Source organism: Gallinula chloropus (assembly GCF_964237585.1).
Source record: "Gallinula chloropus genome assembly, chromosome: 11".
NCBI classification, from domain to species: Eukaryota; Metazoa; Chordata; class Aves; order Gruiformes; family Rallidae; genus Gallinula; species Gallinula chloropus.
The window spans coordinates 15,303,660-15,374,239 of record NC_140096.1 but is presented as its reverse complement, the minus strand read 5'-3'; the positions used below and the strand labels follow the sequence as shown (position 1 = coordinate 15,374,239).

The 70,580-nt window shown below is 51.8% G+C and overlaps 1 protein-coding gene across 2 annotated transcripts; it reads left to right on the top strand.

Annotated features, from left to right (window-relative positions):
• Positions 1-12,243: 12,243 nt before the first annotated feature.
• On the top strand, positions 12,244-68,807 carry PCDH19 (protocadherin 19; the record flags this gene model as incomplete). Of its 2 annotated transcripts, none has more annotated exons than XM_084269212.1 (5): positions 12,244-14,384; positions 17,589-17,916; positions 41,493-41,551; positions 44,487-44,656; positions 68,218-68,807. In XM_084269212.1, 5 exons carry the CDS (start codon positions 12,244-12,246, stop codon positions 68,805-68,807), a joined length of 3,288 nt encoding a protein of 1,095 aa, XP_084125338.1. The 2 variants fall into 2 exon arrangements, with proteins under 2 accessions (XP_084125338.1, XP_084125337.1); XM_084269211.1 differs by having other exon boundaries at positions 44,484-44,656.
• Between the last annotated feature and the right edge of the window lie 1,773 nt (positions 68,808-70,580).

Sequence of the window (70,580 nt, the reverse complement as noted above, 5' to 3'; positions counted from 1 at the left end):
GAACCAGCTGGGGAGATGTGATCTTTCCTGGCGCTGGCGCTCTCGGAGCATGGCACAGATTGGTGGATATTTGTTTCAATAAGAACCATGCTGGTGTTTGCAAACCCTTTTAAATTGCTCTCAGCAAGCGCTTCTGCGTCTGGAGCAAAGTCTGCTTGCAGAAAAGCCTGTGGAAAGAGGAGGTCTGGGGGGCGGTTGTAGGAGCCTGAATCCTTGCCAGGTTTCCGTCCCGCAGAGCATGTCGGGGCCGGAGCAGGGACGTGCTGTGGCTGCTGCCTTTGAAGAGCAGGCAGGCAGTCCCTGCTCCAAAACATCCCCATTAAAGCATCCCTGTGCAATTTCCAATAATGAGCAAATATGAAGAAAATCAAAGTATGTTTGAACTTCATTAATGAACGGAAAGAGGGCTAAATGCTTCCAATAAACTCTTTGCTGCAAATTTGCAGGATGCCTAAACCGGCTCCATCTGCTCCAGCTCAGGTTCTGCAGGTGCCCAAAGCCGTGACAAACTCAGCACCATGAAAACCTCTGGCAACAGCCAGATCCCGGGTGGGCAAAGCTGCCGGTGGCAGCTGTGATATCTGGAGATAAGGGACTTATTCCAGATCTTCAGTGAGTGTGTTACGTGTCTGATTGAAGGCAGGGATGTCCCTTTGGAGAGAGTGGCAGGGGACAGCCCGCCTGTGATGCTGGCAGGGATAGCGGGGAGGAGAGGGAAGATGAGGTCCTGGTCTTGGAAGAAAACAGAGGTCCAAGGAGGATCATGGTGTGGAAGCAGCTCACGGACGGTTCCTGTGGTGTTTGTGTGAGGGGTCTGGTTAGTGTTTATTTCCCTGTATGTTTGTTTACTGCAAATAGGGTGCTGCCTTGCTGGCGATGTGGGGTCCCTGTCCAGGAGCAGGATGAGCCGAAGTGCCAGCTGCGTGTGCAGGCAGGGGTGATGTGCAGGCAGGCAGAGCAGGGCAGTGTGGGCAGGGCTGTGGCACCCAGCCCCGAGGCAGCCATGGGCTCTGTTTGCCAAGGCGGGCAGAATTTCAACAAGCTGCACTTTCATTCTACAGGGCTGGAAACCTGCTCTCAGTCATGGGCTGATTGCTCAGGCCTTCCCCCAGGGGTGGATGGAAGGACACACATCTGACCGAGCTCTGTGGTGCCCAGCCCTATACCTGCACCCCTCCCAGCCTGAAGCAAATTTAGGGATGCCCTGTGTGGGGTGCAGAGGGGCTGCGATGGGTGCTGCGAATGCCTTTCTCCATCAGAACCCTCAGCAGTCACCCAGAGCCAGCCCTAGCTCCACAGCGCCGTCAGCTGATTAGCTGGCTAATTAAAGTAAATCACAATGATGGGGTCAGGGTTGACGTTCGAGCTCTGCCAGGAGGAGTGTTCCTTCACGCAGTGCATCACGTAACCTGGCCACGTGGTCTAGGCGGCGATGGTTGCGCTCCCTTTGAACCCGGTACTTGCCCTGACTTCAATGCTTATTTATTCCCTGGCTGCAGGAGAGCTCTGTGCCCTGGGTTACCGCCTCGGGGCCGGGGTGTTTGGGGAGGATGTGTGCACAGAACTACATTGTGGGTCGCCACTTTTCCTGGGATCCCCATGCGTTCCCCATCGGTTCCCATGCCTGGGTCTCTGGTCCCAGCTCTGCACGTTGTCCACGTGTCTGTCCCCAGGCTGCTCTTCGACCAGAGCTGGAGTGATGGCAACAGAGCCTCTTGGCATCGCAAAAACTCTCTGACAGACTCAATGCAGCACGTTTTGTTCTTCCTGAGAGTGTCTTTCTTCACAGGCAGCTCCTCTGTCCCCCCCCACTGAGTGCCCCCCTCGCTTTCAGGGGTTGCTCACAATTGTGGAAATATGGGACTTCCAAAAATGCCCTCGAGCAGCAGACCAGTCCCTTCAGGATCACACCACCTGTAAACAAGATGAACCTGGAGAACAGATGCATCTTTTACTGTTAATAGATTAAAATTACAGATGATCACAAAATAGCGGTGTGCAGAAGAAATGCTTAGCCGATGTAAATTACTTTTCCCTCTATTTCCTTCCATTAGCTACCAACCATTTACCCCAGGCAGAGCTCTGTCCCTGGGAAGAACCTGAGCTGGATGTGGAGCAGTGGGTTAGGTAAGTGCTGGCTAAGGTAACACTCCTGATGGACTGAGATGATGTCGAGTGTGAAAATCAGAGGGACTATGAGATGGAGGATGCTACCTGTTGTATTATCATCAATTGATAAAAAGAGGAAGGAAAAAAAAGAAAGAAAAAGAGGGAAAAAGACAGAAAGCTCTTCCTGATTTGTTTTCTTTTGTTCTGGACAGCGCTTGCTCCAGGAAAAGATTTGGCCTGCAGACCAGCGAGGAAAGTTTGCAGCATTGGCAGCAAGACTGCGTGATTCAGGAGCCATCCTTTAAACAAGATTATTACTCATTTGACCAGGCACAGCTATCCATTATGGTTAATAAAACACCACGTAAGTGATTCTCAGCCTGATCCAAACAATATATCTTGTGGCCCAGCTGGACTCCCTTTTACCCTTCGCCTCACGCTGGGGGATGTGTTGGCATCAGCAGACACTGAGATGTTGGTACCTGACTGCGTGGAGAGCCAAGACCTGCCTCTTCCTTTCCAAGGGGACAAGCAACGTGAGCTGTTGGACTGGCACGGTTGCCACCTCCCTGTAGTGTCCTTCTTTGAAGGACAGGGTTGGTATTGGATGTGTTGGAATGTTGGCTGGGGTCCCGGGGGAAAGACAGCTCCATCCTGGGCTGGGTGCCCTGTGTACTTGCTCTGTGGTGGTGGGGTGACTTCTTGAGGGACTGCGCTCCCTGCCTTTGTGCTGTTGGAGCTGTGGCTGCTGTTGGAGCTGCCCGGAGGGTGATGTCTTATCACCCTGGAGCAAATGGAGTCCATGGGCTGGGGAAGGGGTGGAGGACCAGCCTGGGCTGAGTGAGGAAGGCTTTTCCTGGCATTCCTGCTGGTGATGAGGTCTGGGGATTTGTTGTAGAGATGCACCTGGTGCAAGGGCGGTGACAAGGCTGCCTTCATGTGCTTGTGCTGCTCAGCAGCCTCCAAGCAGCCTGCCGGCACTCCTGCCTGCACACTGGCCTCCAGCTCAAGGCATTCTGGCATCCTGGGCAGCATCAGGAGCCAGACCCTGCCAGGATGCAGTTACCCCACAAATACGGAGCAAGCACCACACAGCTCAGGGTGCCCACCTGTGCCAGCACCAGCACTGCCAGCACCTGCTCTGCAGCGTGCCGGTGCCTGGCCGAGGAGGGGAGGGGGGTTCTGCTCCATGCTGTCCATCTGGTGTCTTTCTGAGACACTGCGCTTGGTTCTTTGCCATGCCAAAACAAATCCTAGCAGACTATTAATCACTGGCTTGCAAGAGCATCCACCCTGGGTTGGGTTATGATAAGCCATGCCAGCCCTTTCCCCCCGTGCCGTGTCTGACATCATGTAGCCGTTTGAAGAGGCCGTAATTACAGCAATTGTTAGGCGATTTTCTAGCCTTTTCTCCCTTCTCTTGTAGGTAACGTTATGTGACAAATCGCTTTCCCTGACATTCACATCTCTGAGCTCTCTGCCCAAACAGCACCAGGAGCCCGGCTGTGCTGCAGCACGGGAACGCCAGGCTCACTGCTGACACCCCGGGCAGGGGGCTGTAACGTGTGAATCTCAGTTTGTTGGGTGAAAATGATCCTCCTGCCGATGCTGGGGGTGGGGGTTTTTTGGCAGGTGTATTCTGCCATTTCCCTACATCTGCAGCCACAGAAGTGGCAGGGGGTGCCAGGGGGACCAGGGAAGCATGACAGGACCGGTGCCTGGACTGCTAATTGCTGGGTGGAGGATACAGGCAGGTAGTGTTTGGAAAGCCAAATGGTGGGATGCTGTGAAGTCAATACCGATGAGGTACCACAGCCAGATTCCCTGATGCGGGCACCTTGCTGGGATGGAGCTGGAGCCTGGAGCCCGTGGACAGGGGCTGCTCCTCAGCTGGTGCTACTGTGTCTCCATCGGCTGCTCTGGAGGCGGGGTAAATCTTGCCAGCTGAGGAACACTGCCTAAATCTCCCAGCTGGTGTTCAGCGCTGCAGCAGCAGGCTGTATATCCCAGAAATGCTCTCTCCTGTCTGTTGGCGTGCTGGGCAGGAGACTTGTGGCTCGGGTGTAAGAGCAAGCGAATGTTTGAGAGCTGTCAGCTCTCTGCCAGTGCCAGGTACCTAATTTCTCTTGGAAGAAGGAAGCATTGCAGTGTCTTTCCTATCCCACAGGGTTAGCAGTAGACTCAGTAGCTCAAGTAAAGGGGAGAGAAAAGAAGACAGAGATATTGTAGAATAAGTGATTTAGTTATATATAAGATGCAGAACGGATGCTGCTGGAGCAGCTGTGCGGAGCTGGCTAACCTCTGTGCATCAGCCATTCAGACCAGAGACGCTGCACTGCTCCGCTTCTCTAAATCACTGTCCTTCCCCAGGTGTCTCTATTCCCCAGACCTTCGCCATCTCTTCGCCCATGCAAGGACTCGGAGACTGAATTAAGACGTGCTATTTGTAAGCAGGGGAGGAAGAGCAGAGTCCCATCACCTGGGATAACCTCCGCCAGCAGGCAGATCTCCCGTGGAGAGGAGTTCGGTTGCCTCTTAATTCATCCATGGCGTTGCAGCCTTGTAAACCCTGAGGCTGTCTGTTCTTCACCTGTGTGGGTAACAGCGTGCACGGTTTGTAAATCCAGGCAGGCGTCCAACGCGCCGTCGGGAAGGTCCAGCAGGCACTGGTGTGCTGGACTGCACTGCAGCGCTCCCCAGCTCCGCTCCTGCCCATGGCACGGATTGAGAGTTCCTTGTGCTTCCTTCCCCACCCTCCCTCTCTTCCCCTCCTCGCTTTTAATCTTTGCTCAACTTGTGGTGCAGGGGATCGCACGGCGTTCAGTGCACGGGGCTTGGGGTCTGCGCTGGAAATACAGCTCCTTAGCTGGAGGGGGCAATATTAAAGTGCTTTTCCCTGCTGGCCATTTCACATATTCATGGAATTGTAGGGGTTGGAAGGGACCTCCAGAGATCATTGAGTCCAACCCCCCTGCCAAAGCAGGTTCCATAGGACAGGTTGCACAGGTCAGTGTCCAGACAGGGCTTGAATCTCTGCAGAGAAGGAGACTCCACACCCCCCTGGGCAGCCTGTCCCAGTGAATTTGATCACAGGTTTATCCTGCTTGGTGGTTTTGTACATTGGAGTTGATTGTACGAGAAATATTTAGCCAGCATGGCTGAAATGTGCATCTCCCCATAGGATGCTAGATGCAAGGTGTCCTGCTGCACCCGAGGGGCTGGGGGAGTCTCAGGGGCTGTCCAGTGGGCCCTGTACCCCCACGAGCCTGTTGGTACTGCTCAGCTCCCAGGTCAGGACCAAGCAGGCATGCACCATGGGCTTGTGGCATCAGCAAGGCTAAATTCCCTTTGGCTTTCACTGCCCACCCAGCGTGGCACAGGGATTCCAGCGCAGGGCATCTTGACCAATGTAGGTCCATGTGGGGCACACTGGGGCTGAGCATGTGTGGAGCCAGGATGTGACCCCCACCCCTTGCAGCATGGCGATGCTCATGGCTTTGCTGCACAGACCCGCCAACACTATGTTGTCTGGGAACACCTTTGCCCTCAGCACCTCTGGGTGCTGCAATGCCCCCGGTGTCAGGCACTCAGGCCAGATTTTCTTCTGAAACGTGGGATTAAATCAATCCCATCACATAGTTTCTCTGTGTGTGACAGCGTGTCAGCTGCCACTCACCTGTGACCGAGCTGTTTGGTGCTGGATGCTGACCTCGGCTGCAGTGGGGCTGTGCTGGCTGTGGGACCAGCTTGCTCAGTCCCATGCCTGGCTCTCCCTACAGGTCCCCCACTGACTGTGACAGCAGTTTTCATAATGTACCCTTTGGGACGTGGCCCGAGAGCCGGGACACTCATTTGGCACAGGCCATTGAGCAGCCACCGGCTAACAAATACCAGGAGCATCTGGCGGGGCCAGAGAGGTGGGGGAAAAGGCTGCATCACCCATCACAGTCACCCTGAATCACAGAGCCGGTTTTGCTTCACATCTTAATAGACCACGTTGGAAAGAGAGCAGCTGATGATGCTGGCTGCCTTTTGCATTCATATTGCCAGCCTCTGCCCAGCTCCTCACTGCCTTCCTTCACACAAGACACCCTGCCCAGCTCCTCTGGCACTTCCAGAAAGCACCAGCCTGTTATTTTTTGCTGTCAGGCAGGCTGTATAAATCAGGAGTGGCTCCAGCCGGGCTTCCTCTGGACCAACACCAGTGTGGGAATGGAGAATTAGCCCTGCACCTGCCACTTTTTTAATATAGGCTTTAAATCTGATTATAACTGCCTGTCTGGCTCTGCATTATGTGCTTCATGATTATTCAGCATTATGTAATCTTTGATAAAAGATGCTGCATCAGTAAAAGAGAATTAAACTATTGAGTGATAGGAGTTTATCGAGTCCCTCAGAGCGATGCTGTCCTCTCCCTGGCACTTTAACCTCTCCCGTGGAAGGAGCGTGCCAGACGCTGCCCTTGCTAACAGCCAGGAAACCCTGCTGACTTGGGTGGAATTGCAGGAGTACAAATAAAGTTAGATTTCAGCTTAGAAAGACAGTTTTTTGTAGTCTAAAAGCTCAATATTTTGCAGCAGCGGCCCCTTATCTGCATGATGTGCAAACTGCTAACAGAGTTATATGGACGGATGTCTGCAGGGCCCGCGGATGCTCGATAAAAGTTTGGCTCTTAGAGGGCTGATGGGCAGAGCTGGCCAGGCTGTCCTCACTCCAAAACCTCTTGGGAGTGGACGTGACCTGAATTCCCACATGATGGGGAAAGGAAAAAAAAAAAGATGTTTCATTCTAAGCTGGATGTTTTGTCTTTATTTTCCAACCTCCCATTCCCTCCCCAGTTATACAATATCAGGTTGGGTTTTCTCTCCTTGCTAGGTCTTCTCTTTCTCCTCACACAGCAGATGTCTGTTGGCTGAATGGTCATGGGGTTTTGTTCTGAGTTTTCCTATTTCTTCATTTCCTTTTTCTGTGCTGCAGGTTTGGGTTTTTTTGGGGTTGTTTTTTTCTGCTTTGCTGTGATATTAGAAACCTTGCTAGGGGTAAAAAAAGCACAAACCAAAACTGTAACTCCCGACACCCAGGTGCTTTGAAAAGCTTTCAAGTTTTGCAGAACTAGATAAGCAAAGAAAGGGGGAAAAAAATAAACCTACATCATTTATTTTACTTCACCTAGTAGCTAAAAGGAAAAGGTGCCAGAAAGGGGAAAAACAACACTTCAGAAATGTGAAATTAAAAGAGAGGATCTGAAAAATTAAAAAGATAAAAGTTCCTCTTTGATGTTTAAAACAAATTTCAAATTTTCAAACTATTGTGTGCGTATTTTCTGCACCTGGAGAAACGGGGTGCTGGGGAAACTGGCTCCAAGAGGGCTTTGACCCTCCCACTTGCTGTAGTGAGTGGATGGCTCTTGGGGACCAGCACTGGGGAAGGGGACCAGGATCAAGGTAGGGGACCAGCATCAGGGCAGGGGACCAGCACTGGGGAAGGTGACCAGTGCCAGGGCAGGGGACCAGCATCAGGAGTGGGAAGCCTTTGCTGCAGAGGGAGGCAGGGTGAGCATGGAGTCCCTGCAACCCGCTGACCTCTGCAGCAGCATACCCTGAGGGGGGCAGGGAGGAGAGGTGTGGGGCGAGTGGGAGCTGCCCAAAGGAGGTGAGTCCATCCTGCTGCCCCATCTGTGGGTGATGGAGACCAGTTTGCTGTAAAGCAGGGCAGTGTCTGCCCATGCAGGGAGACTTTGCTGGCTTCCTCCCATGCTCATCCTTTCCCCTCACCCCCTGCACAAAGGATGTTTAATAAAAAAACCCAGGCTTGACAGCCCGCTGATACTGTAGTTTTAAATATACATGTTTTAGATCCTGAGATTTACTTTTTGACAGGTACAAGAGAGACAGCTATAAATGCTGGGCTGGAAAGGAAACTCATTCGCATTAACGCTCAAACAAAGGGCTGCAAGCTGCACCACTTGCTTTTAATTAAAAGCTTTCCTTATTTTACAGCGTGGGCAGAGCCAGTATCTTTGTTACACGCTGCCTGTACCCATCAATGAGCCGGCTGAGCAACAGGCCATGGCCCTGCCCCATCACACCAACTGCTCAGCTGTGAGGGGATAGGAATGGGCTGGACCTATGGCCCCCTCCCGCCCCCCCAAGGTAGAAAACCGGCACCAAGGGAGATGATGCAGCTCCCCAGTGGCAGCATGAACAGAGGAGGGAGCTGCTGTCTTCCAAGGAAAGCTCTTTCAGGGGACTTGGCCAAGGGGGACACAGTGACCACCATTCCACCAGCTCCCTCCCTCCCAGTCAGGTCACTGCAGCACTGGTACTAGGGGCATTGGCAGGTGCATCACAACAGAATTGTTTGGCATTGGATAAACTAATTGTGTTGCAAGGAGCAGAGCGAAGCTTTTAGATTTCAGAGCCAACATGTGGCATCTTTATTAATGTGCCTACTTGAGTTCCCTGGGACGCGATGTTTTCTCCTCACCCTGGCCATCCATCTGAACTGATAATAGGACTATTAATCCATTTTGTTGACAGCACTCACAGACCTCCAGTGAGGCAGGAGATGGGGAGGGGTGGGGCTGCAATCGATACCTGTTTTGCTCCGAAAGGGATCCCGTCACAGCCTCTGGAAAACGGAGCATTAGCCTGGGGTGGGAGGATGGAGCGTTAACCAAGGCTACGGGTGCTGTGCAGCTGGCCAGCTGTGGCCTGGCTTCTCTTTGGCCCCCCAGAGAGCATCCTGCAGAAAGCCATTAAGAAATGAGATGCTCTACAGATGCCAAACCTGCAGGAGACCTTGTGCTCCAGGGCACGGCACACTGTGCAGAGACACTGACACCGGGGTTATACACCATGAACCCGCTCAGCAACCTCGTGCCAGTCACTTAACCCCCCTCTAATCCCCCCGCCGTACCTGGATGGAGGTGGTTTGTCTGACTTCAGGGCCTTTTCAGCCTTGCCCAGCTCCAAGGTGCCTGGCACAGCATCCATCATGTCAGCGATTTCCTTTAAAGCAGCATAAATACATGCATGCAATAAATAAAGAATGCAGGTCTTTTATATAGGTGATATATAAAGGAATATTTCAGTGGAAAAAAAGAGCTGGAAAATGAGGCATATCCCTGCCCAGCTTTCGCTCCTCTGTGCATCCCCTGCCAGTGGCTCATCCCAGGCGCCTTTATATTCAGACTGATCCTGTCTGGTTTTAAATATCTCAAGCCACAGAACTTTCTCCCCCCAGGGAACCACGTCGCAGCCTCATAATTTTTGCTGTCAGCAGAGGGGATTTTTTCCCCTGTGACATTCAACCTAAATGCTTCGTTTCTTCATTTCCTGTCATCCCTTCTGGTGATGCCCCTTGTACTCCATTAAATAATTCCTTCCCTCCCTCTCTATTTACACCAACCAGATCTGTAAGGCTCTTAGTTTGTCTCCCCACGGACAGCTCTTAGCCAAGCAATATATATATTTAAGCCTTTTAATCTTCCTTCCGAAATCAGCCTCCCCGTGCCTTTGATCATTTGTGTGGCTTCCCTCTGAACCGCCGCCAACGCGTCTGTGCCGAGGGAGCTCCGGCCACACCTGAGCCTCCCAGCACCTCCACAGCATCCTTGGGTACCGGTGGGTGATCCTTCCCCGCTGCCCTCGTGCACAGCAGCCTCTGCCTGCCCCCTCGCCCCAGGCCCTTCACGGGGATGTTGCTCCGGCTCCGGTGCGGCGCTGCCGGCTTGGCTCGGCCGCTGTCGGCCCTTCTGCTGTCGGCTCGTTAGTGTCATTTGCCTCCCAGCTGCACTCGCTCACGTTTGTCCGAGGCACTGCTCCTTTTGCCGGTTCCTGCCCATGTTTATAATCTCACTAGGCCCTTTTTGTGTTAATTTTCTATGCTTGCTGGAGCTCACAGCACCTCCCAATATAGCATCATCTGCCAAATTCATTAATGTGTAGTTTACTCCCTCTTTCCAGGTCATTAATGAGGGTATTAAATGAGAGCAGACCTAACCTAGATCCCTGCAGTACCCCATAAACACCTCCCCCTGTTTCTAATTACCCTTTGTTTATGATCCTTCAGCCAGGTTTTCAATCCACATGGCACAGTTCAAGGCATCAGAATTAATTTTTTCCGAGGAAGCCTTTGCGAACGGGAGGGCAGAGGGTTTGCCCACTCGCCCCCTCCCCGCGTCCCAACCCCACTCCCTCCGTGGGTGACCCACGCTCCCGCTTCCCGGGGAGGGGAAGAAACACCGGGTGAAGGCTCTTCTCTGCCCTGGCTTCTCTCCCACTCCTCTCCGGAGCAGAGGGACCCTGCGTCCCTCCCGCGTTCCCCGGGAGACGAGGGGAGGGGAAATCCCCCCGGGTGTCGCTGGAGGGAGCCGTGTCCCTGGGCGAACGGTGTCCCGGGGGATGTGCGGTGTGTCTGGACGGGCGGCGACCGTACGCGTGGATGAGCGGCGTCCTGGAGGGACGGTATCCCGGCCACCCGCCGCGGGCCCGGCCGGTGGCCCGTGGCCGTGCTGTCCCGCCCTGGAGCCGCCGTGGGAACGCAGCGCGGGGACCCGCCCAGGAGCCGGGCGGCTTCCCGGCTCCGCCGTGCGCGGCCCGGGCCGGTCCCCGCCGCTCCGCCTCCCCGCGGCGGCCGCTAGATGGCGCTGTTGTGCCTGGGAAGGCGCGGCGGGGCCCGACGGCGCGGCCGGGCCGGGGAGGGGCGGGGGGCCGGAGCTCGGGCCGGGGCCGTGCGCGACGTGCGGCGGCACCGCCGAGGCGGCGGCTCTGGCTACCTGCCGTCCCGACGGGGTCTGTACCGCGGCAGCTCCGGCCGGCCACCCCGTCCCGCTGCCTTCCCCGCCGCGGCGCCGGCTCGCCGCTATCGATCGGCGGGCTCCCGGGGCGGTTTGCCGCAGGGACGCGCCGGCACCCGGCCCCTCTTTTCACCCCGGGGCGGGGGCGGGGGATAACGGCGTGTGGGAAAGTTTGCAGCTGAACGGCTCCAAGCTGGGCGCCGCCAGCGCCCCCTTTAATCAGCCCCCGGGAACTTGCGTGCTACGCGCGGAGACCCGAGGTAAGGCTGGGGCACACGGACAATGGAAGGTTCATTTCATGCTTAGGAGCAGACGGCGCCGCGGCGCTTTCGCCAGTAGTTAGCGCTGAGCAGCGAGCGCTGCCGCGGCTGGAGCCTCCCGGGAGAGCCTGCCGGCCCCGGGGTCTCACACCGGCTCCCTGGACACCCTGCCCGGCGGGGCGGGCTGCGGTGCAGCCGGAGCGGAGCGGGCTTACTCCTGCCCCAGAGGGAAAGCGACGGAAGGGGCCTGGGGGGGAGCTCAGCGCGGACCCGGGCATCGCCCCTGCCCGGCCCTCGCGAAGCGCCCGCAGGGACCCGCCGCCGCCCCACTGCGCGCCCGCGGTGCTCAGAACGGAGCCGCCGGTGACCGCGGCCGCTCAGCGATCGCTGCGCCGGCCCAAAACGCCGGCAGACCCGCGGCTCCGGGGCGAAGTTGGGGCAGCGGAGCGACAGGCTCCGGGCGCGGCGGAGCCATCCCGCCCCGCTCCGCGCGGCTCCGCGCCACGCTCCCGCTCCCGACCGCGCCGCTCCGCGGCCCCGCCTCGGCCCCGCCCCGCCGGCCGGCGGCGCGGTTTGACGCCACCTTATTGGCGGCGGCGCGGCGCGCCGGCCCCGCCCCCGCTCGCCCATTGGCCGCAGGTCGCCGTTGCCCGCCCCCGTGCCGCCCGCCCCCGCGCCGCCCGCCGGCGCTCCGGACTGCGGACAGTGGCGTGCGGCCGCCGCAGCGAGCGCCGGCGGGAGCGGGCTCGGCGCAGCTCGGCGCGGTGCGGCTCGGCGCGGCTCCGCTCGGCGCGGCTCCGCTCGGCTCGGCTCGGCTCCGCTCGGCGCTCCGCACCAGCTCCCGCTCTCACACGCCATGCCCGGCCGATCCGCGGCGCCGCCGGCTCGGAGCTCCTGAGCGGGCGGCGTTGGCGTGAGCACAGGGGGACCGCGTCTCCGGTGCCCGCACCGGTCCGCCCGTCGCCAGCGGGGCAGCCCGGCGGGCGCTGTCCGCATGAGGGCGGCGGGCCCCTGAGGCGGGCGGCCAGCGGCCGTCGGGGCGCGGCGCGGCGGCCGGAGGGGGCGGTGGCGGCGATGGGGGCTCTCCCAGCGCTGCTGGGGGCCGCCTTGCTGTGGGCCGGCGCCGGGGCCCTCGTCAACCTCAAGTACTCGGTGGAGGAGGAGCAGCGGGCCGGCACGGTGATCGCCAACGTCGCCAAGGACGCCCGGGACGCCGGTTTCGTGCTGGACCCCCGGCAGCCCACCGCCTTCCGGGTGGTCTCCAACTCGGCCCCCCACCTGGTGGACATCAGCCCCGGGTCGGGGCTGCTGGTGACCAAGCAGAAGATTGACCGGGACCTCCTGTGCCGGCAAAGCCCCAAGTGTGTCATCTCACTGGAGGTGATGTCCAGCTCCATGGAGATCTGCGTGATCAAGCTGGAGATCAAGGATCTCAATGATAATGCTCCCAGCTTCCCCACTGACCAGATCGAACTGGAGATCTCCGAGACAGCCAGCCCTGGCACCCGGGTGCCACTGGAGAGTGCCTACGACCCGGACTCGGGCAGCTTTGGTGTGCAGAGCTATGAGATCACCCCCAATGACCTCTTTGGTCTGGAGACCAAGACGCGGGGTGATGGGTCCCGCTTTGCCGAGCTGGTGGTGGAGAAGAGCCTGGATCGTGAGACCCAGTCCCACTACAGCTACGTGATCACGGCGCTGGACGGTGGTGACCCGCCCAACTTCGGCACGGTGGAGCTCAGCATCCGCGTCATCGACTCCAATGACAACAACCCGCTCTTCGAGGAGCCGGCCTATACCGTCAGCGTGCCTGAGAACGCCCCGCCGGGTACGCCAGTCATCCGCCTCAATGCCACTGACCCGGATGAGGGCACCAACGGCCAGGTCCTCTACTCTTTCCACAGCTACGTCTCCGAGCGGGCCCGGGAGCTCTTCCAAATCGACCCCCAGAGCGGGCTCATCACGGTGAGCGGTGCCATCGACTATGAGGAGGGTCACGTCTACGAGCTGGATGTGCAGGCCAAGGACTTGGGGCCTAACTCCATCCCTGCCCATTGCAAAGTGACCATCAGCGTCCAGGATGCCAACGACAACCCGCCCCTCATCAACCTGCTCTCTGTCAACAGTGAGCTGGTGGAGGTGAGCGAGAACGCCCCGCCAGGTTATGTCATTGCCTTGGTGCGGGTCTCGGACCGTGACTCTGGGGCCAACGGGCGGGTGCAGTGCAAGCTCCTGGGCAACGTGCCTTTTCGGCTCCAGGAGTACGAGAGCTTCTCCACCATCCTGGTGGATGGGCGGCTGGACCGGGAGCAGAGGGACCAATACAACCTGACCATTCAGGCCAAGGACAATGGCATTCCCTCCCTGCAGGCCACCAAGTCCTTCACTGTCAAGATCACTGATGAGAATGACAACCATCCCCACTTCTCCAAGCCCTATTACCAGGTTATCGTGCAGGAGAACAACACCCCGGGGGCCTACCTCCTCTCAGTCTCGGCCAGGGACCCTGATCTGGGCCTCAATGGTAGTGTCTCCTATCAGATCGTGCCCTCCCAAGTCAGGGACATGCCTGTCTTCACCTATGTCTCCATCAACCCCAACTCTGGAGATATTTATGCTTTGAGGTCCTTCAATCACGAACAGACGAAGGCCTTTGAGTTCAAGGTCTTAGCAAAAGACGGGGGTAATCCCTCTCTGCAGAGCAATGCCACCGTCAGGGTGATCGTCCTGGACGTCAATGACAACACCCCCGTGATCACGGCCCCACCACTGGTCAACGGGACCGCGGAGGTGTACATCCCCAGGAACGCCGGGGTCGGCTACTTGGTGACGGTGGTCAAGGCAGACGACTACGACGAGGGTGAAAATGGCAGACTCTCCTACGAAATGGTGGAAGGAGACAGAGGGTTTTTTGAGATAGACCAGGTCAATGGAGAGATAAGGACCACCAGAGCCTTTGGGGAGAACGCAAAGACAGCCTACGAGCTGATTGTGGTGGCTCACGACCATGGGAAAACATCTCTCTCGGCTTCTGCCTTGATTTTGATCTATCTGTCTCCAGCCCTGGATGCCCAGGAGTCCATAGGATCTGTTAACCTCTCCCTGATTTTCATTATTGCCCTGGGGTCTATCGCAGCCATTCTTTTTGTCACCATGATCTTTGTGGCGGTCAAGTGCAAAAGGGATAACAAGGAAATCAGGACCTACAACTGCAGGTAAAGACATCTTTGTTTCTGGGCACCTGCTGGCTCTGCTTTGATTTGTGCCATCGCAGTTACTTTTCCTCTCTCTGCTGTATACTTGGGGGGGCGGGGGGACGGACAGGAGTGGTGGTGGTGGGGGTGGTTTAGGAGCAGAAGCGAGGTTTGGGTCCCTCTGTGGAAATTCCCTGTGAAGCTTTAAAACAACCATTCTCTGGGAGAAGCCCAGGAATCCGAGCTGAGTAACGAATCCACTTCATTGCGCGGCTTGACAATCTGTTGCAGCATCCCTGATTTTACGCGCTCCGTCGCAGGGATGGGGTGAGGAGGGGGGGAAGGACCGTTTTACGGTGGCGTGGCTGGTTCCCGTGGGCAGCCACCCCGTCCCCCCCCGCCGTCTCCAGCGCAGCTCCCCGGGCTCGCAATGGGGGTGAAGCCCCCCCCCTTTCCCCCCATCCCACCGCAGCGTCCCCGCAGTAGACGGGGCGAGCGGGCGGCCGCTGTGGCATCCATAAGCCCTCTCGCTGGCCCTTCAAAAGAGCCATTGTGCGCCCGATGATGCGGCTTCTCGCCACGGTGGCGATGGGGCCAACCGGATAAAACAGTGATGAAAATCAAGCGGTTTCCCCTCGGATACACCGCTCCAGCACCCGGCATGGCCGGTTGGGCCAGGAGCCGTGGGGCCAGGGTGGGTTTTTTTGGCATCTCTGCGTTATTTTGCCCTGGCTGGATGTGCGCTCCCCGGTTCCGAAATGCCGGAGGGGAGGTCAGCCTTGCGCCCGGAGCGGCTGAAAGGCTGATAGGGGAAATCCAACCCCCTGAATATGTAACAGCCCGGCGATTATTGTCTCTCTTTTACTATTCTCTGTGTTACACAAGTTAGGAGACAAATGCTAACCACACATGAATATCAATCAGATGCCATAAAAGAGCAGCTGCAATGCCTCATAAATGGTTTAATCCTGTTACTAGTGAAATAGCCATGACTTCTCCATTCCTTCGGCACCGAGTCGTTTCGGAGGGGAGGGATGGAAATTAATTTCGCTCTACCTTGGAAACGCACGCTGGGCTCCCCCCCCACCTCCCCCCCCCCCACCCCTCCAAGCCCGGCAGTTCTGCAGCGCAGGGGGATGTGAGGTCTTTAAAGTTTGATTTACACAGAAATAATGCCGGGGAGTTTGGGTTTTACACCCGGCTTTCGCCGCGCAAAGTGCCTTTAGAAAGCCTTTTTTTTTTTGCTCGATGCGGGGTAAGGGGGGTTGTGTGTGTGTGTGGAAATCATCTGCAAATAAAGGTCGGTCTGTGCTGTATTATGGGATGCCTAGCTCCGAGTGAAAGCTAATATACCAGATTTCTTGCCAGCTCGGCCCATTAACCGAGAATAGGAGCTGAATGGATAAAAATCGCATCGCGGTGGTGCCCCGAACAGCTTCACGCATATGTATAAGCCCTGGTTTTATACTGTGACGGCTTAGGGATTAATGAAGTGCAGTTTAATTAAATAATTGGTCAATAGAGAAAGGACAGCAAAATGAATGCCTGCAGGAAATAATTGGGCTCTCGCATTGCCAAACTTAAACATTTAGGTAAACAAAACAATTAAAGCTTCATCAAGCATTGTTAGACGAGGCAGCAGCATATAGATTGTTGGCACAACAGAAATCCCTGCCTGCCCCTGATTTATTTGCACGCTCAGGGGGATGCGCGGGGCTGTTGTCGCCGTGCATCCGAGCAGGAGAAGTCGGCTGCAGAGGTGGAGGAGCACCAGGTAGGCTCAGCAGCGGCTGCGGCCGCGGGGCACCCTCTCCCCGTGCTGGGTGCGTGGCTTTAGGCTTTGCCAGTGCCTTATTTTAGAGGTTCTTCACAACAGCTGCTGGAGAGTCTTCGTAAAACCTGTTAATTTATGAGGCACATAAGGGTTATATGAGAGCTGTTCGACTTGGTGGCATTTTCATGCTCAGGCAATTAGCTTTCTGGAACAGGAATATTTGTCCAATATTTGCCTTTCTAGATAAACTGTATTATTTATTCATCCCATTATTTCTGTCGCAGCTATTGGATTTTTTTATTTTTTTCCCCCCTTTAATGCTGTTACTGTAAAAAGAAGAGAAGCAAAATCCTGACTTTGAAATGTGTGTTTCTGACTCTGGGTAGCGTCTGATGTGCTGCCCTGGGAAACACCGAGCTGCCCAGTGCTCAAATTCATCTGTGGGTATATGGGCTGGGGCTGTGTGGCTCCCTATGGGAAGAGGAGCCGCAGTCAGCCTGAGCCGAGCATACCCAGTTAATGCCAAGGTGCAGTCGTATTTGTCATTATTTGCTCAGATGGTGTTTTCCAGTAACTTTTTTCCTCTGGTGTTTTGCAGAAGGCATTCAAGGCACTTTGTCAGTTTGTTCTTTTGGCAGGTGGGAAGCAAAGATGGGAAAGAAAAGCGGAGAAAGAACGAGCTTGCATTAAAAAAAAAAAAAAAAAAAGGAAAAAAAAGGTCAAAAAGGATCATTTTTCTTTGCCAAACACATTTGTTGTTCTCTGATTTCTAGAAGGTGAAAGCATTTCCCAGCAGAAGGGGGTGTGTGTGTGTCAGGGGGTGAGGGAGGAATAGGATGTGGTTGGAGAAAAGATTTCGAGTTATCGGGTATTATGGGGAGACAGTCAAAACACCAGCAATTTGGATAAAGCATTAATAAGCAAACAGCCTCTGGAGTATGAGAGAATAGAGCTTGCCAGCTAGGACTGCTTCTGGGTCTGCCTTATTTACTGCTATGGAAAATTAACTGGGAAGAGAATCCACTATTCATTTTGAATTTTCATTACGGGGACCAAATTAAATCACTTTTAAAATCCTTATTACGCATGGAAATGAATGCAGGTACCCTTTTCAGTTCATGGATTTTAACATCTCCATTTTTCTCTTCTGCAGGCTGGACTTTACTCCTAGTAACTAAATATCAGCAATTATAAACACTAGGAAAAAAACAACACCAAACCCAGAGACATTCTCCCTTCCTGTTATTTTTCATATTAGACCTGAAAGCATTGTACATATGAAAATAAGCTAAAGACCGTGTCGTGTCACCAGACCCAAAACATGACGTAATGTGCATGACTAAGAAGCCTGCACGGAGATGGGGGCCAAGCCCTCTGGGTTTCTGCCTGTGTGTTTAGCAGGGATGGGGTTGGGGATGCTCTCAGGTATTCATTTTTCTTCTGTCCCCCAGAATCGCAGAGTACTCCTACGGACATCAAAAGAAATCAAGCAAGAAAAAGAAAATCAGCAAGAATGATATCCGCCTGGTACCGCGGGACGTGGAAGAGACGGATAAAATGAACGTTGTGAGCTGCTCCTCTCTTACTTCATCCCTCAACTACTTCGATTACCACCAGCAGACCCTGCCGCTGGGCTGCCGCCGCTCCGAAAGCACTTTCCTCAACGTGGAGAGCCAGAACAACAGGAACGCCGGCTCCAACCACATTTACCATCACACCTTCACGGGGCAAAGCCCCCAGCAGCCCGACCTCATCATCAACGGGATGCCACTGCCAGAGGTGAGTGCTGGCAGGCAGCCGGGGCGTGGGGAGTGGGGCTGCACGTGAGCCGTTGGCGTGCGGGTCTGTTGGTGCGGGCGCTGCCGAAGCGAGTGTCGAGCGAACAGGCAGCATGGCTTCCATGTGTCTGGCACCCCGGGATGGTGGAGGATGGTAGGTGGGGAGCAGCTGTCACCCACCTTGTGGGTTCTGGGGCGACCTCGGCATGTGGTTATGGGTGGATGTTTCACCACCAGACACTGCAGAGCACCCCCCTCCCTGAAATGCTGGTGTTGGCCAGGCTGGAGATGCCTGCTTTACAAGTGAATTTGGAGTGTGGTGATGCTCAAGGGAAGAGATGCTCGTTGCTTTCACAGGAGGTTTGCAAAAGGCTGTGGAAAGCAGGGTTGGCTGTTGCTCTGGAGGCAGTGAGTGAGTTTCCCTGGAGAAGCTAGCGGTGCAGGGTGCCCCGGTGTGACCACTTCCACACCTGGCCCTGTGCTGTCCCCTCGCTGTGCAGGACAGGCACGCACTGGGCAGTGTGGGAGGGATATGTGGTACTTGCCACAGGCAGGGAAAGGGGCTGCTCCAATCCACGCCATCCTCATCAGGTTCTTCTAATTCATCGGCTTTCCTGTACATCACAGGCGTCATTTAATGTTGCTTGTTTGTCTCTCTTTGAATTATTGTTTGGCATTAAGCAAGACAATCAAAGGTTTGTCATGTTTCCTGCTTTGAAGGGAATAACAAAGCTGAAAAAGCAGCTAAAATATTTATGGCTTGCTCTGTTTTGCGTTCAGTGTGCTGGTGTAAATGCAAAACGTTGCTGCTGAAGGCAGTGGATCTACTTCAGATTGATACTTGAGCCATAGAGAGTGGAGCCTGGCCCTCTCTGAGAGTCTGCAGGGATGTTGGTGAGGGCTGGTGCCGGCAGGCACGATGCTGCACCATTTGTACCCACAAAGTGCTCGTGGAACCCTGGTGTCTGACCTCTGCTGAGGCTACAGAACCAGCTCGCTTACTGGTGTCGGCCCAGTTTTGGGGTGCTCCCCGCCCAAATGCCAGGAGCTGAAGGTGGAAGCAGAGCTTTTAGTGCCCGAACGACAGGGAGGGGGTTGTTGGGATCCCCGTGATGATGCTTAGCTGCCTTCTGCCCAGCCTGTGTCTCAAGCCTCTCCTGCCCATGCGTGCTGGTGCCTCACCGCATGGCGTTGCCTTTTGGAGGTTCACTGCTGAGATGTTGCGTGGGGGCAACTTCTGCACAAGTGCACCAGTACAGCCCAGCACAGCCCAGCACAGCCGCTGGTAGCTGCGGGGCCAGGACCCTGCCTGTGCTTGGGGCAGTATGGTGGGAGCATCCCAGTGCTGGTCCCACCAGTTAAAATCCGATTTCACTTCTGGAGTTGGTGTAAAAGTGGGTATAGAGTTTCTTAGCAAGAACTGAGCGGGAATGACTTGGATATAAGTGTCCAGCCAGAGAGCTGAGCGGGGTCTGCTGCTCCCAAATGCCTGGATGGGTGAGTCAGGGAACTTTGCATCCGAGTCAGGATGGGAGCGGTTCGGGATAAGGCCGTCTCTAGTCACATACGGCAGAAGAGCTGCTACTGAAGCTGCCTGCTCCTTGCTGGCAATCCAGAGGTGGGAAACACCACCCTTCTTGTGTTAGGGAATTCCTGTCGATGCACAGATTTGACTCAGGGTACCCAGCTGCCTTGGAGGGTGGAAGCGTGCCAAGTTTGTGGCTAACTATTGCCGCTGGGATGCAGAGGTCCCTGAGGAATTCCTGCCTTCCCTGAGCAGTATCCTTTGGAGAGGGGTCCCGAGCGCATCTCTGGTTGCTGTCTTGCTAAGGGCACCGAGCCGTGGAGCACCCTGTCAGCCAGTGATTCACTGTCACAGGCAAAATTCAGTCGTAAAATCGATCACACATCGGCATTAGCCAGGAACATGTGCAGGCAGCAGGAGGTCTGCAGTGCTGGGGATGGGAAGAAGGACCATCAGGGACATTGTAGTTCAGCTGGTAAAGGGACCAGGCAGCTGCAGGGCAGAAGGCAGTGCTACCCGTGTTCCTCCTCCACACAGCAGTCAGCTTGGGGTCCTGAGGGATTGGCTCTCCAAAGACCCCCACTGCCTTGTGCACCCTCATGTGAAGAGACTGGGGTGTTTCTTGCTTCTCCCCATGTCTCCAGCTTCCCCCTTTTCCCCATCACTCGTGTAGGTGGGATGCACTGGGAAGAGCTGGTACCTTGCCTGGAGAAATACATTTATCTCTTGTAACAAGTGCCATCGAGTGTCAGCTTACAGCGTGCCCTCCAGCAGCCCCTTGAGCATGCAGGAGGGCAGCTGATGGCTCTCCAGTTCTGCTCAGGGACCAGCAGCTCTCCAGTGGGTGCTCTCTGAGAGAGCAGTGTGTCCTAGCAGGGGTCTGCTCGCTCCCTGGGGATGCTTTGGGACAAAAGGGCAGGGCCAGGGCACAGGGAGGAGAATTCCCAACTGGAAGCTGCTCGGAAGCTTTGTTTAGGGCGGGAGCTTTTCTTTTTCTTTGGCAGGTAGCCTCTGTGTAGTGCTCCCAGCAGTACCCTGCTGTGGGTTCAACTGGCTCCTAAAAATGCTGAGGGTTGGCAGGCTCAAGCAGTGACCACAGTGACAGCAGGGTGACATGGAACCTCTGTAAAAGATGCTTCTTGAGAGGAGCATCCTTGAACGTATCGTAGCCCATCACCACCTTAGCAGGTGCACTTGTGCGATGACATGCCCATGCAGTGGGCTGCTGGTACCCCTCCCAGTGACGATGATTCCATAAATTAAATCCCTGCCCAAGCCTGGGGTCTGCAGAGCCAACCTGTTCCCGGCAGTGCATCCGGCGGGACTTTGTCTGGGCTGGTTTGAATTGCCTCCAGTGACGAGGCTGCTGGCGTTTCCCCCCTGGGAGCCTTTACGAGGTGTCAGATCTGGGAGATATGGCTGCTGCACCACCTGGGAGTGACTTTTCCTGATGGGAAGGCAAAGCATCGGTTGATAAAAGATAAAATACGGAGGTAAACGTGTCGCTGGCGGTGTCGCTTAGCATATGATGGCTGTGGCTGGGAGTAAGCGATTGCCTCTGCAGATGCGTGCTGTCCGCAGCGATGGCTTTGCGTTGCCTTGATGTGTAGCTGGTCTTTAACGTGAGGCTCATTTGCTTTAACAGTCAGGAACCTTGAAATAAAAGTCCCCAAGGATGGGTTGTTTGCAGAGCTTCAGGAGCTGTTTCCTCTGCCGCGTGTGGTACGCGCGGCAGCAAGTCTCAGGGCTGGCAGTGCTGTGCTGTGCCGGGCCGGGACGGCTGTAATCGGGTTCCTCGGTGCTCCCCACCTATCCCTGCTGATCCAGAATGGATCAAACAGTGGGGTCTGTGGGGACTGCAACCTTGCTCTGAAGGTGCAAAAGAACTTTGAGACAGCCCTTGGAAAGCTTTTCGTTTCATATGGGGGCCAGGCTTGGCTGCCAGCTCTGCTTGTGCCAAGGCATGGCTGTCAAGAGAGCATCGGGAAACAGTGGGGGATGTCCTGGGGCAGGAGGGCTTAGGCATATGTGTGGCCTCTCCAGAGCTTGGTAGTCCCATGGGTGCTGTGGGTATGACTTTTAGCATCCTGATGGCTGTAGGCAGTGATGGCAAAAAGCGTTTGCGAGCAGCTCTGGTTGAGCGTGGCTGACAGCAGGAGGCTTGGTCCCCGTTAGGATTTCGGCTTGTTGTACAGGAGGGAGAGTGGGACATGCTGGAGCTGCAAGGGCATTGCCGGTCAGAGCCTTTCCTGCTGCCCAGGGCTTTATTTTCCTTCCTGCTGAGCTGAAGGAGAAGTCAGCTTTGGAGCCGAACGGGCTTGTTGTCTGTTTTTGCCTGTATATTACTGAAGTTGCACCAGGAGATTAAAAATCAAAATTAATAGGAGCCATTAGGCAGCTTCCTTGATAAAAATGCACATTGCATTGGGGTGGTGTGGAAACCAGCCTGAGTGCCAAGCCTTTTAGGATCCCTGGGACACGACTTGCATGTAGAGCAGCCACCCTTGGGTAACACTTGCATGCCTGGATTTTGACTTTGTGGTTTTAAGAGAAAACAATATGTGTATAATGGCTGCATCTGTCTTTCAGTGACAGTTTTATGCCCAAAATCAGCACTTCTTCTGGAAGTGGTGCCCCATCCATGGGGGGAGCATCCCTTGGGGCACAGTGGCTTGCTCTGCCCCTTGTCTCACTGGGGTCCTCAGCAGGACTGAGTGCTGCAAAGGGAAGGAGATGTGAAATGGGAGTGGGCGAGCCTTATTTGAGAGGCTGCACATCCAAAGGTGGCATTAGTGTGGAGATTCAGGCCTGACTGTCTCCAGAGGGTGTGCGGTGGCCCCATGGTGGTGGCAGCAGGGAAGGGAAGTAGCAGCTGCTGTTGCACCATTAGCAGGGTATGGATTCGGCTCCTCTGCTCTGGTAGATCCCGATGGAGAAGGTCAAGGTGACACCAGGACTCAAGTCCTCCAGGCACCCAACGGCTCCCAAACCCAGGGAAGTGGGGAGGGGGCATGGCTGTGGCCATCAGCCACCTCCTGAGCTGGTGGCCACCATCAGTAAGATGGGGAATTACTGGTTTTAGTGATAATCCTGTTCTAATCCCCCAACCTTGATACACTCCCGCGTAATCCTCACTCACACTGATTTCGGCTGGGCTCCTCGCGGCAGCGGGGATTATTTGAGCCAGCAACAGTTGCAGGATAAGGCCCCGGTGGTTTCAGATAGGCTTTTTACTACCTGGAAAGCGTTCTCCTCGCTGTAGGAAACGGTTTTCTAAGCACAATAGAGCAATTTTCGTTTCAGGCAGCCCCGGCAGCTTTTGCTCTGGCTATCTGGCGGTGTTAACTGAAGCACATTTCTACAACACACAAAGATTTCTTTATTTTTTTTTTGTTTTGTTTTGTAAGAAATTAAATCAGCGTGGCTGTTCCTCTTTCTCTGTCATTTCTCTACTTGTCAATTCTTTCTTCCCCTCCAGCTTATCCTCCTCTTCTCCGCTAGCCTTAAAAAGCCCCCAAAGTGTCTGTTATAATCACATTTTGTGTGTTACAACCAGAATGAATGTACTCGCTTTAATATGCCGGGGTTGAGGAAATCAGTTTCTGTCTGGTGTAACAGACAATTTGTTATAAACCGTGCCGGTTAGGAGTGGAGGGCCTGGCTTTAGCCTAACGCTGGGGAAACGTCGTGAGCTGTAATTGGAAGGGATTTGGCTCGCTTCTGAGTAATGCTGTGTATAGAGCAGGGGGCGGGGAGGAGGGAAAAAAGAGAGAAAAAGGAGATAATTTCCAACCTGGAGAAAGTTTGCAGCGCTGAGACACGCCAGGCTGTTGAAATAAGGTTTATTTTCAGCCGAGATAATAATTAAAGCATTATCAGTGATGATGTTCAGCTAGTGGGAAGGCTGACTTCGCAGCGAGCGTGCGTTGCCAGTCTTGTTTTCTCCTTGGGAGGTCACTGTAACTCAGCACTTTTTTTGTGCCTGCGATGCGCACCACGATGGGTAAGCGCAGGTCACGGCTCTCATCCCTGCCTCTGCCTTTCTCTGCCCCTGCATCCCTATCTGGGACCCAGCAGCATCCTCTGTGCTCCCAGAGCCCGCTGAAGAGTAGCGATGCTCTCAGCTGGAGGTTGTGACTGGTTATCCGCGCCCCCCACTTCCCCCCCTCCCACCCCGGGGAAGGCTCAGCAGTCACAGCCGGCATAGTCAGGAGCACACTGGGTACCAGAGCCTGTGGGGGTGGGAACCCCCAACCTCCCTGGATGCTTTCCCTGCTCGCTCCAAAATTCCCAGCAAATCCCTCAGCTTAACTAACTCTCAGAGTGTTTTGTGTATCACTGCACGTTCCCTGACCTCTCTGAGTGTTGGAGGCCAACATTATGGAAATCAGCAGCTTTTTATTCCATTCCGAGGTCAGCCTAACCAAATTATACACATCTCCTAATGTGATCGCTCCGAGCTCCCCGTTTGGAAAAATTCATTTGAATACTTTGCAACAGAGATAAATATGCCAGCTTCCATCCACGTTTAACTGTGTCTCCTGCTGATGGCCATGCTCGCTGCCCTCTGTCCTAAGTCTTGGGCTTTTCATTGACCCACTGAGGCTGGAAAAGACGTTCAAGATCATCGGGTTCACCCCAAACGCTGTCGTGTCCACCACTAACCCGTGTGTGTTAACTGATAACGGGGTTGCGACCCCATCCCCTTTGGGTTTCCAGCCTGCAGTGGGCTCCAGGCTGAATAGGATCAAGGGGTCCATGGAGGAGTGAGGGCTGGTGTGTGGTGTGGTGGCAGTGGCTAAGATGTATTTAACAGCAAAACCCCTCTCCTCTGATGGCCAGACCTAGAGCGCTCGATGTGGATGCAGTTTTATCTCTGTATCACATACTGTATGTTATATTGTATGTATTAGCTTATATATACTATATGACATACAGGATATATAAAAAACATATTAAAATTGTTTATAGAATTATTACATATTGAACCTAATTATGTAAACAGGTATATAATGTGTCATATAACCATGTGTATCTCATTGGTTTGGGTTTTATGGTTCACTTTCAATGAAAGTAGAGTGGCTCATCTTGTTTTCCTTCCCATAAACTGGAATTTCTGATGCTTCTTTGTGTGGCGTGACTCTTACTTGTTGAGTCTGTACAAAAAAGCTCCTGCAACTGTATTTACATGGCAGATAAGAATTTTTCCTCAAATTACGAAAGATTTATAGTAATTTAAAAAAAATATATATCAAAAGAGTGGTCTTGCTTGCTGCTTATGGCCTTTCTTGTGCTGTTTTCCAAATGGACTCCTGTTGTATTGAACGACTTGAACTCTGTGGTTTCTCCCTCTCACTTACTTCACATAAGCACAAGCTGAATGCAAAGGCATCATCACAGCCAAGTGCGAGTAGCCTTTGGATAACCTCATGTGCATCTGCTGGGCTCTGAGGAGGAGCTGCCATCTACTGAAGGCCCTCCTGGGGGCTTTGAGCCAGAGAAGGTCCTCAGCCAGGTGTTCTCTTGGGTCCTGGGGCTCTTGCCCTGGCTGAGGATGCTCTGCTTGGATCTGTCCTCTGTACCCAGCAGCCAGCAAGGGCAGAGCCCTGCCTGCCCTTTGTTCTTCTGCCTGCAGGCTCTCTGCTGAGGAGCCCTCTGTCTCTCTTGGGACACTGTTCCTCTTGCACCTCTCCCCTCCTCTGATGGCGGCTCCTGCTCTGTGCAAGGGCTTGGATGGGGGACCCCCATCCCTCCCTGCTCCCCCTTCCCTGCCAGGCTGCCTACGGGACTGGGCACAGCCTTACTTCAATAAATGATTAGATATTGTTCCCAGTAGAGGCTATAGTTGAGTTCCAATCATTTTCTGTTAATTAAAATACAGGATGGTCTTATTTGTAGCATAAATAGTTGTAATCTGTGTACTTATAAGTGTAATTATAATTTAAATTAGAGCGTGCTCTGAATTGCTGATGGATGGGATGCTCTGCAGGCAGCGATACCCTCCTGGGGCTGTGGTATGGGTTGTCTCATGGGGTCCCCCATGGTCCCGCTCCCCACTGTCCCCATTGCTTGGGGCTCATCCAAGGGACATCCAGCCTGTCAATGGCTCCCCATTTTGCTGTTTCTGTTGGGGCAGAGCTTGCCTGTGACACCCATTGGAGGGTTGGCTGGAGAGGAGACGGCAGCATCGCTGCCTCGGTGCCTGCATCAGTTTCTAGTCTAAATTTGGAGTGAAGCAATGGCTTACGTCAGCTGGACAAGTGATTAGTACTTAGCCTTGAAGTGACACCCTGTATAACACAGAGTTACAGCGAGTTCTTGTTAGGCTGGTGAAGGTTTGAGTGTGGTGACCGCTAAAGCAGGTATTGCGCATCATGCACCCTCAGCACGCTGCAGGTAACCCCAGCTGCTCCTCCTCCTTATACCCAATGTGTGGTGTAGGTGTGTGATGCGTGGTGTAGGTCTGTGATGCGTGGTGCAGGTCTGTGATGCGTGGTGTAGGTCTGTGATGCATGGTGCAGGTCTGTGATGCGTGGTGCAGGTCTGTGATGCATGGTGGAGGTCTGTGTGTGTTGAAGCCGTGCAGGTGAGGTCCTCATCTCAACACCCTCTGGGCCACCAGAGAGCTGGACTTGAATCCTTCATGGTTCTCACGGGGCTCTGGAGCTTGTCGGATTATACCATCTTTTGTAATGGCAGGTGTATGCCACAGGGCAGGTTTTAAAATTCCCGTGTTGGTGGATTGCATTAACCCATCCTAAGTCAGGTATGTAAAATTCCATTAAGCAAAAACCCTCTGGCATTTTCTCACCCGTGCTCGAGCTCTGCAGGCTATGCTAATGCAGCGCGTTTGCTCATCTATTAGGAGGATGATGGTTTTAAAATAATAACATTTATCTTTGGCAGCGGCCCTACAATAGTGTGCGCCGAGTACAATTTTGTGAAAGGCTCTGCAGATGTTGCCTCATTCAATCTGGGTCAAAAAGAGTGCTTAGAATCATAAAGGTTAGAAAGAGATCAAATAATTCGGTGGTTTTATTGCTGAATAATGTACTTGGAAAATATCATTCACCATTATTAGACTAAGTGAGTACAGAAAACACAGGACTCAATAGTCATTTCTCAGTATTGGCTGATTTTACTGTTTTTATAATGTAGCTAAATTCCCTGTTATTGATTCCAGCATTGATTATAGATCTGGAAATCTATGTATGTGCTGGTAGGAGCGTCTGGGAGTGGGATGATTGCAGAATTAGGTCTCCACACCCCCCTGCAGCACCCAGCCGTGGGCTGTACACCTGCAGGTCATGTTGATGCCACTTTGGGGGAGCTGTTGGCGTTTTGGGGAGCTGTCTTCACAAAGGAAGATGAAAAAAAACCCAGGAAAACACCTGTTTTCTGTGTGTCCTTTTCTATGCCTGAGAGTTTATATAAACTCGGTCACGCAGACCCAGGTGGGCTGGGGTGCCGGCAGCGGGATGGGGGCTTGGTGCCTGTGCCTGTGACTCCCATCACCTGCTGCCTCCTGGACTTTTCATATTCAGATTCACATCTGGATGGTCTGGCAGGGACCCAACTTCAGTGACATTTAGTAATCAAATCCACACGGCTGTTGGCTTAGAAACAGCATCCGAACCTGTCTGCCTGGTGAAATGCTTTTCCAGACATTTGTGAGAGGTTCCTCTGGTTTCTTGTTCAGCCCCCCCGCCCCCCCCTTCCACTCTGTGTGGTTGTCCCCTGTCTGAAGGGAAATACCATGCTGGGGCTGAGTTCCTTCCCTGTACATCAATTAATTGCAGGGGATGGGTTTGTGAGAGACCAAAGCTCATGGTCCCATACGGGCTCTGCATCCCGTGGTGAGCCCATGGACCGGAGCCAGCAGCGTCGCTGTGGGAACCATGGGCTCCCACTGGGATGGGGCTCACTCAGCTGCATGATGGATTCCTTTGTTGGGGGGGGGGGAAAGACAAATTTTGGAATATGTTCATCTCTTGTTCTCTGCACTTAGTTGTTGTCAGCATTAATATGCCATTAACACATGCTCATTAGGAGGAGAATGATTATACCCTGCAGAATATGGGGGAAACCTTCATTAGGCACTAACATATTGAACCAAGCTGCAGACTTCACTTGGGGAAAACTGGGGAAGGTTCTGCTTGGCGTCGGGTTGCTCTAATTTCTCCTCGCTGGTCTTACTTCTCCTCGTCTTCTAGTGTGTGCTTTCAGCCAGGGGTGCAGTGATGCTCAGGCGAGCCCGGGCTCAGGCTCTAGCACTGGAATCCTTTCCAGGACCTCAGATCCATCTTCCCCTAGATCAAAGACACCCGTATCACGGTCTATTTTGGCACGTGAAGTGGATGCAAGCTCATGTCCCCCACTCCGAGGGCTACACTGGCTCTTTAGGCTTAACGAGATGAAATCTCTGCAGAGCTGGGAGATGCTCGGGGAACAGATTTGTTGAGAAAGGAGGTGTCATTTCTACATCCTCGCTTTTCACACCATAATGACGTTTTAAGCGTTCATCTGGCCTTGCTGCCTCCAGTCTGAAGCCATAACCTGCCATGTGTGACAGGGCAATTGCTCGCCCCGGTAATGATTACAGCGGAGCCCGGCGCTGCTCCCTTGTTTGCTCGTCGCGTTGCAGCTCCAGGCATGTGCGTGGTGCTCTCTTAAAGTCAATCAATAAGAATAATTGCAAGTTCAGGTGGGGGTGAGGGAGGAGAGTGCTGTAGCAGACAAATATTTGTAGATTAAGACCCTGTTTTCATGCAGATGCCCCTTGTGATAGGTAACAAGGGACGGACAATAAGGACCATATGTGGTGTTTAATCAGAATTTATTCTAAATGGGGTGATTTCATAGATTTCCACGGGGCCAACAGCTGTCCTGTGTATTAAGTGTGTGCACGCTGCCTTCATCTGTGCCCCGATGCTCTGCCTGCCCGGGGGGGTTGCAGGATTTTGTGGTGTTTTGTGGTCCTGTGCCCCCTCGCCTCCAGCTAGGTGCAGCCAGAGGGAATCCTATGGATCCGTTTTCACCTGTGAACCTCAGCAAAGGACAAATGGTGGTTGATGGGCCTGGATTTCATGTTGCAAAGGTGAAGGAAACTGTAGCCATGGCAGGAGTGCAGGAAGGCACTGGGGCAGGTAAACAGCCCTTTCTTCTCATGCCTGCAGCAGCCTCAGGAGCAGTGATGCTGGGCTGAGTGACACAGGATGGGGTTTGGGTGCTTCTCGGAGAGGGGCTGCATCCTTCTGCTTGTGGGTACATCCAGCTCCTGTTGCCTAACACCATGTGCCACAAGGACCGTTTGGTGTGGCATGGTTTTGGGGCACGCTGTGGCAGTGTTGCGGTGCTGCCTGTGCAGCCTGGCAGGGAGGTTGGCTCCCTGCTGCCTACAGGACAGCCAGTGTCCGTGGGATCTGCTGTGCCTGGTCGTGGAGAGACATCAACCACCACCCCACGGAGGGTTTCTTCCTGTGGAGAAGGAGACAGAGAGGGATGGAGCTGCCTACCCCTGGCTTGCGGTGCCTTTGGTGACCTGACCTCCGCTTTGTCATTGATCCTGAAACCTAATAATGGGGGAGTACCCCAGCACTGGGATCCATACTGGGACCAGTGTTGTTTAATACCTTTATCAATCACATAGGCAGTGCGATCGAGCGCACCCTCAGCAGGTTTGCATGTGACACCAAACTGAGTGGTGCAGTTGACACACCAGAAGGGTGGAATGTTATCTGGACCAGCTACAGAGTTGGGCCCGTTCCAGCCTCATGAAGTTCAACAAGGACAAGTGCAAGGTCCTGCACATGGGTCGGGACAGTCCTCACTACCAATACAGGCTGGGGAATGATGTGATAGGGAGCAGCCTGAGGAAAAAGACATGGGAGTGTTGATGACAAAAGGCTGGACATGTGCACTTGTAGGCCAGAAGACCAATGGCATTCAGGGAAGCTTCAAAAGAAGTGTAGCCAGCAGATCAGGAGGGGTGATTCTCTCCCTCTGCTCTGGTGAGACCACACTTGCAGTGCTGCGTTCAACTGTGGAGCCCTCAACACAAGAAGGACATGGACCTCTTGGAGCGTGTCCAGGGAAGGCCACAAGTGTCGTCAGAGGGCTGAAGCACTTCTACAAAGACAGGCTGACAGAGCTGGGCTTGTTCCTGGAGAAGAGAAGGCTCCCGGGAGGCCTTAAAGCCCCTTCTGGTACCTGAAGGGACCTGCAGGAAAGGCAGGAGTGTTTGTTAAGGGCATGTAGCGATAGGACGAGGGGCAATGGTTTTAAACTAGAGCAGGGTAGGTTTAGATTAGACATTGGGAAGAAGTTCTTTACTATGAGGGTGGTGAGACACTAGCACAGGTTGCACAGAGAGGTAGTGGAGGCCCCATCCCTGGAGAAGTTCAAGGTCAGGCTTGATGGGGCTCTGAGCAACTTCATCTAGTTAAAAGTGTCCCTGCTCACTGCAGGGAAGGTTGGACTAGATCGCCTTTAAAGGTCCCATTCAACCTAAAGTACTCTGTGACTGTGAACCAGAGAGGTGACCTGCAGTTATCTGTTACTGACAGGGAGGGAAACGTGGCGGTGAGGTGCAGTGCCAACACACAGCACATCAGGCTTGGAAGCTTTTCACCACTTACCAGTGCCTTCATTAGAGATGCAGTACCATCTCCCAGCTTGTGGTGGGCTGGACAGGCGGACGGACACACACCCTGTGTGTCGAGGAGGCAGGGCGCTCGCCACCCCAGCTTCACCCAGCTTCTCCTTGGTTGTATCTCCTCTGATGTTAATGACTTCTCCCTTTCAGCCCGCCGTGCTGTCCACAGGCTCCCATCTAATCACATCTCGCCACGTTGGGCACGCGGTGCCTGCGTCCATGCGCTGGGTGCTGCGTGACTCATATAATCACCATGCGAAATGCATCATTCATAAACTGTTTAGCACGACCTTTTGTACAGTAGCACTAATTATTATTATCACAGAAGCCCAGTAAACTAGACTAGTAATTATCAGGGATTTATTTGAATGGACAGCTAAGCTATTCTTGGCAAGTTAGTCAAAGCAGTTGTCATGACAGCCACACAAATGTGTCTTATGAATTGGGTTAATTAGGGTAATTAATAACTGTTGTTTTGCCCTTTTTTAACAAGGTATTGCCTAGACACTACAAAAAAATAGCAATTGTACCTAACAGAAATAGTCTTCTTCTAGCAGCACCCTTCAAATCACAACATCAGAGCAGTAAATACCCGTTGGGGAGCCGTTCCGCAAGGCAGCGCGTCACCCTTCTCCCTGCGCGAGAGCAGAGCGTGGAAGGGGCTGTTGTGATTTTCCTGCTGAGCTTCCTCTGCTGTGTGGTGCTATCTAGAGATGGGTCGTCATCGCTGTTGGTGTTAATATCATTAACATGTTTTAGTGCTGTGCTGCTCTGTGCCATAGTTCACAAGAATCACCAGGTTGGAAAAGACTTTTAAGATCATCGAGTCCAACTGCTCCTGTCCTGTGCTAAACCAGATCTCTAAGTGCCTCATCTACCTGTCTTTTAAATACATCCGGGGATGGTGACTCAACCCCTTCCCTGGGCAGCCTGTTCCACACCCTGACAACATTTTCAGTGAAGAATTTTTCTCTAACATCTCATCTGACCCTATTTGCCTGCCCGGCTCCCTGCAGGTTGGCAAGGGCAGCCCCAAGGTGCTCCCATCAGTTGGAGCAGGCACTGTGGGGGGGCAGGACTTAAAGCTGGTATTAAAGTGGTGCCCACAGGTTATTGTTTGGCTGGTGCATCGTCACCATCCTCAGCAGGGTGGCTGGTGCCAAGCTGAGGATGGTCAAGCTGGGTCCTTGCTCAGGCCAAGCTGGGTCCTCGCTCAGGCAGAGTGTCTCCTTGTTTCAAAAAGAAGGGTTTTTGCTGAATAAATGGGTTTGATTTGGTCGTGGTTGTTGCTGGTCATGAGTAATGATGGTAACTAATGCTCTTAATAACCACATAGCACTGAAGCCTCTCACAAGAAAGACAAAAACCCCTCATACTCCCCATCACAGGGGCACCCTGGGTGACCCCAGCTTTGCAGCCTGTGCTGGTGTCCATTCCATGTCCCACACTGACGGGCTGGGTGCTTGCTGGCACAAAGCCCCGTGTCCCCAAGGACGGCAAGATTTGGTGCTGCTGATCACAGACGGCCCAAGATTACTGATGGGACTGAGGAATATTATGTAAGTTTTGCAGAAAAATGACCTGAATAGATCAGCGAAGGCTCTGGCTGGTTCTCCAGCTGCACCGAGCCCCATCTATTTATATCACCTCTGGGCTTTGGAAGCCCTCTTTTAACTAAAGCTTGTTTGATAACACATGTCTTTTAAACAGAAAAGAATAAAAAAAATAAATAAATGAAGAAAGGGGGGGGGAAAAAACCCTAAAGAAAAACACCTCTATGGAGAAAGTAGGGTTTTAATGAAGAAATATTTTACACCGTTCTCCTACAACCTTAGGGCTAATAGCCTGGAACTGGTACTTTGGCTCCTTAAAAAGCCCAACAAGACAAGCCAATTACGGCCTCTGAAACATTTTTATTTTTAGTTCCTTGTAATAGTAATTCATCCTCGGCTATGGTACATTAACTGGAAGGAACAAGAAGTAGTAAGGTTTTGGCATCTTTGTAATAACCAACGGGCTGTGTTTACCAGGCTGTTAATAACGCGGGGTGGCTGTCGGGCACGGGGAGCGAGCAGCCTGGGGATGGAGAGGGGCAGCCAGTTAGGGCTGGTCCCCATTCCTGGCAAGTGCTTTGTGGTCATTTATCTCCCTACAGTTTATTCTGAGAGGAAACAGGCCCCCGTTGGGCTAAATGGTGCCCCCGAGCAGGCAGTGAGGCTCACAGGGAAGGAAGGGTTGTTTGGAGGTGCTGGTGTGTTCCTGAGGATGCTGGGGCCAGTGTGGCATCTCTGGGGCCAGCAGGCTTTGGGGGTGTAAGGGGCAAGATGGGCTGAGCTGAGCCAAGCTGAGCTGGGCCGAGCTAAGCCAAGGAAAGCTGGGCTGAGCTGAGCCTGGCTGGGCGGAGCCGAGCTGGACTTTGCATCCCGCTCCCCATCTGGACTCTGCACATGGTGCTGTGGTCACTGGGAATGGTGATGGCAGCCAGGCCAGTCCTGCTCAGGTTTGCAGCTGGGTTTCACTGTTGTAGAGTAACTTTCTGGGCTGGAGACCTGCATTTTCCTGCCCAAGTAGGAGAAAAAAAACACCAAAACATGGGGAAAAGCAGTTTTGATAACTAATTTTTTTGTGAGCAAAATCCCCTTGAGGTTTGGAGTGGGAGCTGGCTGAGGCTATGCTGATTGCCAGCCTTCCCATGCAATTACAGATAAACAATGGGAATGATAACGGGAGGAGCACACGGGGCAGTGTTCCCCTCGGTTTCATTATCTGCCATTGCTGGGGGGGTTTAGCTGAAGTGAGCTGCTGGTGTGGAGGTCTCGCTGCCAGAGCTGGGTGTGCACAGCGATGTGCAGGGGGCATGCATGGGACAGGGTTGGGCCTCTGGAGAAGCTGTAGGATGAAAGTGTCTGTGGGGTGCACAGGTGGTGTGGGATGCGCTTGCTGCTTGCCCCAAAATTAGAAGCTTGCGCTGAGACACGTGTCAGGGATGAGGTCCCTGTGTGCCCATCCTGTCCTCTCTACTCCTTGCAGGACTGCTACCTGTCACTGCACAGGTCTTGGCACCCCCTTACCAAATTTCTACCTGCTAGGCCATAAAGCAGGAAAAACCTCCAGCTGCCACCTCCAGCCCTCTCACCCACCGCCCTGGTGTGCCTCAGGGGCATCCTCATCTCCTCCAGGATGTGGAAGCAGAGTGAGATGCTGCTGTGGGGGCTGTGCACCAGCTGAACCCTGCTGCTCCTTTTGGCACTCAGCCACATTTCGGTGCTCAACCCCATTTCAGTGTGTCCCCATGCCCCCTACCCACCCTGGAGCTTGTGCACGCTCTGGGATGCAGGCAGTGGGACCGGGCATCCCATCACTCCAAAGTGCCAAACTGGCGGCAGCATCTCACGCCTTCACTATTTTTAGCTCAGCTGCAATGATTTTGGGGTTTTTTTTTTTTGCTTTTGCTTTTCCTTTCTTTTTTTTTTTTTCCTGCAGTGACAAATCTGTGATTTCTCCTGTTCCCTACAAAACGCATCAGTCTGACCCGCCGCTCCAGAAGGTGAATGACAAGGAAGGAGTTTTATTTAGCGCTAGCGATGGGAACATTTGAAAAAAGGTTCCTCTTGTTATATTTGTTTTCCTTCCTAATGGCAGGAGGCAGGGAAAGGACAGTTCTGAAAAGGTTTTTAACAAATCTGTAAGTCATGCCCCATTACCCTGGGGCTGCTGATTAGATCCAGATTGTTTCTGCTTAGGGAGGGGTGTAGTCCACACTGGACGCCGCATGTATGGATCCATTACGCATCTCAAAGTTCCAGGCATAGGTGATGGGAAAAAACCCTTTAATTAGGTTTATTGGCTATTATATCCCCGCAGGGATATATCAAGGCAGCCCCGTGGGACTGGCAAGTTCAGCCCCGTGCCATCAGAGGACACATGGCAGAGAGGCATAGCCCTTGCTGCCCCAAAATCCTTCCTGCCCCAGCCTCAGGGCAGGGGGCACTGGGGAGCTGCTGGGGCATCACCAGCCTCCTTGCTGCTCCGGGTGCAGCCGAGGCATCTATATGCACTTGCCTAGAAAGCATGTCCGTGTTTTGAGTCAGTATTTTACTTTCTGATTAATTTTGAGGGGGGTTGGTGCCAAGGGGGTGCCTGCCCTGGGCCGTGCTGCTGGAGGGACCCCTGTACTGCAAGCCACCTAAGGGCTTTTGGGTTACAGGTGCCATCCAAATGTAAAGCAGGTTTTTTATTATCGCCTTTTTGCTCTTCATAACCATCCTGTAGATTTCTGATATGTTGACAAATTCAACCGGGTGACACTATTTGTGGCTTTCAGGAGTGTAATTATGGCTTCATTGTGTGTTGCCGCTTTCGGGATTCAATCTGGGTTTCTAATCCTACACCCTCTTTCAAAATCACATCACAGCAGCTCCTTTCCTCCCGCCTCTGATCCATTTGCAGGCAAAAAAATGAGAAAGCCTGTATTTATTTGGGGAGGGGACAGGAGTTCAGTGTGGATTAGTGGGCATGCCTGCGCCGTAATACAATCTAGTTTGATGCTCCTGCTCGTTCTGATGAGCGGGTGATGCTAAAGGATGAACTCTCCCAGTGATTTCTCTGCAACGCTCTTTATTTCATCAGGAGAAAATGGAGGCTGGAGTCACTTCCTTCAGCGTTTAATAATGTCCATCAGAACCAAATGCCCTTTATTTAAGCTGCAGCAATAATTAGAGGGTCGGTGGTGTTAAGCAGCCATGGAGTCTGGCTCTGAGGAATGTTCATTGTGCCTCATTAAATTTGGAATTAGTGCTTAAAAGGTCAGAAATAAATATTCTGTTTATATTTCGGGGACGGTAAATCTAAATGGATGCTGTGTTTGCACATCCTCGTCTCCGCTCGTTCCTGCTGAACTGAGCGAGGCACCGCTCCATTTGGTTTTAGGCAGCAATCAGAGCGTCTGCAAAAAAAGCCCAACCCCAAAACCAACCCTGGTTTCATTGATCAAGGGCAGGAAAATGATCTGCTGTATTACATCTAATTATAAAACATCAATATCAGATGCTAAATGCACTTACTTTTTCAGAGACACTATGTTGCTAGTTTACAGCTTGCAATCTCCTGCATTATAGGCTTTGGCAGTAAACTGGGGCGTGGGAGATGGCTGCAGAGGGAGATTCTGGGGGTCAGATCCCTTTAACCTGTATTGAACTTCTCCAGGTGGCTGGCTCTTAAATGCTCCTTAATAAGAGCCAAATTAGAGCCAAATGGTTTCAATGGTTTCCCTCCCGTCTTGCCTGGGGTTGTTGACACAGCAGAGAGCATCCCTCTCTGCCCCTCTCCCCTGGCTTGTGCTCCAGTGATGGGGACTGGCAGCCAGGCAAGTCCTTCCAGAGGTCCTGACTCCAGGTAGGGGGGTCTCTGGGACACAGCACAGCTCAGCTGGCAGAGGAGAGGGTCTGGAGGGCTCCTTGGGGTTTACCTCACTGTGCCCATCAGCTTTTGCAGGCTCTCCCCCTGGCTGGAAGCACCAGTAGATGCTTGGGTAGAGGCTGCCTGGGAGTCTGACCCAAAGCGTGGGGCTGATGCTGCTCTCACATCTCTGATCCCCCCACTGTGCTGGGAGGTGCCGATGCTGGAGAGCCAGGAACTGGGAATTACAGGACTGTCTCCTGCTACATCTTCCCAGGCTGTGGCTGTGGTGCTCAGGACCTTCACCTGTGGCTGCAGACATTGCAGATGCCACCAGTGCCTGAGCAGAGCTGGGGGTGAGTGCAGGGGAGAGAGCAGAGCTCCTCAAATGGTTCAAGCATTGCAGTGCTCATCCAGGCTGGTCTCTGGCCATGGGTCCTGGCCTCTGACCGATGCTCCAAGGCAGCGGTGTCCTCGTCAGCAGCCGGTAGCGCAGGGGCTAATTACAGGGCATCTCACACAGTGGGGGAATATCTCTCCTGACATCCTTCATGGTCTGCTCCCAGCCTGGAGCTGGATGAGAGGAGTCTCCTGCCAGTGTGTGGGGAGTGACCGCCTGCCTTGCTGGGTGTGAGAGCATCGGGACAAGCCTGGCTGTTCCTCTTGGGGCCATGGGGCTGGATTTCGGTGTTGGGTGGGGTTTTGTGCCTCACCTGCTCCTGGTGGGAAGGAGTCTCAGACCACTTACTTATTTCCCATGGGGTAAATCAGCTGCTTACTGAACGATAACGACTTTCCCTCATCGCTGATACATACCTCATTTGATCTGGTCCCTACTTTGAAATTTTCCCTGTTTCCTAAGAGCGGCTGGAGTGCTTTTATTTAATTTGCATGAATTCTATATCACCCACAATATAGTTCAAACCATAAGAATTAAGTGCTGGCGAGATCTCCTAACAGGCAGCAAGTTTTATTGCAGATGCTGGAGCCTGTGATTGAATGGCCCATGGAGAACAAGACCAAGGATACAGGAGGACTGGGAGAAGCGGTCTTACGAGCCCTGCCTTTCCCACTGGAGAGGCCCTGTGGATTTTTGGGAGGAATTTGCTGTTTCTGTGGTCCCCCATGATGCTTGCAGTGTGGAAGGAAGGTCAGGAGACCGGTGATCACAGTGAAGACATGCAGCTTGATGCAGAGGATGAGGAGCTATTGTGTGTTTTGGGAGGATGTTCTGAAACCCACAAGGAGAGATGCACGTTGCAGCCTTGGAGAGAGGTCCGCTTTGTTTTCTAATAATAAAGGGTGACATGCAAGCTTTATTAACAAGGCACGTAGGGGAGAAAAAAAAGGCTCAAGGGATAACCCTGAAAAAGTGGTGCTAAATGTGTCATTTTTATGAAGCTGATTTTGTGAAGAGTCCCTACATGCTTTGGCAGGAGGTTGCAGCAGGTTTACAATAATTTGTGGAAAGATAGGAATGTTTTCACCCTGAAGTGAGAAGAAGGGCAAAAAAACCCTGTGTTGAGATGCTTTAGAGTTGTCTTCTGAGGCAGAGGCTGGCGGAGGGACAGATACCTGTCACGTCGGGTCAGGAGAGATGGGTCCAGCTTCCAATGGCCACGGACTTTGCTAGGAGGCTGATGTACAGACCGAGGACGCAAACCCCTCCTCAAGAGCCCAGATCCAGACGTGTCAGGGAAAGCTGAATTTTTGCCTCCACGGAGTTTGGTGTGAAAAAAACCCCCACAAACCCATCACTGAGAAGAGAAAAGAGTGAGAAAGAGCCAGCTCCTGGGCATCGGCCCTGAGGCGGACAGGCTGGCAGGGACACGTCTGTGCTGATCTGAGCCTCCTGGCACTGACTGGGACACATTCCCCACAGCCCTGGGGACTGACCCCAGCCAGCATCCTCTACTTCTCCATCAGTCCACAGCGGTGATCGTGCCTGGACTCTCTGCAGCCTACTGACCTTTCTGCTGGCACTTGCATTAATTCCCCTTAAACCGCCATCGGATCCTCCGGGGTTTATTCCTGTTTCCAAGGCAGAGAGTGAGCAGTCGTTAGAGCAGCGCCCTGTTAGTAACTGGCCATTTGCTAACAGGGAAGTCACCCTCTACCCCCCCTCCCTGATATCCGGGTCAGGAAGAGTTGTACTGATGTTTGTACATCTTTTTTTGATTTTGTTTTGGGGTTTTTTTTATTAGTTTAATGGAATAGGCAGTCCTCAAACGAAAGCAACCACTGGGGCGGGGGGGGGGGGGGGTGGTGAAAAAAGGAAGCTTAAAATTTCCTTGCTGATTGCTTGATTCCGAGTGTGTCTGTTGTTATATTTATATTTGTGTTGCTAAGGCAGCAGTTAAATAAAAGCATTTTTCAAATTAGGTGCTGGTAAGCTGTGTGCTGAGCCAGGGCTCTCTCTCTGATGGCATTGACACTAACATGCCTCCATCTGGAAAGCAAATCCTGAGCCTGGAGGACAGCAGGGTTTTTCTCCTCCAAGAAAAATGCAGGCTGAGCCTGTGGACTGGATGTTAGGTGTTAGTTGGTGCTTTCTGATGTCTGGGACATGTTGTTTATTCATAGCACAGAGGTTGAGGGTCTGTTCCTGAACAAGCCTGAGCATCCTTCATTTGTGTTACAACGAGCAGGAGATAAGAACTGGCAGCGCCGTTCGGGAGGTCCTTCCTGTACCTGGCTCTGGACGTGAAAAGGGAAGGCTGTGCTCCAGGCTGGGCTCCCCTTTGATTTCTACAGGAGCGATGCTGATGAGTGGGAAAGCAATGGTTTGTTTGCTTCTGCCGAAATAACGAAGAAGATGAGGGCTGGCCTCTCGATGATGCACTTTATGAAGAGCACACTTTCATCGGCGCCAGTCAGCCTTACCTTTTTCCCTCTCTTTTTGTGCTTCCACTTTGTTCTCTGGGCCTCATTAAGAGAGGGAGCGGATCCTTTCCCAATTAAAATGTTGACATGTCTGAGACGTTCTCCTTCCCCGTCGTTTCGCCTCTGTTTGTAAAGTGATTGCACTTCGCAGGATGAACTAGAATTAAATCAAGTGAACTTCGATTGAATAATGCAAGCTATAAAGCAGCCCTCCTCCATGAAAAATCTCATTTCTTTTTTATTTTTCTGTTTTGATCCCCTAGCCTGCATGGAGATAACCTTGATGGATAATCCCACGGCTGAGGAGAGGTCTCGTAAACTGCTGGGCTGCCTTGTGCACTGCGGGGACCGTGCCGGTGTGGGCAGCCCACCCTCGTGCTGGTACGGGCAGCGCAGGCAGCTCCCGTTGAGGGTGCATACCCCCAGCCCAGGGAAGCACATTTCCTTTCCTTGTGGCCGTGTCACTCCTTGCCTCATCCAAAATCTGGAAGTAATTAGTCGCGCTGTTTTCGGTGGCGCAGGGGATTTGAAGCCTGGGAACGGATCCTGTGACCGACCCCCCGGGAACCTGCTGGCTTGTGTGTGGACTTGGGAGTTGTGTCTTTGTTAGCGACGTGGTGCTGAGCGTCCCGAAAATGGGGGCACGTGGACCTGGGAGTCTTCACGTTACTCCCCTGCATCAAACTTAAATCACAGGGAATCAGCCGGTTTGGTGAATGATTTCAGTCGGGATGGGATTTGGGGTTCGTTTCTCTTTGCTCAGGAATCAGTGTGATGTTGGTCTGAGGGGGATTTGGTGCAGTGGCCACATCTGGGTTGCAGCAGGAGGTGCGATGGCAGCATGTGAGATGTTTCCTCAACCTGTGATGGAGTCTTGGTGGCACCGGTTGAGTGTTCCCCATGGATGGCCCTGGGTACCCCTTGGCCCCCGACGCCTGGGCTGTGCGGCGTCCGTGCTTTAATGCTCTGTGATGTATGTCTGTATATTGTCATTTGCTCTCTGCGTCCTCCCACCTGCCTATTTCTCTCCCGGTTTTCCCAGGGCTGGGATGCAAACATGTTGGGAAGAAGCTGATGGAAGTAGTGGTGGGTGCAGGGGGTTTCCTGCTGCTGCTGAGCATGGCAGCAGGGCTGAGGATGCAGGACTGCAGCTGGCTGAGGCTCCAGGCCTGCTGGAACCATTCCCACATCTGCCAGCACAGGGTGAGGAAGGGGTCTCCCCACTGAGCAGGGATTGCTCCAAAACTGGCTCAAATCCCTCCTGCCTGGCTGCTCTCAGAGCCTGTTTGCAGGGCTGGGACCTCTTGCCCACCCTCTGGGGCTACTGGGGGGGGGCGTATCATGGGGTGACATCCCTCCCCCTGGGATGGCAGTGTCAGGATTGATGGATAAACACAGGATCAGGTGGTTTTTGCAGTCTTTGATGTTGCGGATTTTAAAAATACACCTGTCCTTTTACTCCCAAGCTGTAACCATCAAAGTCGTGCTGCAGGACTGAGGATGCAGGAACTGCAGGGACCAGTAGTTTGTGCAGTAAATCTCCTGCGTGACTCTCCAGCAGTAATTACTATCTGAAAGTAATAACCGAGCTGTGCTGAGTGCTAGGCCGACTCCCCCGGCTCGCAGCTCCTTGCATGTTTCTCTCTGGGAGGCTCCTGTTTGGTAAATTAGATATTGTGCTGTATTTCAGAAAAGGTCACACTTAACCAACGCTGCCTTTGCTTTATTATCTTGGCAGAGCCGTGTAACCTCTGCCGCGGTACGATTGGATTTCACGTTGGGCTCTGCTGCAGCAGCCCCGCTCCCTGCATCCTGCCGTTGTGATTACGTTAGCAGCAGACTCTGCTTTCCTTTATTTATTGAGACATTAAAGATGCATGCATTTATTTTTACCATGTTCATAATTGCCACAAAAACAGGCCATAGGATCCCAGAGCGGCTCTTTGGGAAGTTGAGAAGCCGTGGGGTTGGGGCAAGGAGGAGCCACGGCAAGATGGGGCTGCTGGGGCAGGTGGTTGTCCCTGTTCCTGTCCCCAGGGGGATGCTGCTGTCTGCCCAGAGGAGAGGGGCAGGACAGAGTCTGCTCCTTCTGCTGCCCGGGCTCTGGGAGCATCAGCTGGGCTATGGGTGATACTTGGGAGGGAGCCCAGGTGGGATCCCTGCAGACCTGGGGGTGGTTTGAGTGGAAGGATGGATGGACTCGTCCCAAGACACCTGTGTCCTCATGGGTCCCTTGGAGCCCAGGAAGGATCCTGGCCAGGTTACACAGATCCCATCATGTCCCAGCACATGGTTTCCAGTGCATCCCACCATGCAGCTCCTACACATCCCACAGCTGCTGCATCCCACCCCACGGCTCCCACTATGGCCTCCTGGGTGGGAACCCCCTGCTCTCTACTCCCTCTTCCCATTCCCTTTCTTGTCCCTTACCTGCTGCGAGTGCCAGAAGTCTGGGGGTTTATAATCCAAGGTTAAAAGATGGTGTTTCATTTACAGAGCAAGGTAGTGGGTTTTGCTTGCAAATGACAAACCCATCAACTTTCCCCCCCTCTCCGCTTTCATTCCTCTCCAACTTTTAAGCATGTCACCCATTGTTTGCTTTTTTATTGCTAACAGAGCCCACTGTCTCTGCAAACGAAGTGAAGTAAAACAAAGAAAAGTGCCCACATTAAATTCTCTGGCAGGGGATTACCTTGCTGGCATTTACATATCTATGCAATAAATATTTTAACATGTTAATTATACACTAATAAGAAAAATACCTTTTGAACTTTCAGTCAAATTGACACACACAGAACGGAGTCCATCAGGGAATTAAAAGCAATTAGTTTTGTAACAGAGTGTAGTCACATTGTTTCTTCTCTGCAAATTGTTCTGTGGTCACCAGCCAGCCTTTCTTTTCTTTTCTTTGGTTTTTTTTTTGGTGGAAAGGTGGACAGGGATGGGAGTTTTCCATGCCTGGCTCTGTCCTGTGCACTGGGGTCTGTCCTGTGCTGGGATGCTCCTTCCCTCCCGTGGGGTTTGCAGGTGGCTCCATCCCGGCTCTGCAAACCTGGCACTACCCAGCCATGGGGAAATCAGACTTGTAACCATCTCCCTTTTGTTTTCCTCCTTCCAGACTGAAAACTACTCCTTCGATTCCAACTACGTGAACAGCAGAGCTCATTTAATAAAAAGGTATGTAGGCTCACTTGAAAGCACTTGGGTTTGCCCAGCCAAATCCTGATTATTTAATGTTCTTCCATACCATGTTATATACTACTGGCTTATTTTTAATATGCAAAGCGTTTCAAGAGTAATCATTTGATTTTAAAAACAGTATTTACTTCTGATTAAGTCCCATTGCTCTTGGTTTGCTACAAAGGCAAGTCCTTTTATTTCTTTTCCCCCCTTCTCTTTGGCTCCTTCGTGCTGGGAAGTTGCAGTGAGTTGGGTGGAGTGCTGTTACCCTGACAACTTTGGGATTCATGGAGTTTATGCTATAGGAACAGAGGGGAATAAAATGATAGATTTGGATGGGGAGATCTCCCTGCCATGTGAGGCGGGGGAAAAGAAAAAAAATAAAATATATATATAATTCCCGTTTGGGGGTAGGTAATTGGGTTGGATACATGAGCGCTGTTTTAGTTTGAATACTGAGGGAAAACAGCACTTTGCTTGGCTTTTTTCTCCCACGGTAAAGAGGAAATCATCGGTTCCCTTGCAACCTGGCAATTACCCTGGGGGGAATTTAACTCTTTGGAAAAAGTACTGGCATCCTCAGAGCTTAACCGAGCACCTGGGGGAGGTTAAAGCTGGGGTTATGCAGCTGAACACCCCCCTCAGACTGTGTTAAACTCGAGGCCAGGCTTGCCTCTGCCTCCCCGTCTCCATCCAAGGCAGGGCAAGACACTGACACAGCGCAATCAATACTCATCAGGCGGCCGGCGCGTAGTAAGGCTGGAGGGCCGTCTCCCCACGCAGGATGCGGGCAAGGAGGTGGCCGGCAGCTCTTTGCCCACCTCCCCTCTTCTCCCAAGGTGGGTGGTGGTGGCTGTGCCCGGTGGGTCTGTGCCGGAGGGGGCTGTGCCAAAGCCATCCTGGCAGTGGGGATGTAACGGAGGGAAGGAGCCGTCCCTGAACTGCTGAGATCTGATCAGAGCAGTAAAAAAAATCCAATTATCTGCCTGGCTGAGATCCCATTTGTTTACATCTTAAAAATAAAAGGAGTAAGGGAGCTGCAAGCGCGTTGTTTAAAGCTGCTCGGGTTCAGCAAGCGAAGGACAGGTATATTTGCCTGCGTGGCTCATGATGTTTAACGATACTAATTTGATTGCGAGAGAGAGACGGCTTGCCGGCGCCACACCGCTCCTCACCAGAGAGTCTGCAAGCCTCCTGAAAAAGAGAAAAACCACCCCAAATCTATTAATCTTTCCTGGTTCACACCTAAGATAAAGGCAAGCAGCGCTCCAGCCTGCCGCAGCAGGGCTCACTCCCAGGCTGTATTGTTTGGGAAATGCTGCTGCTGCCGCCGGTTCCCCCCAGACCTGCCCATCCTTTAAGAGAAGTGTCAGCGGTGGAGACATGTCGTGTGGCTGCTGCATTACGCTCTGGTTCGCTGCGGGGAAGATAAATGCGATGTAACACGGGCTGCCTGCGTATTATGAGCAGCAGCTCCGTGTAGGACCGCGTTTCCCCTCGCTTCCGACTTTTGTCTTATATCTTAAGTACGACGGGTGCTGGGAACGTTGGGCAGACATCTAAGAACAAAAAAATATTGTCTGTAACATCCTGTGGCATCATTTTCATCCTTTGCCTTTATGAAGATGTTGTAGCTCTTCTATTTTTGGTGAGCGAATCTCCTCAAACCCAGCACTTTAATTAATCTATTTGTACTTCTCCTGTGTTGTCTGCCTGCCTCTCTTGCTCATCTGCGCACACACAAATGAATTGTAGATTTGTAGTGCTTTCTTAACTTAAAATTCTTTGATGTTGCTCGGAATCAAAGCCGGTGGCTTCAACAGGGACATCTTTATTTAAAAGGTAATGTTTGAAGGTTTACCAATTTATATGTATTCCGAGCTCCCCCCTCGCGTGCTTTTGCAAAGCATCAGATGGTAGGTGGTCTGCTTGGTTTCCGTGGAGACGCAAAAGGGCTTTTCAAAGTAATGAAAATCTCCAGCCCTTTGGGGCTTTGAAGCACAGGCCGCTTCTTCCACTGGCGTTTCACACTGAATCAGCCAGCGAGAAAGTTTGGGGGCCGCGGGTGCAGGCGGTACTCCCCCCCGTTGAGTGCAGATTTCCCATGCCAAGGCTGGCTGTGAAAGGAGACACATGGTGGGTGCCACAGGGACACCCCAATGGCTGTGACACCCAAGGGCAAGTGCATCTGGAGATGTCCCTGGGGGTTGCCGCAGCCGGGCGGCATGGGGCATCCCCTCGCAGGGCAGCGGCAAGCAGCAGGAGGGTCCCCAGAGCAGCCAGAGATGAAAGTCCTCCAGCCTCCGAGGGTCCCAGCGGAGAGCTTGCTGTCTGGAACTGGGGTGCCCTGGGGTCTCCGCCAGCAGTGGCTCCTCGCAGGAGATGTCAGGGTGCTCCACTGGCTATTACATCTCCTTAAAGCTACGAGAACCGGTCCCAGAAGCACCGGGTTAGTTTTAAAAACATGAATGGTATCATCATAGTGGATAGAAATGCCCATTTCTAGGGGGACTTGTTTTCAATCTTTAAGTGATTAGGATTTGGCCTATAACCTAAAAATTTAGGGGTTTGGTCCTGTCTGTCTTCAATATGATGGTTATAGAAGCAGCTCATCTAATGTATATATTCTCTTCTCCTATACTGCTGTGCTCTCAGCCTCCAAGCTACCACAGCAGCTTGATCCACAGGCTAACATGGGCAGGAGCCACCTGCGAGGCTGTGTTTTGGGGTGCCCTCCCGGAGCCCCTTTTGCCAGCTGTCTGCTGGGGGAGCAGTCGAGCCCTGCTGATGGGTCTTGGGGTTCCCTGCGTGGTGCAAGGCTGAGTGGTGCTGGCCGTGCCACCACCGCAGGTCTTGCGCAGTGTTGGTTGGAGGGGTGGGGGAGTGCCATCTTGTCCCACGCAGTAAGTCACAACTGTGTCTCCCTCAGCAGCTCCACGTTCAAGGACTTGGAGGGGAACAGTCTGAAGGACAGCGGCCACGAGGAGAGCGACCAGACGGACAGCGAGCACGATGTGCAGCGGGGTCTCTACTGCGACACGGCTGTCAACGACGTGCTGAACACCAGCGTCCCCTCCATGGGGTCCCAGGGCCCTGAGCAAGGTGAGTCACCACCGTGCGCCCTGGGGAGCTGCCCACCGTCCGTCCTCCCAGCCTTCACATGCCCCATCCAGTGTCTCTGGTGCTGCCTCAGTGGGTGCACAATAAGGATGCTTAGTGCTTGCCGGGGATAACGCTGCACGTTGTCAGTGTGCTGGGTAGATAGAAATTAATCTTCACGCCACGCCTGTCAGGTAAGCAAGCAGTTAGGATTATCCTCTATTTCACAGGCAGAAAACCAAGGCACTGTGTGTCCGCCTGACAGCGAGCGAGCTGCAGGGTTGGGCTTAGGGCCCAAATTACCGGCACGGTGCCTGGGGCTGGTCCCTGCCGGCGCTTCTCTCCGTAGCGCAGACGCTGCACCCTTCCCTGCGCGCTCCGCTCGCCGTCTCCAGAGCTCGTGCGCAGGCGTCGTCCAGGAAACTTTCCCAAAAGGTCAGCGGAGCGTGTAGGCAATTAGTCAGGCATCCCACGAGGGATCAGCTCAGGCCAGTGGGTGAGGGTTTTGTGTCTTTTCCCCTGAATAGGCAGCGGGTTGCAGCTCTTCTGCGTCCCCATGTGTAGGGATGAAGTCCCGCTCCCAACCCGGACCAGTATTAGCTAGAGGAAAAAGAAGTCAGAGGAGTTCAGCTGAGCCCGAGCGTCGTTTGTACTTGGGCACGAATGTCGCTTTTAATGTCTGACGGATGCAAACATCCTATGCAAACATCCTGTCTTTTTCAATTAAGAAGCCTGAATGCGGCTTGGTGCTTGGGCGCAGGGGAGCCTCGGGGCGCTTGGCTATATCTTGAGATAAGCTGTAGCTGAGGCTCGACTGGAAGCCCCACTGCTAAAAGACTTAAGGATATGAAAACAAAACGCTGTGATTATGAACTGGTCTTCAGCTGTTTAATTCAATTCATGGTAAACATCATTAAAAGCCTTTGTTTTGCTGTCATAAAAAGAGTCAAACGGGGGAGAGAGAGTACTTGCCATCTGCGCCGCCGAATGTGGGGTTTTTTTTCTGGAAGAGAAGCTGATCACTGTATTAATTCTCGATAGAGTCTGTTAAATGGCCGTAGTTAACCCTGTAAGACTCCGCGAGGAGGGGGAACGTGGAGGTCACCTACCCATTCCACGCTGCCAGCCACGCTAATTGGAGAGGGATGGCATCCGCGGCGATAATGTATTTCCAGACAACCCTACTGTGGCCGAAGATGAAAAAAATTAAACATTTATATAACTGTACAGTGGCAGTTTAATTCTCCGCAGACCAGCGCCGTGTCAGAGAAAGCAGGCTGATAGCCATCATTTATTATTCTTCCATTACAAAGAAATGCTTTTTCATTTTGATCAGGAGAGGGTTTCCTAAGACGCGTCGGCAGGAAGGGATGACTGTAGAGGCAAAAATGTTCATAATTGATTCCTGTCCTGTTGAATGGTCTGAGCAACATCTGTTAATTTTTTTTTTTGTCACATTTCTTCAGCGAAATTAAAAAAAAAAAAACACCAAACCCAACCCAAGCCCAATCTCAAGGGACTGCAGATAGGGCTTTACAGAGATTACATTTCTGATAAGTCTGCGTGCCGGCTCTGTCGTGAGCCAGATAACAATGCAAATAAGTTAAAGAGGATGAGTTGGAGGCAGAGCTCGTTGGAGGAGTCTGATGGAAATAAGTAAGTTCCAACCCACTGAAATGTGAACTCCTCATTGCATGTGAAATACCCCCCAAAAATCAGGACCAGTTCTAGGAGGTGATGGTGGAAGGCAACCGGTGAGTCTGGCTTCTAGTCCCGCGATGCCTAGGGAGTTGGTGCTCATGGCTTTTTGTTTTGTGGGGAGGAAACTGGTATGTCAGTGCTGTGTTACCATCTGGCTGGACCCACGGGCAGACAGGGAGGTGTGCTGGGGTGAGGAGCAGGTCTCCTGCTGTGCAGGACCCTCACTGCCTTGTGCTGAGGAGCAGGGGGTGGAGGACTCTCCTGTGAGGTTTTTGGGGTGCTTGTGGTGCAATACGAGCGGCAGCACAGGCGGGGAGGTTAGCAGTTCCTGTCACAGAAGCTGAAAAAAAGGTTAAAGAGAATATTTTCTTGGCTGATTTGTCGAGCAGGGACTGCACAAAATAATCAGGAAAATCAAGATGCTGAGATGATGGTGGTAGCAGCGGTTCCTGCATGATTAAAGCGATCATTTTGGCATGGTAATTTTTAACTGATTTTCGGCCTGAGTGGCAGTGGGAGGAAACACAAGTTCAGTGCCAAGGACGTGCAGGACCTGTGGGGCTGGCCAGTGCTCTGAGAACACAGTGCGTGACCAGCGGGCAGCCTGGCAGCTCACGTCCCCATGCTTTGTCTTCACTAACCGTCCTTGCCCGAACAACATCTTGTGTCATCCCAGAGAGGATTAAAAGCCCAGAGTCACTGGGGCTTGTCGATATCATTGATCTGCCTGGTAGCCCAGAGAGGTGCCCCCATGGCTGGGCTCTGCTGGGCTTGGACCTCGGTTTCTAACAACCACCACAGGTCCTTCGTGGGTGACCAGCTCTCAGACTTCACCCAGATAACTGGGGAGTCTTTATCTGTGTGGGGGGTAATCCTAGATCTGCTGAGGCAAGATTCTGGTTGGCAGAAACCCTTGCAGTTTGGGGGTAGAGGATGATCCCTCCATGGTGGTGTGGGGTTTCATGTGGGCTTGTCTGGCCAGTCTTCATCTAGTGGGGTGTTGGATATCCTGCAGAAGGAGATGGGCACGGGGTTGGCACAGATGAGTCCAAGCTCCTCTCATGTTCTTACACCAGTGTGTGAGCCCAGCACTGGTGGTGAGTACGTGGCTGTGGAAGCCCCAGGAACCCACTGCAGAGGCTCAAGTGGTCTTGGGGCTCACCACCCCCTCCCAGATTGGAGGGGGCTTTGCTGCCCTAGTGCCACTCTTGGGTGGTGGGAGTGACATCAGTTGCCAGTCCTGCTGGCAGGAGCCCTTTCTCTTCCTTTGGAAATGACCTAGATTTCCAGCAAAACGGCAAACCGTAGCTTGAAGGGTGTCAAGCTTTAGTGGGCAGCAGCAGGTTATCAGAAATACTGCCTGGAGCTCAGCCATGTCGCTTATTTTGGGAGTAGGACTTCTGCCCAGTCCCTCTTTACCTCAGGATCTTAATTATTGATTATAAATTCATCAGTTGAAAAGATGGCTTTAATTGCTCTAATATGTACCCAATTTGGAGTTCATTATCGCCCAGAATTGTTTTCCTTCCCCTGCTAATTGATACCAAATGGGACCCAAGGAAGGCGGGCATGGGCACTGCTCCACCTCTCCTGATTGCCTCGGTGCCATTTAATTGTTTGTTTATTGGTGGAGGTGTTAAGCGCTGCTGGAAGTTTGTCTGCACTCCTTTCATAGCCTGAACTTCCAGACGGATTTGTTTGAGAAAGGGGAGGGTTTGAGGTGGCTGTTGGACCCTAACAACATTTTGGATTGGCTGGAAAAGTCTGTCAGAGGGTGAAGGTAAATCCTGGGGTCCTCCTTTGTATCTTGGACTATTTCACCACAACGTGGGGTGGATTTTCAATGTAACCCCAACTCAGAGCCCAGCACTTGGAGGAACCCCCCATTCCCAACAGGGAGGTGAAGTGAGTGGTGGTGCCAGGCAGTAGACCAACCACCGGCATCACCTCCATGAGACAGTGGTGGGTGATGCTCTCGGCTGCTGGAGCTTCGCTGTAGGGCTTGAAGCCTGTTCCTCCCAGCAACGTGGGGAAATCTCAGCGTGAAATGTTTTCCAACACTGCAGAGTGTGGTGGTGCTTTTCCCGGGAAATGGCAGCGCGGACCAGATGTTTCACAGGGTAATTGAAAATTCCATTTTATCAGAAAGCATTTGCTGTCAAAAAGTTTTATCTTTACTTCAACAAAGAGGTTGATTAGATCCCTCAGGACCTGAATTAGCATCTTTGAGGCTAGATGCTCCGTTTTGCGATTCAGGTGGTTATTCTTCCCTCAGTTTTGCTCATACCGGGAGTGTTTTGGTTTAAATCCCTTTGCCCTCTTCCATACACGGTGTTTGGGCAGGTTTGGCTTGTTTCCTTTGTGTGGATGTGCCTAGATATGCTTAAATCTTTTCTATCACCTTTTTTCCCCTTGCCTTGAGCCAGAGCCATACTTGTACTCTGTAAGTCACAGGAGCTCTTGCCGGTGTAGAAATCCGAAAGGAACAATGTCAAATACGTGATTTTAATGTTAGAAGCAACAGATTTCAAACTTAACTTGATTCCCAGCTCTGGCCAGTGTTCTTCCCATCGCGTGTAGAAGGAAAATCGTTGACCCGATGATACGCCCTTTAAGATAAAAATAGAAACCAAAAAGCAAATAGGAAAATAATAAACACACACTAATCAAAAAAAAAAAAGCACCAGCGTTAGAAATAGTCACCACAGCCATAAAGTAGTGAAAAAGCTTTAAAATCAAAGTGAGAGGGTTTTTAAGCAATGTCAGTAATGTGTCTCTTCAGAGAATTGCTTCTAAAAGCATCTCTTCCTTTTTTTTTTTCTCCTGGTGCCAGATCAGCAGTAAAGGTTGGCGTGAAATGTCATCGGGAAAGACCTGATCCTGCATACATTTCCACCTTTGAGTAACTTTGCTCATAGAGGTGGTTTAATCGCGTCTGAGTCTCATAAACCCCAGCAAGACGAAGGGTTCTTTGAATAGAAGTGGGTTATATTTAAATGCTTGTGTTAAGTCTTCTGTGTAGCATCACACGGTGTAGGAATAGGGCTGAACGTAGAGGAGCGCCGGGTGTGTGGTACCCACTGAAACTTTTCTTGCTGCTTGCATCCCAAATTACTCAGTTACACCATCATTTAGGGGATCAGGGCTTTATCTGGAATATTCCAGTCGGTTCTTATGCTCATCTCCGTCGTATCTGGGTGCAGTTCAGTCGTGAATTGAGAACATGACTAATGGTATTAACCAGAGACAAACACAGGTATTAGAAACTGTTGATTTTTAAGCTGATTTCCAGCAGTCGTTCCACCTCCGACTCCCTTTCACTCTGCAGAAAAGCCTTCCTGTCGAGCTGCTTGTACGTGAAGACCTACATGACATAGTCTAGGGCTTTGGAGGCTGGAAAGTCGGCTGTGTTTCTCTGGAAGTTTCCACAAATTAATAAAAATACCCAGTTTCTTCTATTCATATATGCAGTGCAAGACACAAAGTATAACGTTGGTACGTGAGTGGCAGCAGATCCCTTAAGATGGATAAGCGCTGTAAGCTTTCTTTGCAGGGCGATGTCAATTATTACAGCTCTTCTGATTTCTGTATTATGGCACGGATCTCGCAGTAAAGCAGCCTCAGTGAGCTCAGCCGTGCTCCTGCAGTGGCCAGCCTGGAGGGAGCAGTCAGCTTCGCACAGTCCTTTGAAAGCCCAGAGAAGGATTTTTATGACGAGTGGGTAAGCTGGGCTTTGGGAAGAGGACTTGATTGTCTTAGGATTCCTACACTTTTAAATGATTAGCTACTGAGTGTCTAAGTCAGCTCGTGGGTGGCCGTGAGGTGGTTACTGATGCTCTTTCTCCATCCTCCCCAAATGCCTGCGCCTGTACCATCACCCAGCCGCCCTCACAGGGGGACACAGCGTCTTTATTACACCAGTGAATGTGACTGGAGAAAGAGCTGTCAAGCTATCAGACTGAGTCGCTCTCCAGGATGATCCTTTGCTGGGTACGTGCTGCTTCACTCCATGTTCAGCGGGTGGGTGTGCATCAGGCTGCCCCACCGATGGGCTCAGCTTCCTTCCCCCACCTTCCTCCCCCACAGCAGGGCAGGGCAGCGGTCACTTGAGGAGGCTTAACCCACACACAGACAGTCTGGCTGGTACAGACAGGTCCCTTGTGTTGCTTCTTCCTTAGGTCTGTAGCTCTGCAGCATTGAGCGCAGCTTGGAGAAGTCCTTGCTGGAGGCTGATGATGGGGCAGGGGTGACACTGAAGTCATATCCACAGCAGTGAATAAGCACCAATCCCTTTCTCCAACAGCAGAGCTAAATAACAAGCAGATGTGCAGCCTCCTTTGTTTGCATGAGACACATTATCTTATATCTCACTTTCCTGGCACTCCTGCTTTCAGGTTCCTTCCATCAAAGATAATTCTTGCAATGTCTTCATCACTGAAGTTACTCAGCCCAGGGTCACAGGAGTTATAACCTTTAGATCCTCAAGTCCTCTCTGTCTAAGCGCAGAAAACACTCACCAGATGTGAACATTTTGGCAACTTAGAAAGGAAAATTAAAACTTGGATCCATGCCCTGGTGTGTAGGTTTGTGATGGATGAATGATCAACCCAGAAAGTTGGCGAGTTTCTAGTGTTTTATTGTACTTTTTAATGAGATTTTGTCAAATTTAGTTATTGCCTACCCATGTTTTTGCTGGGTGACTGGAGAGTAATTTATAGGAGACACGAAGAAGTGATATTTCTGATCAGAGAGTTTCTGTTTCTATTTGTGCTTGGTTTTGTTAACTGCTCCCAAGCTCCAGCCCAAGCAGAAGGTTCACAGAGAAGATCTTCGTCAGGGTTCAGCCCAAGGACGGGGTGGTGCTAACCCTGGCTCTCCCAAAGCATCCTTTTCCAAAGCCGCCACACAATACTTGGATTTTCAAGTATTTCTAAGATAAATAAACAGTTCAGTCAAGCTCGCAGCTTCCTTTTCCCTTATAAATAAGCCAAAAAAAGACCCGTGTAGACTTCCACCCCCCTTTGCCAGTAACCTCTAAGGAAACCATTAACACTTTCTGTCTCACAGCAGTTAAGACTAGCAAAATGGTCAAGGTAATGGCCATCATATTTAACAGTAGGGAAGGTATATGAATAAAACCGAACCTTCTGCTAACGCAGCAAGCCAGCACTTCCCGATCTCCTCCTGTAATCAATCTACATCGTTAATGACTCCGAAAACAGACTGAACTGCTGGGGCTGGCACCGGGAAACTTGCATTACAAACTAACCATCTCTTATTAACCTTTCCGTGTTTCCTTCACAACACTAATTAGAGCCAAATAAAACTACTGTTTGTGAAAACTCTTAAGTTAAAATACAATTTTCAGAGGAAATATGGTAAACTCCAGAGCTCCTGTTTGCTTGGCCTTTCTTTTTTAATTATGATGGAGGATGGCTGTTACTTGTTTAACAGAGGCTTACATGATTAATGCTGCAATGTTACTGTAATTAAAACAGCAAAAAAAGATGTGATTGGAGCCCGTATAATTTACAGACATCTCGGCATTCTGGTGGCAGAGCGGCTCTAAGTGTTGCGAAGAGGAATCATAAAAATTTATTCTAATTAAAATTGCCAGATTGACTAAACAACAGGTGACTTATGTAACTTGAGCGACTTGCTCTCGGGGTGAGAAATCATCTGAAATCAGTGAATTATACAAAGCTGTCTATTATTCTGCTAAATGGGAAAGTGTGTGCTTACCATGGCAACCCGCATCAATTTTGCAGCCGCTGGAAAATACAGGGCCCTTTATTAAAGGAATAATCACCACAAACAGCACGCTGACCCCCGGCTCGGCGGGCGCGGGGTGTGCGGTACGGCGAGTTTCAGAGCAGCCTTCTGGGCACGGGCGGTTGCCATCAGGTCAAATCCTGTCCTGCTGTAGCCAAACACACACCCGGCAGCTCAGGGGTGATTCGGGTACCATTTGGGTACAGCGCTGGACCAGCATCTCCAGAGGGAGTGGTACAAGTTGGGTGCCTGGTTGGTTTTTTTCTTTCCCCTACCCAAAAGTAGTGCAAATATAACTTTTTAAGTGTAATAAAGAGAAATCATTTGGACCTCTCTTAATTACGATTGCATGCCATGGAGAGCTGTAGGGCAGGGGACTGCATCTCCCTGGGATGCAGGGGAAGAAGCCCACCCATCTCTGAAATAAGGGGTATGTGGGGGAGTGTCTAAACTTCTCCAGTTCCAGCAGGTACCTGCTGAAGGGAGACACGCTGCTGGGTTTGTATGCAGCTTGTTTTACTAAATGATCTATGTAATAATATATAAGTCAAAACTCTGTAATAATTGGCACCAAACAGCAAAGAGAACTTGCGGCTTTTATCTGTCTTAAGGGAAGTGCTGCCACTCACAACTCGCGGGCGCTATGTTTTATTTCTCATACAGCATATATGAATGTGAGAGAGGAGGTGTTTTTAAATGGGTCACGGAATTACCGGGAAGTTTGGCAGCCTTTCCTCACGGTAGACCCGCGGGTACGGAGCAGGGAAGGGGAGTGCAGGGCTGTGTGTGCCAGGCTGTGCCCGGTTTTGTGATGCCTTTGCTTGGCGATTTCCCTTTCCATCCTGTGTTTAACCCCTGTGTCTGTTTGGGAAATAAATTCTTTATAGCAAGTATATTATATGCTCGCCACAATGTGTATAATCAGGGTAAGCGTAATGTGGACCTATTTTTGCTGAGTATCTGTAATAGCAATGATCAGCTTCCCCAGTGCTAGCAATAGCCCTCAGTGGGTTCATTTTTCATTGGAAACCCATTTTTTGTTCCGTTTTCCTTTATTGTATTTTCACCCTTTTTTGAGTGCTGGTGTGCTAACCAGCTTCATTAGCTACCAGCAGGTTGTGTTTCATTACCGACACCCACAGCCGGCTGCGGGTGACAGCACGTGGCAGCGGGTGACCTTCGGGCAGTGACGGTGGCGCTCGGGGCAGGGAAGTGGAGTCAGGTCGTGGTGGGTTGGGCTTGAGGTCTGGGTGTAGTACCTAGGAGGGTGTCTGGATGTGCGGAATGACGAGCTGTGCGGAGCTTTATCCCAAAGAAACCCTGGGTTAACGTCAGTCCCTGTAGGAAAAGGAGAAAATTGAACCACACACACACACACACAGAGGCAAAAAAAAAGATGAAAAAAGCCTCTCTGAACTGAAGCAATAGGAAATGAAAATTGCTGAGATATACTGTCATGTGGGTAGTGGTGCTACCAACCTTGTGCTGCAGTAATTACCTCTATGCATGCAATTTGTGCTCGGCTACGACTGATTTCCCACATCATCCGGTGCCCAGGCTATATTCAATCAGTCCCAGCTGGAGAAAACTATCCTGGATCATTTGGTGAGATTTCACCGCAGATGCTACCTCGTGACTTATGGAAGCATTCGAGAGCTGTACCCCACGGGGGGTGTACCCCACCCTGCAGTGGTGGAGGAGGGGGGGGCTGGCTGTGTGCAGGATGGGGGGTGCCACATCCTGCAGGGTACAGAGCACCTGCAGCTGGTGGGGGTTTAAGGCGAGGTGTTATTGCTTACAAACCAAAATAGGTCTGGCACTTTATTTCCTCTGACTGCTTTGGAAGCGTTGGCTTCATTAAAGATACGAGGCAGGAGGGGTAGCTGGTGCGGGTGCAGCAGAGGTGCTGCCACGCCTGCTCCAGCACGTTCTCCAGTCAGCTGATTTAACAGGCGAACTGGTCCTCATCTGGGTGAGGAGCATCCTCTGGATTTGCCCCGTGAGAGGAATGGCTTTCTCAATTCAACTAACTGCGCTTCCAGATTTGATGCAGCTCGGTGAGAAGTCACAAAGGGGCAGCTCTGGTTTGGGAAGAGGAATTTGTCTGGAAACTTGAAGTCAAAACTGCACATAGTAGTAATTCGTGAAAGGCCAGAGAGCCAGCAGCGTTCCCAGGAGTGGTAGAAGCCTTAATGGAAGGTGTAAATACCTTTGGGGAGGGTCTCTGCCACACTGGGTGGGCACAACATATATACCAGGCCTGTGTTTGCTTTTCACTCATGCGTTCACCAGCCAGGTGCCGTTGCTGCTCACCAGCATGTTTCGACAGGAGCCGTGCCTCCTCACCGCTGCACTCTGCCCGGCCTCGCTGCGTCTCCCTCCTTCCACAGGCTCCCAAGAAACCATCCCCGGGCGCATAGGGCTGCTGTGTGCCTCACAGCACTTGCCAGTTGACTTCCATGTCCTGCATCTGTTCTGACAGGCGGTGCTTTTCCAGCCGCTCCCTGATTAGTTTTGGTCCCTCGGATGCATTGATTTACAGACCTTTCCTCTGCAATACAGCTTTTCTCGATGACAGTCCGTGAAGCACATGATAACTCAGCAGCCTAAATTATTCAGGCAAATTGAATGTGTTTGGCTTGTTCCAAACTTTTGTTTCCTTTCGGTGCTGTCAGGAAAACAGGTAGCTGTGATGCTTGTACCCGGCTCGCTCCAGTGCCAGGGAGACACAGGCGGCTCGAGTATAACCCGTGTTTTACCTTGTTCATCACTCCCTCCCACCTGCAGCCGTGGTTTTTCTGGGAGCTTTAGGATGTCATAAAAATGTTTAACTTGCATCTAGGGCGGCTTCCCTCTGGTATGTGCCAGGCTCCGGGAAGCCACTTCATCTTGTGCTGGAGACACCCTTGTAAAACCCAAAGAAAACTCCATATCTGTTCCACCCTTTAGCTTTTGCAGAAGTATATTCACCCATGCAAATACTTCGACCCATTTAGTCATCACTGTAGGATCCGGAAACCTCACATTAATGAAGACAAGTAATTAAAATGAACAATTCTACCTGCAGTTCCCTCATCGCCTGACCTCTGCTTTGTCAGTCTCCCTCCATTGTTATTGGATAGATATGTCCAATTAATTCACTATAAAACCCACGCAGACGTGCCTTGCAGGGACCATCGAGCTCTGGCATGTCAGGTGAAGAGGAGATGCTTTGTCAGTGGAAAAATGTCCCCTTGCTTTTTTGGAGGCTGCTCTGCATCCGGAGCTTCTGGGTACAGCTGAAGGCATTGGCTTGCACTCTCCAAACTTGTCTTTGGTTCCTGCTTTGTCTGGAGGTTTAGGACCATTGAATCTGGCAGGACTCTTCCAGCTGAGATCATTTGGCCTGAAATAGGACCCGAGAGGGATGGCATCCTCGAGGGACGTGCTCTGAACTTTGCTTGAGATGCTCATCGGTCATCCAAGCCTGTGCTCAGAAGTGAACTCAGGGAGAAGATAGCTGCTACTGAGCATCTCTGTAATTCAGTGAACAAGGCAGAGCTGCTGCTGGAGGATGGAGGTTTGCCTCAGAAAATTCTAGCTGCAAATGAGACGCATGATTTTAGGAATTAGAATAATTACCCCCTGGAACAGGCTCCCAAGGGACGTGATATATTCTGTATCACTTAGAGTCTTTAAATCACATTTGCATGTTTTTCCTAAAAGCGTGCCTAGTCACTCAAAGCGAAGGGCTGTGCTGGAGAGGCACAGCGTGACAGAGCTGAGCATCCCATGGTTTGCACGGGAGCAGAGCAGGGAATCACCGCAGTCCCGCATGGATTAAGCTCTGAGGATCCTTGGAGAAGTGGGTTTTGGCATGCCCTTGAGGAGAAGAGCTCATGACCATCCCCTTGGCCAGCGCTGGCTGCTCAGCAGGAATGTGCACGGTTGAGCAAGCAACCGCACTGGGGATGATTCAGGAGCGGACTCCCCTGGCCAAAATCTGCCTTCCCTTCCCGAACACACACAGTCCCTTGCTCGCTGAATCAGGCATCCCCAGGGGCTGAGCAATCCCGGCTGTTTCAGTGTTTCCAGGACCTTCTCTCCCACCGCTCCCTAAATGATGAGAGTGTTTTTGAAGACCTCATTTCCTGGCCTTTCCCTTTTATCTCTCCAAACAGCAAGTAAACGAGCAGCCCTTTAGTTTTTAGTTACTGCTTCTGCACCCGGTGAGCTATCAGAGGCTGTTGATGATGACTTTTCTCTTTGCCGTGCTCCTGCCTGCAGGATTTGGGGAGATAATTCATTTGGTCCTGGTGCTTTGTCAACTTTCAGCAGTTGTAATTGCCTAATGATCAGTGCTGATGCTGTTGTTAAGCCTGTTAAAACTTTGTCCTGCTGAACAGCCAGACTGCGGCTGTCTCATCATGTTGTGCCTGCTGTGTCGGCGGGGGCTGCCTTTGATACTCCTTCCCCGGCCCCCAGCTTTGGTTTCTGCTTCCCCCCTACCCCATCTCAGCTGCTGCGGGTGCCCCCCGCCCCCTCCAGGGGATGGATTCAGCAGGGTGCTGCCCAAGCTAAGGACCTGCACCTGGCTCTGCAGATAATTAACTGATGGAGAGCCAGATGCTTTCCAGGATCAGTCTCCTCTCGCCTGCCCCTATGCCCGGGCCAGCCCTGAGGACCCAGTGATGGGCAGTGAAAGCGGTCCATCGCTCCGAGCCCAGGAGCTCTCTGGAGGAGGCTGTCACTGGTAGGGCATTGCTCTTCCGCAACCTGCATGCCGGTTTTGCTCTTCTGTCTCCTGGGTGCCTTTTCCACCTTCGTTAAATTTCTTTTTAGAGCTCTAATTGGCCGCATTTCGTGCTATCACCTTCTTTCCTATGCATCTGAGGTGCCCAACTGGCTGGTGCCATCTCTCGAAGCTCCTGTCGCTCATCCTCGCCTCTTCCAAGGCCGTTTCTTACTTAATGGCACACACTGAACATTAGTGCATTACCATCCCTTTTCCAAGAACAGTCTCCATCCACTCTTCTCTCGTCCCCCAGTGCCTCATCCAATTTAATTAATTATACTTAGTATATTACGCATCCTGTCAAAGTTTTTCCTTTCCGAGGTTTAATGGTTTTTTAATTCTAATGCATGCTGCATGTGTAAGTGTTTTAGAAATGAGGCGAGCATGCAGTGGCAAAGAGGCAGCATTACATCTGTGTGCCGCAGACAGTGAGCGAGGGTGGATCCCTGTAGAGATGCTCCAGCAGAATTACCGCAGGACCGCCCTGCCTGCCTTCCTTGCATCTCCCTTTTCTTGTGCTTGGGGAGGGAAGAAATCAGGCAGATTCCTGCTGCGCAGGGACGTGGTTGGGTTAAACCTACCCGCTTATGCTCCTGCTGCAGAAAAATTGGGTGCTTGGCTGGCAGCTCAGCCCCAGCACCGGTCGCATCTCTGTGGCTCGTGGTGAAATTCAGTGTGATGAACTTGTCCCTTGTTGTGGTAACTCTGTCTGAAAGCGCCGTATGACATCAGTCATTTTGGCGTTGATTTACCCCTTTGAAGAAAGGCTGAGTTAAGGATGTGGTGGGGACTAGACTAATGAGGTAACGCTAGCTGGGCTTGGTACCTATCACTCTTTATTTCCCAGTGACGGTTAAAAGGTTTAGTTAGAAAAGCAGTTTGGGAGGAATGACTTTGTGGGGTCTTATCCGTACCAGCTTTGGGTGTTTCCAGATGAAACCTGCTTGCAATTAAAGGGTTGTGGGTGGGTGGGGTTTTTTCCCCCTCCTTGCCTGTCAGCATTGCAAAGTGCTTAGGTTTTGAAACTCCAGCTGGGCTCTGTCTGTCTGTCACACCATCACTGGGAGTGACGATGCTGCGGTGCAATTTAGCTGACAGCCCTGTGAACCGGGGCCAGGAGCCAACACAATCCCAGCCTGACCTCGGGGCAGCACTGCAGAAATGTGCCTCGGAGAAGTGGGAAATCATGGGAGGCCACGCAGGCAGAGCTTGGGCCAGAAGTCTGCCGTGCTCCAGCAGCTCTGGAGCAGCTCACCTCAGGGAACAGGAACCTCCTGCCCCCTGTCTCGGGGTCAAAGCAAGAGAGCTTGTGGCAGGACCCCCGAGCGGCATGGAGACCCCCCCACTTCAGTGCCTGGTTGCCCCTGGATTGGCATCAGCTCGGCTGGAGCTGTGGAGCCATCTCCTTCCTTTGCAGTACTTCTCTGTTCCCATTGCTCAGGCGTTTCTCTGCAGCTTTTCAGTTTACAGCCCCAGGCAAACTCTAGGGCTTGTTTTCCATCTCGCCCCCATGGTGCAGAGCCAGCAGGATGGGACAGGATGGGATGGGATGGGATCCCACCCGCATTGCTGGAAACTGAGCTTCACCCTGACTCACAGGTAATGTAGTTCCCTGTGGCTTATGCTGAGCTTTGAGGTTTGACTCTTGACCTTGTAGTAATTTTGTATGTATATTTATACACTATCATCACTCAATTAATGAAGGCAAACTTAATTGCCAGAACAAAGTTTCATCCAAATTAAATGGGCCAGATTCCCAGGGTTTGGCTGTGCCGTAATCTCTTTTGATGGCCATGGTGGCTAGTGTTCCCCTGGCATCACGGGTATCCCTCCTTGGTGTGGAGCTGGCCCCTCATTTGAGCCCTCCGTGTAGATCCATGGCCGGGCAGAGAGGAACAGGAGTGGCCTTGTGTTGCAGTGAGTCATGGTTCTGGATCAGACTGTGAGCACTATTGGATACTGGATAATGTACAGCAGCTTGTCCCTGTTGCTATCCCAATTCCCTGTGGGATTTTTTGATGCACCCACTGCCCTAGGCTGGCATTTCACAGTGAAACATCCCTGTGCTTCACAGAGGATCCACCAGCATGGAAAAAACCTGCATTCATCTGAAAAAGAGTTAAAAGTAGAACATCAGGGAGGGGATAATGCTGGACTCCAGGGTGGAGGAGCGAGAGGTCAATGTCATGATGAGAGATGGCCAGCAACCAAAACTTTTGGTTTGAAACAAAAACAAAATGGGAAAAAAATTCCCTAGCTATCTCTCGACGGTGGGGAACGCCCCATCGTGCTGGGAAGCCTTCCAGCTCCCTCTGCTCTTCAGAGCTGCACACTTTTCAAAAGTACAAAGAGCTTCTCATAATGTTTTGCCTTGTGGGTACGTCTATGATTAATTCCGTGCAAGCATTACTGGTGCAATAACAATACTGGAGGTCCTAAAACTGAAAAAGGAAACACATTTGGCTTGTACTTCATACACAATCACTTACACTTAAGCTATTGATAGTTGATTGGGATCTGTAGACTGCTGGGCTGGTGCCACTGGGTTTCTGAGCGCATTCAATGGCTGGAACAGACAGCGAGGCTGTAGGTTTTGGCAAGCTGTAGGTCTCATTAGTCAGGCTGACTGTATCTGACACGAGAGATTCCCATCCACCAAGATGAAGCTCACTTCCCTAGGCTTTGGCTGACGTCCCAACAATATTTACATGAAGGACAACAGAGGATCAGTGTTAGATTAAGGCTGTGAGTTTCCAGTAGGCAGACAGTTAAATATTCTATTGAAATACTCTTTTGATTATTTAGATAATAATGAAGTTTATGCATGTCCTTGAGAAATCTGGGGAAAGGCAGTTGGTTTATGCTAAGCATGCAAAGATGTGTTTAATCTTGATAATAGGAGTAAATTATGTATCAGCGCTTATAACCTCGGCTCCTTTATTTCTCACTTGTTGTGTGGAAGCACCAGAAACCTCACAGGGATGGGAGAGTTGCGTTGGGCAAGTACACAGGAGGAAGGAGCAGCCCAAGGGCTTGGTTGCATCCCTGCTCCTGCCAGCACCCTGCATCCCTGCGGGGAGAGGATGAGGTTGGGTTGTTTCACTTCATCCTGGCCAAGGGAGGTGATGGTTGTGGTAGCACGTTCGCTATGAGCCCAGCAAGTTTTCATGATGGATACTTTGTTCCATGGAGTCAGAAAGCCCCGAGCCCCAAAGTTACTGGGGCTGCTGGTGGACTACTGGAGGAGGTTTCAGGCCAGGAACATCTTTCAGTGCTGGCACCTTTGGTTTGGGAGCTGTTGCTGGATGTTTACCATTTTGTATGGTAGGCAAGTTGAAATGTGTGAAAGTCATCAAACTTACACCCCAGAATTAGGAAGGCCCTCACTCCCAAGTTCACAGGACTGCTGGTGGGCTAACAGGTGAGGTTTCAAACCAGGAAAAGCTTTCAGTGCTGGAATGTGTGATTAGGGAGCTGTTGCTGGATGTTTAGCATGCTGGCAGGTAGAATGTCATAGCTGCTTGTAGTTGTGGAAGGCGTTGTTAACTCACCAGAGTAGGACTGCTGTGATTCACAGAATCAGAGCGGCCTTTTGGGCACTGCCTTCGGAGCTTTCAGACCAGGAACATCTTTCAGTGCTGGCATCTAAAGTTTGGTAGCTCTTGCTGGACATCGAGCCCCCGTGCAGCTGCAGCGAGGGCAGGGATGCTGCTCTGACAAGCGCCGGGCTAGGAGCTGGCCCACTTCAACTGGCTGGGAATTGTGTCTTATCTCCTCCCACAAATGTAATTTCTATTTTGTTGGATTTTTATCAGAGCTGTTGAGTAGCTGTTTACTGAGCAACGCTGAAATTTGAATGGGACAGGGTAATAATTCCATTTATTGCTGCCGTTGGAATGCGGCTGCCTGGCTGGTCCCACGTTACCCCGATGGAATACGTGAATTTGTCTGGTTTGGATTTGACAATGGCAGAGAAAAGGAACCTTTGGATTAATTTGCTTGAGCGACTCAAGTCCCATTAACTGGAAGGCAGCTGGTGTCAAAGGCATAAACGGAGACAAAGTTTTGCTCCCAATTGTGGGAAATGTGTTTAAACAGACTAGAAATGTTTCCATCTCTGCAGGGTATAATATACTCAAATGGTTACATTAACATGAAAAAAAAATAAGAAAGAGTGTATTTAGGACAATCCCTCTGTATCCAGTGTTAATGAAATTGAATTCCAGTAATGAAGTCAAAGGGGTGTATTCTGCACTCGTGCAGGCAGCACGGGAACTGCCATTAGCGTTAACGGGAGCTGTGCCTGTGAATTACGGAGCCGTGATGGTTCGCGATGGAAAAGCTCTATCGCTGCCATCTCCAAGGACTGGATCCTGCATCCTACCATCAGTAATGATGCTAATGAGCCCTGTATCCAGGCATGAGTAGTGGAGTTTCGGAGGTGCAATCCGCGCCGCTCAGGGGCCAGCACAAGCTCTGTGGACCACTTAAGAAAAGGATTAATTGGAGTTTAAATGGTGTGTTCCACCAGTCCTCTGAAAGGGAATTAATTTTGCCTTTTGAGTGAGGTGGGGATTGGCCCACGGTCCTGGATGAAGGGGGGCAGCCAGCATTAAATTGCATTCCAGCCCATAATACCTCCTGGGTCTGACTCTGCTGTAGTGCATGGTGTGCCCGAACACCAGCTCCTCTGGCTCCAGGTGATGGCCCTCCTTCCCACAGCTGCCTTCTCATCCCAGAGGCCCGATGGGCATGGGAAGGCATTGCTCCAGAGAAAAACTTCTGCATCGAATCCCCAAACCTTTCCATAGTCCTCTGCTGTGTCCTGAGCCAGGTACCCCCGATGTGTCCATGTCTCAGTCTCCATTCACGATACTGGGATGGTTCTGCAGGAGAAAAGGCATTCCCAACAGTAATACAGAATGGGGGAAGAGGGGAATGGGCCAACCTCCTGTCTGGTGTTGATCAGCGTGGGTCCTCGGTGCTTCTTGGCAGTGGTGTGTATCTGCAGGAGCCAGGAGGCGACACCGGTACATCTCTCTGTCGACATTAACAGAAGCGCTGCCCCTGAGCTGTGTTCAGCCATGGGTCCTTATCAGCAACTGCCTGATAAATTCATCTAATTCACATCCCTTGTTTCGTTAAAATAATTCCTCGTGGGCATTTGCTTCGTCCAACCACTCGCTGACCTCCTGTGTTGGGACAGACAATCCAGGATTAAACCCACCGCATCTCCTCGCTTGCATAAATCCTGAACAATGGCAAAAGAGAGGAAAAGAAAGGTTCCTCACTGGGGTAGAGAGCATTTGTCACTGTCCCTGGTTATTAGTATCCTCTGAGCATTGTGCTGGGGGAGCCACGCCAGGATTACATTTCTGCATTCGCTGGAGATTTCTTATTAGGGAAGGTGAAGAAGGCTCTGTAAAAGCCCATAGGTCAAAAATATAATACACTGTTCCCCACCTCTTGTTTCCTGATATTATGCTATTACGGGAGATAAGGGAGAGGTGCAGAGTCTTAATTTACAAGCAAATGATGAACCATGGCTGGGGAGTGTTTGTGTTTTGCTCGAGCTTATTATTTTATCCGGAACATAATGCAGTGGATCGCAGCTTCGGAGCCTGGAACTGCGGTGGGGTGGAGGGGAGCTGGGCTCCGCCGGCATGCTGAGGGTGCTGGGTGATGCACTGCAGCTTGAGGACATGCCTCCCACCCTTGTGGTGTGTGTCCCTGAGAAAATAAAGGTGCCAGGGTTGAAAAGAAACCCTGAAGTCGCTGGAAGAGGAGTTTTAAATAATGCAGTTGTGCATTGTCCATGAAAGATGGCTAACCATGAGTAAACATCAACAGCAGTGTTTGATCCCTCCATGTTTACTATTTATTCATATTTATTATTCATAAATTCCATCACAAATGTTAGGCCCGCACCCCAGCGAGACATTTGCATTTTATTTTAAGTTTGACACCCCCCCCCCCCAAATCCTTTTGAGTTTTCAGAACTGAGATTTAATGATTTGCTTTTCCACATCATTCCTGTGCTGGCTCTCCCTGGCTTCCCTCTCCTTGTTTCAGGAAGAGATTTCTAACGTGGAAAAGTGATATTTGAATAGATTCCCCTAAGGCAATCAATTTACTTTTAATTTGTCTGGAACTAAGCTTTTCTTTGTTGCAATGAGAAAGGATTGAAACTGCTGTAAAATTTATTAGCTTCCAGGAAGATTTTGAAATGAATTTTTTAATGATCGTGCTGTTTGCCATACCCAGGAGCGGTGTCATCGTGATTACAGTATAATCACACGGTTGCTGAAGAAACACTGAAATGCTGAGATAAAGCCAGGCTCCAGCACAAGGGTGCCCATGGCACTGGCCAGGTACTGGCATGGTGCTGGGGGCTTTGGGCTGGGGCCGCTCAGCACGATGCTCACCTGCATCCACGCTCCTGTGCCCCGTGCCCAGGCTTCCAGCACCCTTTTTTTCCTCCTTATCTTTCATTTTAAAGCAACTCCTTCACTCCTTTCCCTTGCTCCCTGTGTAATAGCACAAACGAGCTCTACTTACTCACCCCAGCAAAGCTGCTCTGACATGGATTGGATTGAACCGAGCGGCTGTTTGAAAATGGAAACTCCAGGGACTATTGTCATCGCCCAAATTGCACCTTAGATTGTATAACAGCACATGTCATCTGGCCATTTATCAGGAATATTACATTCCCAGGCACTTGCACCTTGCTACGATTTAACTTTGTCTCTTTGGCCAGCGCTGCGATTCCACGGGAGATAATTCAATTGCTCTGGGAGCTGAATGGGCGCCTTGCACACCGGCTGCGTGTCGCGCTGCCGCAGGTACACGGGCTTTGAATGGGAGGCTGGAAGCACCTGTACACCCTGGACCTTTGTTAATCCTTCCTTTTAATGAGAGGAGCGGGGAGCTAGCAGCTCTGTTGCTCTGGTTCCTGCCCCACATCCTCTGACAGCTTCTCCAGGGCAACTCTTAGTCTTCTGGCTCCCGGGCATCCATGCTGTCTCCTGGCCAAGAGCTTTCATGGGGAGCTCTGAGGGTCTTGGCTGGGCAGTTGGCTCCAGGAATTAGGGCAGCCCCATGTTTCACATCACCTCCCTGCTTCTTGTGCCTCCATGCTCTCATCCCCAACTGCCGTTCCCCACCGGTGACATGGGCAGTGCATCTGCGTGTGGTGGTGTCTCTCCCAAAGGGTCTTCTGCAGCTGCTGGTTCTTGGCAGCCATGGGGGTGGCTGGGGCTCCTTAGTAGTTGTCTTTGTGTTGGTCCCCAAGGGTGCAGGTAGAGCAGGTTTCTTCTGATCTGGAGCTCAACATGGGTTTTGCCAACATAGTTGAGAAACATAGTTATTCTGGAGGTGGCTATTGCTTTTATTTCATGTTTGCTACATGAGAGTGTCCATTTAGCAAGGACACATGTTCTCCATCAAGTCTGTCTTGAGGACAACTGTTCATCTCTCCATAGTGAGGCTTCTGCCATGATGTTTTTTACTGTGAGGGGAGGGAACTCGTTTTAAAAGCAGCCCTGCCCCAAGGTGCTCTGAACTGAGTTTCTGGATTTGTGCTGGGTGAAGGCCGACTGGCTGTGATATGGACATTGCTGCTGTGGGACCCACATGCCTCACGTAGCTGACAGCACAGCTGTTTCCCCTGTGGCACCTGCCCCCTGTTCAGCATCTCTCTGATGGACCTCCTGTGTTTGACATGGGCATCCCTACAGCCAGATTGGCAATAGGACTCTCACCCCAGCACGCGTGGGATGTGCTCCGCTTGTGAGGAAGCCCAGCCTGGCTCAGGGCAGCTTGCCCAGCCCTGGGCCGTGCTTTTCCCCTTCTGCATCCCATGCCAATCAGGTGCACCAGGTTCCTTGGGGACTCGTTCTTGGGACATGGTGTCTGCTCCATGGCTCATGGAGAGCAGCACCGCAGCTGCAGTGTTGGTCACCCATCCTTGCCCCTCTGCTGATTCCTCCTCCCCTTGCTCCTGCCAGGCCCCAGGCTGTAGTTTCAGTAGTGTCAGGCCAGCTTGCTCAACCCACGTCATCCGTGCACTGGGATGGAACCCGCCTGCTTTGGCTGCCTGCCACTCGTCGTGCCGTGCAGGATATGGTGGTTATTACCTGGGATTTGCTCCTTGCGTTTTTAGTGCAGGCAGGAAGAGTCGTATTGACTCGGGCAGGTCTAGGGCTGTAAAGGAATTTCCTGTTGTCCTATTTCCGATTGTTAAAGTGGTAAAAACCAAGATGGAACAGTACAATAAAGAGCCTGCGAATGGGAATGACCGTCCTGGGTGCCGTTACGTCTGGGTGAGTCAGACCTCTGCAAAGGGCAGCTCCAGGACTGTGCCTGGCGGCTCCGTGCCTGCCTCTGCATCTGGGCAGCAGCTCCTATTCCCAGGAGCACAGGAGGAGGAGGAGGATGTGAGGTGCTCAGCCCACCGGAGGAGCCCAGATCCCTCTGGACCTGGGATGGCAGAGGAGTGATATGCTCATGTGTATCAACAGGGCATGCTTGTGGGCTAAAAGTGGTATTTTATGTCAGCTACAAGGTTAAGAGAGTGATGGGCGGGTAGCTGAAGGTCCTCATTCAGCCATGGAGAAGGGATGTCTGCTCGGAGCTCTGTGCTGGTCCTTGGGTCTGCTGCCAGGTCTGGGCTGGTCTGGGCAGCCCAGACACGTGGTGTTCTCGAGAGCAAGATGGTTTATGAATGCAGGATGTGGTCTCTGCGGCCAAGACACATCATGGGTACGGGAGGAGGGATGCAGAATGTGCTGTGGAGCTGTCTGCTGTCTCCAGGTCTGCAGATGGACGGTGACTCCTGTCCCGCTGCCTGTCAGCCTGGCATCTTTCTGCTTGTTACATTCCATTCATAAAGTAAAGGATGGAAATGGTGTAATGTAATGTAATGCTTTTCATCTCTTCCCCCTGCCGCTGGTGTGACTTGTAAACAAGCACCTCGGTGTCCGGAGCGGATCACATCCCCAGCACTGTGGCAGCCATCCTTAATGAAACTGCTCCTAAAGCACAGCTCCCTTCCTAGGGTTTGAGGCATGTCCACCTGGCAGGGCAGCAACCGGCGAAGTCCTCAGTTTGTTTTTAGTTGTAAAACGTTCCTGCCTGGAATTAAAGGAGTCAAGGCAAATCCAACCCGCCTGTGCTCCATCCAGAGTGCGGTCTACCCCAGCTGTGGCAGTGCCATGGGTTCAGGGCTGAGCTGTGATGCTGGGCAGGGAAGGTGAGGAGCAGCAGCTCCCTCTGTTCCTTCACATGCTGGACCAGCCAGCCCAGAGCGCACCGCGATCTGGCCTTTCATGTTTGCAGGGAGACCGAAGTGATGTGCGGCTCCAGCAACGCGCCCAAGGTCACACAGCACAATAAATCAGTGTCTCGTCAGGGATGAGAACCCAAGATATTTCTGTAGCCCCTCCAGCCATTACCAAGTCCCTGCTATCACAGCCAGACTACACAACTTTGTATGCCTGTAGCACCCTTTTGAAGTTAAGCTGTGGATAAATAGGCAGGCAGCAACACTTTCTGGGCAATTTTTCTTTTTTTTCTTCTTCTTTTTTTTCTTCTTTTTTTTTTTTTTTATTTTGCTTGAGTACTTGAAAGTAACAGAATCAAAGTATAAGAGCATGGGCTTTTAGATCTCGGTGCAGGTTGTTCTGCATGTAAAGCTCAGAGCATCCTTCTCTCAAACTGCTGTAAAGGTGGTTGCCGAAACCCAGACCTCCTACACAGCCACCCGGCGCTGCGCTCCGCACCACTGCATAGCTGCTCTGAGGTAGAGAAAAAGCTAATGTTTTACCCATAGATTTTACAATTAATTTGGCTTCTTCTCCTTTAAAAAAAAAAAAAAATCCTTTTTCTTTTTTCCCCAGGTCTGCTTTTTACTCGTTTATTCTCTGTAAGTGTTAAGCTGCTCATATTTTGGTGCATTGTGTTATGTGCTGAGAATTTTTATCAGCTGCCCTAGTGCTTGAATGTGGTGGAAATACCAATGTGTCTGAGGAGCGGAGGTTATGCACAGAGATGTACAAAGCATGGGAATGAACGGTTTGCGGGCGGACGAGAACCAAACCCAGGCTGAGTCTGCACCTTGGCAGGCTTCGATCCATCAAACCCGGCACCAGCCGAGCGCGGTCTTGTGTGGGTAATGGCATTAAAATGCTTGACGCCCGCACGGCGCTTATATAGGTTACGATAGGAAGGAGTCTTTGTGTAGGGAGAGGTTGTGCTTTATGAGGGCTGGCTGCAATTACATGTTCTTATCAAGTGAAGGAAAAGTCGTAAGCCCAGACTGAAAAGCAGCCGGGAGCCTGCGGTGTTGGGCAGGAGCCACGGTCGGATGCTCAGCAAAGGCTGAGGAAGCTGAGACTCCTGGTTTTGCTTTTCCAGCTTTACACTTGGCTGAGCCTGGCTGCTTCCCTGGGCCCCACTTTGTCTGCGATGTGGCGGGGGGGGCGTGGTGGTGTGGGTGTGGGTGTGAAGCCTTGCAGTCCCTTGGGGTTGGCTGGCAGAACAGGGGAGCGTGTGAGCACTGGGCATGAGGGTTCACACCTGCCCGGGAGCACTCAGACCTGGGCACAGAAGGTCCTTGGGAAGGGTTAACCCACCGCTCCATATTTCAGCCCTCTGAAGCAGTGTCGGGACGGCCCTAAGTCGAGAGAAGGGATCTTTATTGCTCTCACGTGAATGAATCCCCAGTGCTGGCAATGACACATTTAATCTGCGGTGGAGTGGGCAGTCCCAGGAATTTGTAAAGCCTCTGTTGTGCGGGAGAGGTCAGCGGGGATTGACCAAACAGCTAAAATGCAATTCTACACCAAAAAGTCAAAGGAAACCCCGCTCCTCCCTCCGTTCCCTTCTCCCCCCTGCAAAAAATCATGCTTAAAAGTCATGTCAGAGCAAGGCCAAAACACGGGGGCTGTTAGTTCCCAAACCCACTGAGCGCTGCCTCCAGCGGCTCATCGTCTGGGACAGACCTGCTGTGATGGATCCGCAGCCATAGCTGCTGTTCCTGGGTTGCTGGCCTGGTGGTGTGGCAGGTGACACACAACCTGTTGGAAATTGAACTCCGGGCTTTGGAGATAAGAGAAATCACAGGAAAAAAAAACAATAAATCCCTCTTCCGTGCCTTGCCTTCAAGGCTGCTTGGGGTAAGATAACTGCTGCTTGGGTGGGAGTGGTGGGGCAGCGTCTGGCAGAGGGGGGGGTCTCCCGACCCTGGGCATTTGGGGGGGTGATGGGTACCCCCATCAGGGCTCCCCGCTTCACCAGCCCTTGTGTTTCTTCCATACAGATCAGAGCGAAGGATTTCATTGCCGGGAGGAGTGCCGCATCCTGGGCCACTCGGACAGGTGCTGGATGCCCCGCGGTGCCATCCCCAGCCGTGCCAAGTCCCCCGAGCACGGGAGGAACGTCATCGCCCTCTCCATCGAGGCGACGGCGGTGGACGCGGAGCCTTACGCAGACTGCAGCACAAAAAGGACCTTCGCCACCTTCGGCAAGGAGGGCGGCGAGCCCCTCGCCGACGAGCGGCTCGCCAACCCCAAAGGCAAAAGAACGGTGGACCCGGCCGCCTGCAGCCCCAAGGTGAGCGGCGCCGTCCGCGAGGCGGGGAACGGCTGCGAGGCCGTCAGCCCCGTCACCTCGCCCCTCCACCTGAAGAGCCCTTTATCCGGCAAGCCGGCGGCACCGTACGGCGCCGGGCACTGCGTCGGCAACCGGGAACGGGAGCCCTTTGGGAACAGTGGCCATTCCCGGCCAACCGAGGCAGAGCCCCGGGGGGCGGACAGCGAGAGCGGAGGGCAGGAGGGCAACCCGCTCCTGCAGGAACGCCGGGAAAAGGACTCACCCGGCGCCCGGAGACTAAAAGACATCGTCCTCTGAGCGGCACCGATGAGGAGGAGGAGGATGATGATGAGGAGGAGGAGGATGAGGGACCGCACGACTCCCAGCGCAGATTGTTTTTATCGCTTACCAATGGTTCACAGATTGCTGTATTTAAAAGCTTTCCCTAAATGTATTGTTTATAAATGAAGCTATCGTTAATGTGACAATCCCACTTGTCTCAACAGGCGGCAGGGGTGTGCAGCCGGTGCAAAGTAGCTGGTGTTTCGCTTTTGCCGGGAGGCGGTTGGGTGGTGGTGGGGGCAGAGGTGAGACACCCACCCCCGCCTCGCCCCTGTCCCTCAGGAGCGCTCGGTTATCCCCTCCTCGGAATTTATATATTTTTGTATCTCAAAGAGAAGATAAATTTCCATTCCCGGAAAGAATCGAATGGCAAATTCCTTATTTGGACACCTTCAGTCATCACCCTGGCCGTTTTGTAGCCAAAATAGCGACCGTTCCTTGTGTGTGGCTGTTGGAACTGACAGTCTGGTGAGTTCAGATATTCACCCAACACGAGGTTGGTTGTATCTTCAGGTTGTTGCTATTTTGCTGTGGACACCCCTGCATTTCTGAATCCTTTTGCTGTCACATGCTTATCTGTACTATGAATTGTATTTGATATTGCAAATTACTGTATGTCTCGTGATGGCAAAAGGCTTTCAAGCTTAAAAAACAAAACAAAACACAAAGAAACAAACAAAAAATCACAATCATCTTACTTAAACCTTGGGGAACCTGCAGTTTTCAGAGCCGGTGGAGCAAGCAGCCCCCCCCCCAGCATCGCCTGCAGCCTCCCCTGGCTCGTGCGGGGCAGCGACAGGGCGTTATGGGAAGAGGTTTTGGGGAGGACTCTGCCTGGATTGCAACTGTCGGATGCACTGTGCTGGATTTTTTCCCTTACCCATTTCTTTTGCGAAATTTCAAGGCAATGCTTGGAAAGTTTTTTCCCAGAAGTTGGTTGGTTTGGGTTTGTTGGAGGTTTTTCTTTCTTCTTCCAGTTCCCAGATTTAGATATCCCCCCCCATCTCCCATCATTTCCAAGTCAAAGCGATGGAATTACTTGAGAGATCTAAATTACCTTCTCAATTAGACACACACTTCCCCCATCAGCGCTTTCCAATCGTGATTATGCCAAGTGTGTCTGTGTGTCTGATGTCATCATGGCATGGATTTCAGACTCTTCTGATTTCTTTCTATCCCCACATCATAAATAAGTATGGAATGAGCAATAGTGATGTTAATTTAGGGGCAGACAGGTGATATGTAACAACGCTACTAATTCAATTAATGTGCCTTCTTAATGGAGAAAAAATGGAAGCAATTCATTATTTTTTCTCATAATTAAGGACTTTTTTTTTTTGGTGTGTGTGGGTACAAATTTACTCATATAAAATTGATTTAAAAATTGAGCTACTTTAATAGCCATTTTGTAGAAGGGAGAGAGGGAAGGGGTTTCGCTCTCTGCTCTCTTGCAGTGATAATTCCTCAGTGAGGTATGAGTAAGGTAGGAGGATGTCAGCTAGTGGATTATTATTATTATTATTACTATTATTATTATTATTATTAACCCTTCACCGGACAGATTTTCCTACCCTAAATAATGTTTCCTAGACTTTGAAATGGATTATGGAAGGGAAAATATAGAGCTCTTGCCAATGTTTGCTGTACCAGCAAGTTGAAATTAGTGGTTTCTAGAGAAATAGTCTTTCTAGGTCTACATATCATGGTAAAATATTTGTTACCTTGATTTATTTAAATTAAAAACGTCAA